Here is a 71855-nt window from a genome sequence, read left to right as displayed (position 1 = left end):
TATTTTTAAATACTTTGTATTAATTTTAAGAACTTTTGAATTGAAATTCGAATTGCATTCTTCTTATATAAGTGAAACCTATTAGGATTTATTGGATACTTATAAAGCACAACTTTATCTTCCACAACTACGTACCTAGTGCATTTTCAAATAAGACAACAAGTAATATGACAATAAAGATCTATTTTAGTATAGATCTTAGCTTGAACAACTTACTCTGAAAGCCCTGATATCAACAATAATGGATAATAATTCTTTAACATTTGAAATTTCAAATTTGAAAAGTTTCTAGCAATAGCCATTTTAATTTAATTTTATATCATCTTTCAATGATTTTTTTAATCCTTTTGAATGACACAAGAATGTATTAAAGATTTCTTTTTTTGAAATTCATATCCTTGATATTTGATTAGGATTTGGATTAGGATTAGGATTAAAATTTAAAATTTACTTAAGATTAAATTTGGATTTTTTTAGAATTTTGATTAGAATTTATTTAGGATTTATGATTTAATTAAGATTTGGTTGGAATTCGTTTAAGATTTTATTAAATTTAATTGAAGATTATATTAATATTTAATTAGGATTTAATTAGAATTTTTATTTTTGATATTTCTTTAAGATTTTTTGATAATATATATTTTATTAAGATTAATTTATGATTTCTTTATTTTTTGTAATTTTTTTTTTAAAAAATGGATTAAATTAAATATTGATTAGCATTATTATAATTCAATTAAAATTTATTTAGAATTCTATTAGAGTTATAAAGATTATCTTATTGCAAGTTCTATTTTTTCTTCTACAACTAGGTATCTAGTACATTCTCAAGCAAACTTCATATAATACAACAATGCCATTTGTTGGAAGGCACTATATATCATATGATTATATATACAAATTACAAAAATTTAGAATATTTCATGTTAACTTGCATTTTGAAACGTCACCAAACTCAATGAAATATGCTATTATTTTCTTTTGATTTTGTGATTATGTATTGACCAAAAAAACAACAAAGATTATCAAATGCTTTATCAAAGAGATCATATCTTGCTTTAAAGGTTAGAGAAGAATCATTTCATCAGCAATATATCACTTTCTTGAAGCTAGAATAATTTCATCTTTGTACTACTTCTATAATTACATCTATTGATTTAAGTTTTTTTAAATTAATTCATGCATTGTAAACTAAGAATTCATTAATTTGTTATATCAAGCAACACCTTAGTAATGACAAGTTCAAGTTTGTGGAAGATCTTTTGTATTTTGAAGATTGTTTATATATTCTAGAAGAACCAATGTGACTTTGTATTCTTCAATCTTATCATGATTTTCAACTAAAGGACATTTTGGATTTAATAAAATATTAAAACTTATTTTTCAAGATTTTTTGGTGGCCTCAAATTTAAAAAATTATGAAGGACTTTGTTTTCTTATGTAACATTTGTTAAAGATTCAAGAATTTCTAACATCATTTTTATAGAATTTTACAACCACTACTAATCCAAAAGCAACCGTGGTCTTTAATATCAATGGATTTTATCACTAATCTATTGAAATTAGCTACATTGGATATTATCTACATTATTGTGGATCAACTTACAAAGTTGGCATATTTTGTTCCATGCAAAAAGGTAATTTTTAGAAAAGAAACTATGAGGTTTTTTTTTAATAATATATATCAATATCATGGCCTATTTGATAATATCATTTTTAATTGAAGACCTCAATTTATATCAAAGTTTTGAAAATCTTTTTTTGAGATATTAAAAATAGATATTAAACTTTTTTCTACCTTCCACTTTCAAAAAAATAGTCAAATAAAATAATTCAATGAAGTTTTAGAGTAGTTTTTGTAATATTTCATCAATTATCAATAAGATGATTGAACCTTGTATTTACATTTAGCAGAGTTTACTTATAATAATATTCTTCATACTTTGACTTAGCAAACACCATGTTACTTCAATTATGATTACCATCTAAAGCTTAATTTATCAAATATGTAAAAGGATGAAAATCTAGTAATTGAAGATCTTACAAAATAATTATTACAACTCCAAACAATTTTCAAGCTCCATTTACAAGAAACTCAAGATTCTTACAAAAAATCTTTAGAAAAATTTAGAAAAGAATTTCCTATTTTTTAAGTTAGAGATAAAGTATTGCTTCTTTGAAAAAATATTGAAAGCAATCAGCCTTACAATAAATTGAACTACCAAAGATTAGCTATTTTATTTTTAAAAGTAAATCAATAGTGGCTTATTGGTTGAAACTACTTACATCTATAAAAATATATCAAGTCTTTCATATTTCTCTTTTAGATGCTTATTCAAAATCAACTATTTTAAAAAGAATATAGCCATTACCATCTTATATTAAAATAGATAAGCATGTAGAATATGAAGTAGAAAAGATCCTTGATTTTTAGGAAAGAAGAAGCAAATTAGAGTATTTTATTCATTAAAGTGGCTATGATATCAATGAGCATACATGGGAACCAAAAAAAAATCTAATTAATACATTGCAAAAGATATAGAAGTTTCATCTATATTATCTTCAAAAATCTAAACTTATTTTAGAAATATTTTTAGAATATTCTATTAAAATTTATAAGATTCTATAAGATTCTTAAAATATTTTTAGAATATTTTAAAAGGTTTTAAATATTTTTTAGAATATCTCAATAGATTCTAAAAAATTCTAAAAAGATTAATAAACTTGTGTGAAAAGTTTTTTTGGATTGCTTGATCTTTAAGCAATATAGAAACTTTTGAAGGTTGCTTCATCTTCAAGTAATATGTAAACTTCTCAAGAAGCTTTTTAAAGTTGCTTCATTTTCAAGCAATATGAGAACTTCTCAAAAAGTTGTCAAGAACAAGTACTCAATGAAAGCAAATAAATAAGTGAGATTCTTTCAAAAAAATAAAAATAGAGAAATATGTATATTAAAAAAAAATTTGAATAGCTATTGCCAAAAGACAACGAAATTAGAGACTCTTGAAACTAAACTAGAAACAAAAATAGAATTAACAAGTATAAAGAAGACTTCACTCTTCCCTCTATATATACTATCTACCTAGGATCTATGTGGCAACGTTCTCTAGGACCTTCAAACGTATTGACTTTGCATGATACATATTTTAATTTATGAAGTAAGTTTTTTATATAGATGCCACATAATTAGCTTATTCCATAAGCTACTAACACATGTGGCACGTGGTTAATTTATTGACCAAATTTTTAATCTATTAATCAAGTATAAACATATGTAAATTCAAAACACCATCTAGAAAGCTTCTAAAAAGCTTCTTTAGAAGATATTATAAAATTAATCTATTTTTATCTACTACCTATTTATATTACTTAGATAAAAATTAGAATATATATATATATATATATTATCTCTCCTTCTAGGTATGAGTTCCATGAGGAGCAATAATCACATGTTGAAGTCTAAGATGCGGTGAATTGTATTTTTTACATACTCTGATCTTTATTTCCTTTGAAGATAGTTGATAGGTCTTTTTAGCAAATGATAATGTTCCATTCCAATGGAAAGATAACCTTGTAATTTGATCATTATTGAAACCTTTGTAACTTCTTTCAAACAAAACATTTGTAACACCATCAAAAATTGTTCCTACCCCTAATAAAATCTCCAAATATTGAGAGTTACTTCCCATGTTGTGATACCAAATGCTTTATATCTCACCCTCTATTTGACGAAGAATATGTCATTTTTGAAGGTCTTCATTCCTACTTCATTGTCTTGAAGTTTATAATAATTATAATATCTTATTTGATAAGTTAGTAAATGATGGCTCTAGAGTTGAATCCACTAATTTTTGGTTCTTTATCTCTTTAATTCCATAATTATATAGAAACTACAAATAAAAATAGAAGATAGAATGCAAAATTTTCTAAATTGTGTTTTTTTTATAGTAAAAGATCACTATCGTATTACGTGTTGTCTTGATTAAGAATGCATCAGGCACCTAACTATGGAAAGTAAGATTGTATTTCATAAGTATCGAAGAAACTAGATTGTAAGAGAACTTCCAAAAATTACATTGATGTCACTTGGCTGCCAACTTGAAAGATAAAGCAAAAGTTCCAGTCGTGATTTCTCGTTCTCCAACCATTAATTTAATTCAAAATTGGTGTACAAATAGATCTTCAAGTTCTTTAACACTATGCCAAATTTTACCTTGATCCAATTGATAGATCTTCAGATATTATAGAAATCTTATTCAATCCCAAACTGCCAACTTCCAAAACCCTCTTGTGTTAAAAAATAGATATCTCTAAACTATACTATTAGATTATTACAAAAAAATTTATAAACTTAGCACACCTAATAATCCAAATAGTATTAAATTTTGAACCATAGATATTATACCAATTGCTCAAACTAGCCAAAATTGCTAGTTCTAATTATATTATATAAAATCCAAATCACCAATACAAATTCTAACTTTGAATAATAATTTCCATATTTTCAAAAATCCTACAAAAATAATCCTTATGCCTTTGAAAAGAGCTTGAAGCTAACTCTCAAATCCTAATCTCTGATCTTTGAATGAATTCCTAATTTTTCCTAGGTAGTCGTTTTTGTAATCAAAGGTTTGATATTGATTCTATCTCACAAACGATCAACCTCCGGATATGAGTCTAATCTATCCTAAGGATTTTTTAGTCCAATCCTACTCTAAAATTGATCCTAGTATCAACCATATCAACCATTTATCTCTTCTATCCTGATTTTATCAATTTATGGCCTTTCTAAAGTAATAAAAGAGTTTTTATATCCTAGAAGGTAAAAATATTAATAAACTTTTATCTATTTGCAATTAAGATAAGAAAATAGGCTAAGAAGCTTCCATAAAAGCCTTATTAAAATATTTTGAATTTTTGTTGAATTAATATAATAGAATATTAATTAAAAAATTATTTTTAGTCATATTTCTACTATATAATCATATCACAATACAACATCTACCTCCTCTTAATCTGTGCATCTTTTAGTGTCATACTATAAAAACTTATAGTATGTAAAAATTAGTTAGAACATATAATATGTTCATAAGACTTGGTGTATGTTAGAATGGTTAATAGATTAATTTAAAGAGAGTGGATTTAAGAAACTTTATTTTGAATTTATTTTTTTGTTTATAGCATTTCAAAAAAAAAAAAAAAAAAAAATTATAAAACCTAAATATTTAGTATGGAGCCTTGAGAGGAGATTAGAGTCTAAAGAAGAAATTTTTAACTAGTAGGAGGCTTATTGGGAGGGATGAAAGTAAGGCATGGTTGGATGAAGACAAGGAATAGAAAACTTCATTCCTATTGGTCAAAGACCATGCCCGATGGGCTTCAAGGAGGATGCCCGAGGCCTTATTAGGGATTAGGGTTTTTCTTTTGAAGTCATTCGAGCTTTGGAGGCAAGGATCAATAAGCTCATGGTTTTGGATATAATTTGGATGAAGAATTTATATGATTTCGAGTTTTTTTGAAGGAGATATAGGTGTTCAAAGTTAAGATATCAAATTTGTACCTACTGTCATTCTTTGAAGCATAACATATGCATAGAGAGAGCAATGAAGATCAACAACTGGAGTTGAAGAGGAAACTTTTTTGGCTATACTTTACATATATTTTTTGACAAATTCCAAGTCTAAATGAAGGAGTTATAGGGCATTGAAGACAGCACATATAATTCAAAGGCAGTAAGTGAGTCATTTTGTTGATAGTAATGGTTGTAGCCATATTTTAAGTTTCTAGACGAATTTTTCGTTCAAAATTTCTAAAAGTGTGAGTTATTAAGTTAAAAAGCTATATATAAAATTTTCATAGTATTTGAATGCTTATTTTGTGAGATATGAAGAAATTAGCACATAGGTGTATGTAAGCTAGGATTAAAGCTATTATTAGGATTTTGGTGATATCTCAAAATTTGTAACGAATTTATAGTTGAATTTTTTTGTGGTAGTTTTTGAAAGCATATCAATACTTCATGTAAAATTTAGGATTTTTTGGATGGTCCGATCGTGAGATATGAGCTGTTGAAGTTTGGAAAACATCTCTCATAAGGATATATAAGGTTTAAAGATACTTTATCATATATTTGGATGTTTTCTTGGTACTTGGGCTTATGTTTTGATGTAATTGCACTAAAAGGTAATATATTATATATATAAACTTGGTACTTTATATCTTAGACTTGATTAAGCATTAAGTGGCAGCTACAATCCCAGCGCTTTCTTGAGACAAATTCTCTCTACTTTGACACCGGCATGCATCAAATGAATCATATGCCATAATTAGTATCACACATTTTTTTTTTTTTTCACCAAAAATTTCATTTTTATTTTCATCATCTTCTTCAAAACAATCGTCTTCTTTAAAAATATTAATATCTTTAGCATGATCTTCTATATTGATTTCTCTATCTTGTCTTTTAAAAATCTTTACTCGCATTCCAGCAATAGGTATCTTTAACCTCATACCATCTAACTCCCTTAATGAATATGTGGCATTATCATAAACTATTACTACCACATATGGTCCAAACCAATGTTTTGAAAACTTTCACAAAGTACTATGTTGGTTATCTAGACTACTATCATAAACAAGTATCCAATCACCTTCTTCAATTATTCTAGGCTTCAACTAATGTTGCTTATCAAATTGAGTCTTATTTCCTAACTTTGCCTTTTATAACCTTTTTAATGTTAATTTGACATCTTCCAATCTTTGTTCAAGTTGCCAAATTCTAATAGCTAATAATTCTTCCTTTGTCAATCCATCTTTTCATGATAGCATATTCTAAGTTGGTACATATTCTTCAATTGGTATAATTGGTTTTTGACCTGTCATAAGTTCGAGTGGTATATATCCAATCACTGAAGTATAAGTTGTTCGATTAGTCCATAATGCATAAGGTAGAAGATGAAGCCATTCTTTGATTCTTCCATTGCAAGCTTTAACTAAGGCTTTTATAATTGATAGATGTCCACGTTTACTCTTTGCATTCTCCTCTGGATCATAAGTAGTAGTCAATAATAATTTAATCCTAGATCTCTTAAAAAATTCATGAGCTTCATGTGCATTCAATTCTCCACGATCTGCAGTAATCTTTTCCACACATCCATAGTGACAAATAACATCCTCAAGTAAAAACCTACAAATTCTCTCTATGGACTTTGTTCTTAGTACCCTTCCTTCTACTTGGTTTGATAAATCTTCACAAGCCAAAACTAAATATCTCATTTTCCATAGTTCCATTGGTATAATAATAAAATCTACAATCCATTTAAAATCAATAGCCAAAGGATATGTCAAATGTAATTCATCTTGATGTTGTATATTTGAATACATCTGATAAATTATATAAGATTCTACAAATAAAGTTACATCTTGATACATATTCTTCCACCAATATCATTCCTTCAATTTAGCAAAAGAAGTCCAAATTCTTCTATGTCCTATCCATAGACTCTCATGAAACTCCTTGAGTAGTCTTTGTTAATCATCTCTGGTACCTACTACTTGTCTTAGCATTCCAATTCCTTTCTTTGGTCTCTTCCATAAGAACCCTTCTTGAAGCAAAAATCCATAAGCTTATTTTCTTATTTGATTACATTTTTTTGTTGACCAATTTTCTTCTTTAGTCAAGGTATTCAAATAAAGACCAATTTTTAATAATTCTCTTTCATAAAGCTCTTCAAAAAACATCTTGTTTTTTATATTAAGATTTTATACTAAATAAAATTTTGTTCCAACATCATCAATATCTTCAACAATCTTGTCTTCTCTTTTATATATTGCTTGAGATAATATATCTACTACTCGATTGTCTTTCTCCACAACATACCTAAATTTCAGATTTAGTGATTTGATATAAGCAATCCATCTCAACATCACAATATTTGGTATTGTACAATTGATAATAATTCCAAATAAAGGCAAACAATCCATTTCAATTACCACCATAGTCCCAATCAAATAATCTTTTTCAATTTTCATAGCTAAAATAACTCCCCATAATTCCCTTTTCACTTGTGAATATACACATTAGCAAGTACTTAAAACCTTAACTCCAAATTGCATTACAAATCTGTGTCCATTTGAATCATGTTAACCTATAGCCCATCTAATGGCAATCGGATTAGTATCCATTATAAGATTCACTAGTCTATTGCACTTATAATTAACTTTTCTTAATACTGGAGGTGATGTTAATGATTTCTTCAATCTTTGTATTGCTTTAACATGCTTTTTTTCCATTTAAATTGATAGCCTTTGTGTAACAATTCATACAATAGATGTGCTATGTGAGCATAATGAAGAATCCAAATATAATAAAATACATATGCACCTAAAAATCTACGAACCTCTGTTAAAGTACTACAATCCTCTTTCATTCTCCCAACTGCATCAACCTTAGTTGGATCTAGTTTTCTTCTATAAAATCCACATAAATATCCAACAATCACAACTTCTTCTACTCCAAATGTAGATTTTGCATCCAATAATGTAAGATGAACTTTTTCAATCCGAGTCAGTATTTTTTTACAATCTTGTAGTTGATCAGCAACATACTTGTGACACCCCCTCTTATCTAAAGTTTCATCCTTTCCTTCTTTTTTGCACCCTTTTATAGGAATATAATCTAGAAAAAATATAATCTTCTCAAGAATAAAATCTCTTAATACCTTATTTATCCCATTGTCGGGGTAAAAAGAATTTCCCTCAAGAAAGCATTGGACTCCTCGCTATCACTAATTATTCAATCAAGCTTCAAAATAATGGAAGCCCTAAGTTTATATATAAAATTTCCCTTTTTGGAGCAATTACACTAAATACATAAGCCTCAAGTAACCAATAACATCCAAAACATGATAAAATCTTCTAAAATCTTGTATATCCTTATATAGAAATTTTTTTAAACTTCAATACCTCATATCTTCTAATCCAACCATCCAAAATTACTCAAATTTTACATGAAGTATTGATGTACTTCTAACAACTATTACAACAAATTTCAACTACAAATTCATTGCAGATCTTAAGATATCACCAAAATCCTAACAATAGCTTCAAACCCTAGTTTTTATACACCTGTATGTAATTTTCTTCATATCTCACAAAATAAGCACTCAAATACCACAAAATTTATATATATATATATATATATATATTTTTTCTTGACACAATAATCTATCTTTTTTTAAAATTTTGAACTAAAAAATTATCCAAAAACTTAAGATATGGCTCCAATCATTATTATGAACAAAATCACTTACTTACTACCTTTGATTTGGATGCACTAACTTCAATCCTCTATAACTTCTTCATCCAATTTCCAAATTTATCAAAAAAATACATGAAAAATATAGTAAAAAAAATGCTTTCTTCAATCTCAGTCTCTAATCTTTTGTTGCTCTCTATAAACATATGTTATGCCCCAAAGAGTGACAGTAGGTATGAAATTGATACCTTAACTTTGAGTGCCAATGACTCCTTCATAAAAACTCCAAATCACACAATATTTGCACCCAATTTGTACCCAAAAACCTAAACTTGCTGATCTTAGCTTCCAAAGCTCTAATGACTTAGAAAGAAAAACTCTAATCCCTAATAAGGTCCCAGGTAGCCTCCTTGAAGCCCATTGGACATGGCCTTCGACCAATAGGAATGAAGATTCCCATTCCTTACCTTCATCCAACCATGCCTTGCTTTTATTTCTACCAATAAGCCTTTGATTAGTTAAAATTTTCTTCTTTAGGCTCTAATCTCCTCTCAAGGCTTTATATTGAACATTTAAGTCTTATAATTGTTTTTGAAATATTATAATCAAAAAAGATAAAATTTAAAATAAATTTTCTTAAATCCACTTTTTTTCTATTAATCTATTAATATCCTAATATACACCAAGACTTATGAATATATTATATGTTCTAACTAATTTTTACATACTATAAGCAATTATAGTACGATAACGTCAAGTTCATCATTTATGTCATAATACATGTTGTCTTGTTTAGGAATATACTAGATACCTATTTATAGAAGGTGAGGTTGTATTTCACAAGTATCCAAGAAACCAAATTGTAAGAGAACTTCCAAAAACTACATTGATGTCACTCAGTCGCCAACTTGAAAGGTAAAGCAAAAGTCTTAGTAGTGATTTCTCTTTCTCCAACTATTAACTTCAACTCAAAATTAGTGTACAGTTGGATCTTCAAGTCCTTCAACACTATGCCAAATTTCACCTTGATCTAATTAGTAGATCTTTAGATATCATAGAAACTCTATCCAATCCCACACTACAGACTTTTGAAACCTTCTTATGCTAAATATCAGATATTTTAAAACTATATTATTAAATTATCACAAAATTTTGTAAATACTTAGCACACCCAATAATCTAAATAATATTAAATTTTGAATTATAGATATTATATCAATCATACAAACTAGCCAAAATTGCTAGCCCTAATTATATTATATAAATCCAAATCACCAATACAAACTCTAACTTTGAATAATAATTGTCAAATCTCCAAAAATCCTTTAAAAAAATCCTTAAGCCATTAAAAAGAACTTGAAGCTAACTCTCAAATCCTAATCTCTGATCTTTGAATGAATTCCTAATTTTCCCTAGGCAGTCGTTTTTGTAACCAAAGGTCTGATTTCGACTCAATCTCACAAACGGTCAACCCCCGAATATCAAACTAATCTATCTTAAGGATTTTTTAGCCCAATCCTATCCTCAACTTGATCCTAGTATCAACCATATCAACCATTTATCTCTTCTATCCTGATTTTATCAATTTATGGCCTTTCTAAAGTAATAAAAGAGTTTTTATATCCTAGAAGGTAAAAATACTAATGAACTTTTATCTATTTGCAATTAAGACAAGAAAATAGGCTAAGAAGCTTCCACAAAAGCCTTATTAAAATATTTAAAAAAAATTTGAACTAATATAAAAGAATATTAATTAAAAAATCATTTTTAGTCATATTTTCACCATATAATCATGTCACAACACGACATTGCCATCATTTATCTTGATTTTAATGGATGTTATTGATAAAAAAAAATTGATCTTTTCTATTGCATTTGTAAGATTTTTTTGTTGTTTGCCATGTGCATTCACTAATATTGTATCCATGCTAATGAATAAGATATTCTAATCTATGTTGGCACTATTATATTATATAAAGCCTTACCCAAGAATGCACCAAGTACCTAGCTATGGAAAGAAGAAGGAGTATTATAAAAATAAGATTCTAATTTTAATAAAATTCTATATAATTTTAATTAAATCTTAATAATGATAATCAAGCTTTAATCAATTCAAAGAAACTTCAAAGAAATTATAAAAGAAGTATGGAAAAATTCTAAAAAAATTCAAAAAAATATTAAAATAAAATCCAAAATATATCTTAAATAAATTTTAACCAAATCTTACTTTAATCCTAATTAAAATCCTAATATTTTTTACTTAATTCCTAAATCAAATCTTAACTAAATCCTAAATAATTTCTAAATCTTAAATCAAGTTCTAATCAAATTAATCTAACCTTGAGGCACTTTAGAACCTCAATATCTATCAAATATACTGTTGATCTTACTTAAGATTTTACATATCTTTTAACAACTAAGTTGGCAACAAGTACATAAAATTTGAAGAAGATCAAACTTACCAAATAGAAGAATAACTCCAAATTTTACTTAGGTGTTGGCAGGCCTCCTACTCTAATTTGAATGTTGAACTTCTTCTACAAATATCTCCTTCTTGAATAGTTGAATTGCCTTCAAATTCTAATTTTTGAGACCTCAATCCACAACTATCTTCACACTTTGATCTAACTATTTGATTGACCTCAAAAACGTCACACATACTAACAACTAAAATACCAACACATTACCTAAAATTCATACACATACCATAGAACTCAAGAAACCTTCAATTTTGTAAACATAATTTTATTTTTTAAAATCTAATTCAAATAAGAATATTATTAATTTTAAAAAATCTTCCAAAAACTAAATATTAATTTGATTAATATGTAATCAATGCTAAAAAATTTCTTTACTATTAAAGCTCTTCAACCTTACTCTTTAATCTTCTAAAGAATCCCAGAGTTGCTGTAGATATGTAATTATATGCCTTGGAGTCTAATTTCAACCTAAGTTAAAAATCAATCCTCTCTAGGTATCAATATTTAGTAATTTGAGGTAATTTTTACTTGAATATATTAATAACTTCTTTTTAAATTTGTCTATATTAATTATTTATTTCATTTACTTTTATTTGAGGCATTTATGCTCCTAAAAAGCAAATAGAAGCTCCTTCTCTAAAAGACACTATTAAGACTAAACCTTTTATTACCTTCCTATCATTTATCCTTATTTTTCTACTACATCTTCCTACTAGGCTCTTCTATAACAACATTTTTATTTTTATTTTTATTTTTAACCATATAGTCATGTAACTACATGACAGCACTGCCTTGAGTCTAAGACTTCTTCTACCTCAAATTCTTGATTATTATCTATTTCTATAAGAAGTAGTGTGAGTCATAAAATTAACTTACTAGTTATTTTAGGACAAAAGAATGCATGTAGAGTGCCAAAATTACAATTATTAGGTAAAGATGTGCTTAGAAGTTGTTAAAAATAGAAGAATAGTATTAGTAGAGAAGAAATGGAATCTTAGTAAGTCTTGGAGGCAATTATTTTAGTTGGTTTAGTATTTTTACTTATTATCAAGGAGTAAGAATTAGTTACTAAAATTAATATTTATATTGATCTTATATCTATATGTATTACTTATACAAAAACTATAAATGTTAGTTAGTAGTTAAAAGAAGTATGAGAAAGAATCTCATGTCTTTTTAGTTATTTATATAGAAAGTAGAATTTATAATAGATTTAAATTAATTCCATTACTATAAAAAATCAATAATATAGGAAGTTATATCCTTAAATTACTATTAGCATTATAGAAATATTATAGGAATTTTTAGAATTTATTTAGAAATTATTTAGAATTTTTAGTAGATTCAAATTTATTTTTATCACTATAAAAAATTATTAACATAGTAAATTATATCTTTAAATGGATACTAGAATTATAAAAATATTATAAGAATTTTTAGAATTTATTTAGAATTTATTTAGAATTTTCTATAAAATTTTAGGATAATTTTGAAGACCTTGGTAAAATTGAGTTTTACCACTTGGGGAGTCATTATGAAGAAATGGAGTAAGGTTTGAAGGCCACACACCATTTCTAGGCTAATTGGGTGTTTTTGAATACCATAATGAAGTCAAAAATGAAAAAAATATTAATTCTACTAGTAGAAAATAGGAGGACCAGCAGCTAGTATAGTCCTTGTAAGAAGGGAGGTGCACAAGTCCTATATGGGTTGTAGCACCTTGGATGTAGGTAGGAAGATAAGACTAAGGCCTCAAGGCCTCTTTAGACAACCCATATACACTACATGTGAGCCTTGGTGAGGTTCGAACCCTTAATCTATTAACAAGTTATCCTTGAGGTAAAATATTTTTCACTTAACTTTCCATTTGTTACTTATTATTTTCAATCCTTCATAACTTACTCATAGTAACTCGGATTTACATGTTTTTTACATCATTAAAAAGATAAAAAAATACCTTTCTAAAAATATACTTTTTACTTTTATTTTTACTTTTTAGTGGATGAAAATCTAGTAAACAGACTATGACTCGTTTTGTAGTATACAATTGCTTGATTGCACTTGTTTCACTTGTTTTGTGTTATTCTTCTTTAGTTTTTGTTGTTTGCTACTTCGACTTTATACCACCTATTACAAGCAATTCTTAATTGAGGCCATCTTGTAATTTGGATTGACGGGTGGAATTTTACACTCACACCTTGCTTACATACATCGAATAATAGGGACTACTCGGCTAAAATCTTGTATAATTCATAGTAAAAGTCTTATTCTCTCCTTATATCCATTACCTTGTTTTATAATAGAAGTTTATTTAAGACCAAAAAACCACAAAGTCTTAGCTTTGTTAGATTTGAGAGCCTTAGCCTATTTTATAGATGAAGTTTTTGTAAAAAAAAAAAAGAGATATTATTAATCAAAAAAACTATCAAATGTATTAAGAGTAAAAATAAGAGTAAAAATTAAGCAATATAAGTAAACATAAAAAGATAATTAAAAGTCAAAATCAAAGTCAAAAATAAAATAGAACAAAAGTAAAAATAAAAGTTAAAAAGAAATTAAAAGTAAAATAAATAAATAAATAAATTTAAATTTAAATTTAAATTTTTAAAAAAAATAATATTAAATATAAAGTCAATGTGAAATAAAAAATTAAAAGTAAAATTAAATATTAATAGATTTTTATTTTTATTATTAAAATAAATAATTTAATTTAATATTATTATTTTTACTTTTAATTTTAATTGATTTCAACATTTTTTATTTTGATTTAATTTAATTTAATTTTTATTTTTATTATTTATTTTGCTAATGAATATGTAAGCAATTTCAACCTGTGATATCTTTTTAGAAAGCTAACATCAAAACACACAATCTCAGAAAGTTTCAACTTAAAATATTCAATGAGTAAGAACTGATTGATGAAAATCCGAGAGCAAATCAACATTCAACTAAAAAACTGAAATTCTTGACTATCTATAAAGTGAGAATTTGAATTGCTTTTTTTAGACCAATAAAGAAGAGATGTAGAACACTTACCAAAGATGAAGACCTATTTGAGGTTCTCACTTCAACAAAACCAAGCAAAATCAATCACAAGTAGCAAACTTCACATTCAAACACACCATTAGAAGCACCATCTCCTGACAAACGCACCAAAATGTGAGTGTAAAATTCCACCCGTCAATCCAAATTACAAGATGGCCTCAATTAAGAGTTGCTTGTAATAGGTGGTATAAAGTCGAAGTAGCAAACAACAAAAACTAAAGAAGAATAACACAAAACAAGTGAAACAAGTGCAATCAAGCAATTGTATACTACAAAACGAGTCATAGTCTGTTTACTAGATTTTCATCCACTAAAAAGTAAAAATAAAAGTAAAAAGTATATTTTTAGAAAGGTATTTTTTTATCTTTTTAATGATGTAAAAAACATGTAAATCCGAGTTACTATGAGTAAGTTATGAAGGATTGAAAATAATAAGTAACAAATGGAAAGTTAAGTGAAAAATATTTTACCTCAAGGATAACTTGTTAATAGATTAAGGGTTCGAACCTCACCAAGGCTCACATGTAGTGTATATGGGTTGTCTAAAGAGGCCTTGAGGCCTTAGTCTTATCTTCCTACCTACATCCAAGGTGCTACAACCCATATAGGACTTGTGCACCTCCCTTCTTACAAGGACTATACTAGCTGCTGGTCCTCCTATTTTCTACTAGTAGAATTAATATTTTTTTCATTTTTGACTTCATTATGGTATTCAAAAACACCCAATTAGCCTAGAAATGGTGTGTGGCCTTCAAACCTTACTCCATTTCTTCATAATGACTCCCCAAGTGGTAAAACTCAATTTTACCAAGGTCTTCAAAATTATCCTAAAATTTTATAGAAAATTCTAAATAAATTCTAAATAAATTCTAAAAATTCTTATAATATTTTTATAATTCTAGTATCCATTTAAAGATATAATTTACTATGTTAATAATTTTTTATAGTGATAAAAATAAATTTGAATCTACTAAAAATTCTAAATAATTTCTAAATAAATTCTAAAAATTCCTATAATATTTCTATAATGCTAATAGTAATTTAAGGATATAACTTCCTATATTATTGATTTTTTATAGTAATGGAATTAATTTAAATCTATTATAAATTCTACTTTCTATATAAATAACTAAAAAGACATGAGATTCTTTCTCATACTTCTTTTAACTACTAACTAACATTTATAGTTTTTGTATAAGTAATACATATAGATATAAGATCAATATAAATATTAATTTTAGTAACTAATTCTTACTCCTTGATAATAAGTAAAAATACTAAACCAACTAAAATAATTGCCTCCAAGACTTACTAAGATTCCATTTCTTCTCTACTAATACTATTCTTCTATTTTTAACAACTTCTAAGCACATCTTTACCTAATAATTGTATTTTTGGCACTCTACATGCATTCTTTTGTCCTAAAACAACTAGTAAGTCAATCTAATGACTCACTTAAGGATTTGAAGCTTCTATTAGGATTTTGATGATATTTCAAGATTTATAACAAAATTGTAGTTGAAATTTGTTTTGAAATTTTTTGAAAGTATATCAATACTTCATGTAAAATTTTAGTTTGTTCGGATAGTCCAATCATGAGATATGAACTGTTAAAGTTTGAAAAAAAAAATTCATGAGGATATATAAGGTTTTAAGATATTTTATATATTTGGATATTTTTTTTTTGTACTTAATCTTATGTATTAATATAATTGCTCTAAAAAATATATATTATATATATATAAACTTCGAACTTTAATATCTTAGACTTGATTGAGTATTTAGTGGCAACCAAAAGCCCAGCACTTTCTTGAGGCAAATTCTCTCTATACCAACACTATACTCCTTATTTTGTAGTTTCATCATTTCTTTGGATAATATTGAGCAGTGTGCTTGGATTCTCCATAATACAAGTTCAATCTTTTATGAAAAAAAGTCTTTTCTTGCTCAATAAGAGGTTTGAAATATATTACATCAATTTCTATATCTATTACTTTCAAATATATGTATTGAGAAGATGTTGGTATTGTTATTGAATTATAATAGCATTGACGTGCACTAATGTGACTTTCAAAAAAAATTTAAAAAGTTGATTGTCTCACTTCATAACAAAGTTAATTCTTTGACTCAATGTTTGAAGATCTGGTAAATTAAGCATCAATTTTTTTTACCTCATATTTTATTCCATAGAAAAATTGGCTAAAAAATACAACATCATTCTACTTGATATCAATTGCAAGTTGTTAAAATTGTAAAGCATATAATATTACTAATTGATTGCCTTATTACAAGATATAGATTTTATTGATTGCAATACAAATTACATCATGTTATCTATACATGGATCAAAATTCCATTAAAAAAACCTTCAAATTATCCAATATTAGATCTTGTCATTCAAAAAAAGATAAAAACTATGACAATGCTAAACTTGAAAGAAATATACCAATGAATCTAACTTATGATCCTAGAGTTGAAATAATTACAAGTTATCCTTAATTGATAAATCCTCAAAATTTAGATCTTATACCATCAAAGTTGTAGGCACTACAATCTTTGGTTTTTTAACACTAAAATGGTTTTCTACCATGGGAGAAGGGATATGATTTGATGCAGATGTTGAAACAGTTCTAATCATTTTTATAGCTTTACTTTCTACCATTTTTGTTGCTCCCTGTGGCAATAAATTGAATTGATGCATCGTAAGCATTAATTCTTTCAATTACTATTGTATTTGTGTCATTATACTCTTCATTTTGAGAAGCTCTTCTATAATAATAATTTTAAAAAAAAAATATCTAATGTTACTCAAGAAAAATAGAAGAAAAGACTTGAAAAAAAAAAAAAAAAAAAAAAAAAAAAAAATCCTAAGAATAATATCAATTTAGAAGAAGGTAATCTGCAACTCCTAATATACTTAAGTCTTATCAAGAAAAAAGAATAATCTACTCTTAATCAAAAAAAGACAAAGCTATGATATTATAAGTGTACTCTTGTTAATTTGTTAAGGACATGAACTCAATGAAAGTAAATAAATAAGTGAGATTTTCTCAAAAAAATAAAAATATAGAAGTATGTATATTAAAATATATATAATAGCAATTTTCAAAAGACAAGGAAGCTAGAGACTCTTGAAACTATATTAAAAATAAGAAAAGAGTTAATAAGAGTAAAGAAGGATTTAGTCTTGCTTCTATATACACTCTTTACTTAGGATCCATATAGCAATATTCTATAGAACTTCTAAAAATGTGTTGACTTTGTATGATATATATCTTAACTTGCAATGCAAGTTTTTTATATAGGCACTATATAGTTAGCTTGTTCCGCAAGCTAATAACACATGTAGCTCATGGTTAGCTTCTTGACTAAGTTTCTAATCTATCAATCAACTACAAACATATGTAAAATCAAAACATTGTTTAAGAAGCTTGTAGAAAGCTTCTCTAGAAGGTATTATAAAATTAATCTACTTTTACCTACTTCTACATATTTATATTACCTATATAATAATTATAGTAGATATATATTTGTAATAGAAGCTTCTTAATATCTAGTATATATTGGAGTCAAGGTTGAAAGAATCCTTAGTCTTAAAAATACATCATTTAGAATTCTAGCTCACCTTTCTTGGTGCTGATCTTTTAATCATTTGATTTAATTAAGTTCTTGTTAGCTTTTTTATTGAAATTCATCTATTCAATTTTTTGCTTGATCTCCTACATAGTATATCCGTGACATTTTCTACCTCACATGCCACTATGGGAATTTGGATTTGAAACCTCTTAGGTGCCACTTAAATACTTTATCATCCATCCATTTTTACAACCTCAAGTTGTTGCTTGATGTTCAAAGACAATTCTTCTCTTTTTAAGCTTTCTATCTTACTTCTTTTTTTCTTTAAATTTCTATTTTTTAAAAATTATAAAAATAATTTAAAAAATTTTTATACCTATTTATAAATCTACTAAAAATATATCTTCTAAATTTTACATTAAATAAATACTTTAAAAATTAATTATCTTCAATCCTAATTCTTTTCTATACACTTAGTTTTTTTTTAAATTATGATACTTCTTACTAATAGGATTCATATATCTATATATTTTTTATATTCTAAATTTTTTTTTTCTAATCTATAATTTAATTTATTATAATTTTTTAGTATTTTTTAAATATTTTATTCAAAAAAAAATACAAAGTAAAAACTAATATATTTCATAGTTTTTATTTAGTTTTTATGTATTATATAAAAATATAATACAACATCTATCCCTTCTAATCTTGTACATCTTTTGATATGTGCCATTAATTCTCCTCACTTTCTTCAAATTCTATCAAAATTCCTTTAAATTCTTCTTTTTGATCTTCTTTTTCTTGTTATTATAAAGAACCAATGTAATCTTCTTTGTTGAACCTTGTATTTCTTTGCTTAAAAACCTTCATTCTCATCTTTTCCACTAGATTTTTAATAATGATTCCATCTAACTTATGCAAGAATAAGTGGCATTGTCATGGACTATAGTTATCACATCAGGTTTAAACCATTTCTTTGCAAATTTCTTAATTTTGCTATGTTGATAGATCAAGCTACTATCATAAATTAAAATCTAATTTATAACTTCTATAGGTTTAAATCTTAATTAATAAATCTTATCAAACCTTTCTTTGTTCTTTAATTGAGCTACTTTTAATCCCTCTTTTACTATTTCCAACTCTTTCAATAATCTCCTTAATTGCTGAATTCAAAGTTCTAATAGGTTTTTTCTATCAATTTCATCTTTCTACGATAAAAAAATCCATGTATAATAAGATTCTTTTATTGGTATCAAAAAATTTTGCCCTAGCATTAACTCAATGGGCATACATCCAATTATTGTATTATGAATAAACTTATCATCTTACAGAGCAAATAGAAGCAATTTTAGCCATTGCATTGATTTATCTATATAAGCTTTTATTAATGCATTAATAATAGGAAGATGACCTCTCTTACTTTTACCATTGGCTTCTAGATTATAAAAAATAGTCAATTTTAATTGAACTTCATATCTTTTAAAGAATTTCTATGTCTCTATCGCATCTAGTTTTTTTTATCTGCTCTCATCTTTTGTATGCTTTTGTATTGGTTAAAGATATCTTTTAATATAAATTGAAATATTCTTTATGTAAATTTAGTTCTTTAAATTCTTCCTTCAATAAAATTTTATAGTTCTTCTTTTGCCAAAATCAAATATTTTATCTCTTAAAGTCTAAATGGCATAGCTAATAAATCAATCATCCATTAGAAATGTATAGAAGGTAGATAAGTAGGTGCAAGCCTATTTCTATATATAAGCTTGGATTGTATTTTTCAATCTATGCAAGAGCCCACAAAATCCTCCACATCTTTAAATAATTATTTTCACCAATATATGTCCTTGATTTTGATATAAGTGGCCCAAATTCTTCTATATCCAACCCAAAGTGTGTTATGAAACTCATCTAAAATCATGTTTTAGTTATGAAGTCTCCTTCTATCCAAAATAAAAATTTATCGCCTCTCTTTGGTCTCTTGTATAAAAATCTATCTTTGAAAAGATAGCCATGAAATTAATTTTAAATATATTTAAAAGTTTTATCCATTCAATTTTCTTATCTCTTTATTATTCTCAAATAAAATCCAATATCTTTAAACCTTTTATCATATAGATAATTTTAAAAGACTTCAAAGATTCACTCATTTAATAACAAATGAATATTCATAGGTCTTTTTATCTTTATCTTTTTCATCTTTATAAGCCATCATCTCTTCTTTATTAATATATCTAACACTAAACAATATATATTTGCTACCAAATTATCTTTAATAGTGATGTACTCAAAATCGGATTTAATATCCAAATGTAAGCTATTCTTTTCAACATAGTAATATCTAAAATAGAATAATTATTTACCGTATTAAGTAGAGGAAAATAATCTATTTTTAAAACCACATTAGTTCTAATTAAATAATTTTTCTTAGCTTTTAAAGCCATAAAAGCTTTCCAAAGTTCATGCTTAACTTGTAGATATGTCTTTTATTTATCTATAAGAATTCCAGCTTCAAATCTCCTCCTTGATTGATTATTTTGTCTCATAGTCCATTCAATTTTTATTGGACTAATATCTACTATTACTACTATTGGCCTTCCACATTGATAATCCATTAGTCCAAAGACAATGTTATATTATGTGTCATCATGTTTAGAAATGTACCGGGCATCTAGCTATAGAAGGTGGGATTGTATTTTACAAGTATCTAAGAATCCTAATATATTTTATTCATATAAAAAGAATACAATTTGAATTTTAATTCAAAAGTGATTAAATCCAATATAAAGTATTCAAAAACACTCTTTTTAGTAATCTCAATTATACATAAACTCCAATTGCCTTGTTACTTTCATAATTAGGTAATTTTAAATTTTCTTTGCAAACCTTAATCTTAATTGGCAAGTTTTAGTAAGTTGTAGCTCCTAATCTAAATGTCTATTTGAAGCAAAAAATTTATCCAAAAATGCCATTATAAGTCTTCTATGTGCTCAAAAAAAATTCACTCCAATCCAACTTACAAATTGTGAGAAAACGCCCAAAACCACATTAAAGTTACTTGGCCACCAACTTGAAAGTTGATGCAAATGTTCTAACAGTGATTTTTCCTTCTCCAACTATTAACTTTATTTCAAAATTGGTTTATAGCTTGATCTTTACGTCTTCTAAGACCATGCCAAATTTCATCTTAATTTGACTAATAGATCTTTAGATATCATAGAAATTCTACTCAATCCCAAATTACCAACTTCTAATATCTTCTTGTACCAAAACCCAGATATCTCTTAATTGCACTATTTGATTATTAAAAAATTCTACACATATTTAGCACATTCAATTAAACAAGCATTATCAAATTTTGAACTATAGATGTGACACCAATTTTACGAATTAGCCAAGAGTGCTAGCCCTAAGAGGCTTTTAAAAAAATTCATACATTAAGAAGTTTTCTTATATTTTTTTATCAAAATTTATCTATTAACAAAAACTCATCTAAGTATAAGTTATCATCCATAAATAAATTTTCATCCACATCTTAAATTCATTCAAAAACTAATTTTTATCTATCAATGACTTCATCCAATTATTATCCTAACTTCATGTACTGATAACTTCATCCATCCAATGACCTAGATTCATCCACGATTTAGTTTTATGCAACTTAAATTTATTCAATTTTAAAATGTCTCTTGTGTAAAAGTTGTCACCTTGAGAATTCTTCCAAAAGAGTGAAGTACTTTGGAGATTCTCTTGGATGCAATTATGATTACAGACTAGAAAGCTTCTTTAGCTTTGGATCTCATGGAGAAGGCACTATGCAATGCACAAAGCTACTTCCAACGCTACAATGGGAGCTTCATAGTTCTGTATGAGTAAGCAGTAGTAGTCTCTATCCCTAAGAGTCTAAACCGGGACAATAGTAGAACAATAATGGCAGAGACGAGGCTGCAGGAAAGTCGACAGCAGCAACAATACCATTGTGCATTAAAAGTTAGTAGGCGCTAGCAACTAGCTCCTTAAAACGATTTTTAATAGCAGGGCGCTTGCACTATCTTCAAGTGGACTTGCTTCTAGTTTATTGAGCAGGTGTGGCAAAAAGCCTCAACCAACCCACCAGCTTCTTGATTCCCGCCCTTGACGACCTCTTCTGCATTTGCACCTTTGTTTTTAAGTGACGGAAACTGGAGTGAGCAACCAATAGCTGGACACCAATCTTCTAACATAGATCAAGCTCAAAGACCCAGTCAAGAAATAATGAGCTCGCTTTTGAGCGTCAAGCACAGCTTGCGCCAGCGTCTATCAATGGTTGCTACTGCAAATGATCTAACCGCAGCCTACGATGCATCAACACCGCTCTCCACTGCACACTTGGAAGGATTGGAAGCCCAGCCACCAGCCATGTCGACCAAGACCACCAACGGCCGCCGATCCTTTCCACATACTAGGATGCGGCAAGGAGATCCCGGCGCTGTAAAAGATCAGCATTGCTGGAGAGAGGATTTGCAACCCACTGGAAGTGGTTGCCAACAACAACAAGAGAAATCAGTCAACCACCAGGACACCGCCACCAAACGTCAAGACTAAAAGCTCCACCGCTGTAGTGACAACGGCCACCAGCCGCTCCAAGCACAACTTCTGACTTGCATAGAATATCCAGCCCCTGCAACTCCGCACCGTAGGCACAAGGGCCAAAGGAAAGCAAGGAAGAGAGACCAAGCAACACAACCGCGTTCACAGCGGCCACCTTTGAACAACAACCGAGAGACTAAAACAAAGAGAATAAGTAAAGAAATACAAGAACTGTCAACACTATCGATGCCAAAAAAAAAAACAACAACAACAACAACAACAACAAAACACTGAGGGAATCTCAGAAACTAGCCGCAGTGCACTACTGATTTCGGAGCTTCCGCCGCAGCACCAAAAGAAGAAAATAATTACAACAAATCTAAACCACCAACCACCGTTCCGTGGTTACACAACCAACGGAAGGAAACAATAGCTTGTCGCTTTTGAGATTCGCAGGAGCTTCCGCAGAACCACACCATTGCCAAGCAACTAGAAGAACAATACGAACAACAAGACCAGAAGCACCGCCCTACAACACACACTTCCACCATCTCCTTGCACCACAGCCAACAAAGAAGATAGATCAGCAATCGACTGCAGCATTGCATGTTATTACCAAATGGGAGTCGATGCAAAAGAACAAAACAACAACTTGCTGCATCTCACCGGTTCGCGAAAGAGAACAAAATGAAAAAAATAATACCTGTCAACATCGTAATGTTACACTTGTTGTAGGCCTAGAAGTGGGCGTTCGAGCATCCAAAAGCAACCATGGCATTTCTACTTTCGAGAGTGATGAACTAGATGCTTTACTACAAAGAACTCCACAAATTGGTGTGTTGGTGCATTGAGGATGAGTCTTGTGCCATTCGATTCCTATTCCATTTGATGCCTGCGAAGTTTTTGATTCTTTATATAGGTTAAGCCTTGGACTCTTACACCACTCTTATGCATACTTGGTCATGGAGCATGTGTTTGCAAATATGGGTGTATGTGTACACAGGAAGTTCCAGTCATTTCCCGTTCAACTTTATTGTTTTCATTTTCATTATGTTTTAAGCAGCAACAAAGTGGAATCCTCACGCCATTTCTGATGAAATATCCAATCTTGTGTTTCTAAAACAAGACTATCTTGGTAAGCTTGTTTGTTGAAGGTGAACAAATGCCTGGAGTTCTGTTATTTTGCAGTCATGATCTGTGAAGGTAGTTGTGATTCAAAGTCAAAGAAACTGCAATGACAATGAGCAGAAATATGTAGACTCGATAAAGCTTGTAGATTTGAAAGAACCTAGCAGTAGCAACAACATCATGGAGGTTTGGCAGAGGATCAGACTACTTTGCAGAAAAGCAGGTAGTGTTCTCTTTTGTTGTCAGACTCTTTTTTGTAAGCAGGAGTAACGAGTTTTGCCAAAAGATGTTGTCAAGTACTGAAGAAGGTGGTTTTGTTTAATTAGAAATACAAAATAAATTAAACCTGCATATATTTAATTTTAAATGAATTTGATTTCTATGTGTTCAGATAAGTATACCACTACTTCTACTACATTTTACTTATTTATATTCCTTAGTTTTATTGTATAAATAATCAATATGTGTGTAGACAAACATGTCTTACCTTTCATGTTGTTTTGTCTTCATATCAATAGAGCTATTTTTACTACTCTGTTAGTAAATAAGTAAATAACTGTATCAAATTTAATTAAGGTTATTTTTGATAAATAAATTTTAAACAATTAAAATTGATATGATAGCAACTTGATTGTAAAATACTTTTACATTTTCTTAGAATATATATATATATATATATATCCGTGTTATTTTATAATTATATTCATTTAAGAAAATAATTATTTTATTATTATTATTTATATTTTAAAACCTTTTGGTGATATTTTTTAAAAAATATGCATTTTTAAGTATACAATACATAACTTTTTTAAAACAAAATTTGTTCTAAAATCTAAGCTTTTAACAAAAAAATAGCTATATCATAATAACTTAATAATAATAATAATAATAATAAGGGTTTTAAAATATCTGTAGAATTCAGTAATCTTATCTCAAAACATTAAAGATTTTTTTATTACTTTAGAAGTACTTTCAAGATATATAGTAAAGACTATTGTAAATTAAACATTATATGTATAGCTAATTTAATGAAGTATTGATGGTTAATAAATAAATAAATAAGATGATAATTTATACTATTATTACATTATTTGATTTTAATTAGTGTCTTATTAAAAGATCAATTTTATATTTATTGGCATATTATCACTAATATTATTATTTAATTTCTTTATTTTAAAACAATATTATTTTGTATCACATATAATGTCAAATATACACAAATTAAAAATTTATATACTTAGTTAAAATTTCTAGGTAGAAAAAAATTAGAAAGATTATATTTATAATTACTATATTGATTATGTAAAGTTTTTTATTTATATCTTAAAAATAAATATATAAATAAAATCATAATACTTTTATCTCTAAAATCAAACTTACTTAATTATTTCTAGACTATTCATTTATTTTATTTTATTTTATTTAGAAAAATAATATTTGCTGATAATAGCATATTATAGAAAAGTAGGCACCAAAGAATGAAACTATGAAAGATTTATATTTCATGTTTGCATTGTTTTACTACTACTTTAATTCCAAATTTGTTAAATTGGTACTATTATTTATAAATTGGCATTGCACAATCTAGGAAGTTCGTTCATTTTGAACTTATTTGGCATAAGCAACTATGCCAAAATAATAAAACTAACATTACTCCAAATTTTCCATCTCTCCTAACTATAGTAGTATATTGCTTGTGATATTATTATTAATAAACATTCATATCTAAAATATTACATTAAAAAAATATATTAAAAAAATATATTAAAAAAATATATTTAGAAATATTGATGGATGTTGATAGAAGAAGCAATTATGGTACATATATATAATGCATTTAGAAAAAATGCATAAAAATATTAGGTACATAAAATGTTTATACAAATATTGATGCAAGTTGATACAAGGAGCAATCATGGTACTTATACTTGTCAAGTAAATAGTGTGAGCTAAACTTCATAATTACATCATCTTCATCCATATTTGTTTTTGATGATATCATAATAAAAATACTATTCATCTTTGTAATTTGAATGCTCAGTAATGGAAAAATATTTAAAATTAGATATTGCATAGAACTCAAAGTTGTATTGACTAGCATATTTAACATGAGCATTATAAATACACACATTTTAATTAATGCTACTTGTAGTAAGTATCCTAAATTTGTAACATTTTGAAGTTAAATTAAAATTATAAACACATTATGATAGATTATATAAAAGATAATAGCTAAAAAGCCTTGTGATCAAGTACCACCATAAAAAATAAGTCTTATCAAGAGTGTCATTAATTTCACTCTATATTGATTTTAATGGACATTGAGATACAAAGACAAGTCATCTATTCAATTCAACACATTTTGGATGGCAATTGTTTAATATACACCAGCAATCAAATACTTATGCACAAAGTATTAATAAAGAAATTTGAATACTTCTAATTCACAATATATCAAATACATCATTGTGAGATTATAATATTTATTGCACATAGAATAAAGAGTATTAATTGAGTAAGATAGATTGTTGATTTTTTGTCTTTACAATAGCATTTGAACATGCACTTGCATTAGTTAACTAGGATTATAATGGAAGTGATTCAAATATCACTAAATTACATGCTTTAAATTTTGATATACTAAATTGCTCAATTCTTTGGCTCTAACATTTTTTTAATATTATAAACCAATATTTTGCTATCAAAATCTTAGATGAATCATTCCAAATAATTACCAATATATCGATGATGTATGATAAAACCTACAGTGCATGCTCGAAAATCAAATCTCCACTTATCAATCTTCTTGACTTCTTAAAAATTGGTCATATTTAATTAGCACAACAAATCAAGATCATAATATTAAATTCTTAAAGAAAGAATAAAGTAACCAATTATCTAAATTAAAAACACATGATAAATTAGTACCATAGATGATAGTATGTATAATGTTATAAATAAAATAAAATAAACAAAAATATGTTAAAATAAAAATTTAAATAAACTAACATTCATTATTTTGTATAAGTTGATCATCAATTTTTTTTTAAATAATTCCTTCAAAAAAATATTCTACCTATTTAAACCTTTATCTTCAATCTTACATGATAGAACTAAATTCTTTAATAAACTTCTAATTTTTTTTAGTCCAAATATTCTATTTATAAATAAATAATTCAAACATAGTTTTTATGTTTAATGGTATCAATCTTTTTTGTTTTTTCTTCTTTATTTATTTTATTTAAACTATTTTGAACTTCTTATCTAACACCGTTTTGTTTAATACTTTTGGTAATAATATCAAGCTTGAATACCTATTCATATTGAATGTGAAGTTGCCCAATTTGATTTGGCCATAATGTTAAGCTTAAACATCTTCTTCTATTAAATCTTGTCAAAGATGTGAAAATGCCCAATTCTATTGGCAATGATGTCAAGCTTGAACATCCATTTATATTCAATGTAGTCAATGATTTGAGGTTGCCTATCTCATTTGGTAATTATATCAAGCTTGAACACCCATCCATATTCAATTTTGTCAAAGATGTGAGGTTGCCAAATTCTTTTAGCAATGATGTCAACCTTGAACACCTTCTTGTACTCAAAGATTGAAGGCCAGGCAGTTTGGAGGTTTGGAAATTTGATCCACATTGACAAACATGGGTGCTGAATTTTGTTTGGGGGCTGCCCCACAATCCCACTTTTCAACCATCACAAATTTGGGGACACCCTGGTAATCATAAATCCTAAACACTGGTTCCTATATAGTTGCATTAATTATTGGTGAAATAATGTACATAATGTTAGTCTTTTTAAGGATTTTAGTTTTTACAATTTTCAATATTAATACAATTAATTTTCCAAATATTTAATTGAAGTCTTCCGATTAAAGTCCACGTCAGATTTTGGGAGGGATTGTGCACAGACGTTGGAAATTGTTCGTGGAAGTGTTCGAGGACCGTGTCGCGATCAGTTTTCATGCTGCGTAGACTTTGTTCGTCGGAATCGACGGATCGATCAATGGGTGTAGCGTAGAATTTGCAAGCCTCCACACGAGTTTGAGGTATTCAGGGCAATTGCTTCCGATTACGTGATATTCAGTAGTCCCTGATTGTGTAGATGTGGCTGTTTGGGCACTGGTTTGTAGAAACCTCATAAATTTGACGAAAAGGGTGAAGCTGCTGTGGTGCTGTTGAATTGTCGATGAGGGTTGCGATCCTCTGATCGTATTGTCGTAGAAAACATTCCACATTCTGTTTTAGCGTATGTTACTCGTGAAATCGTTGGGATTTTATGTTACTGTGAAATTAGGTTTCGGGAGAGAGTGATTGGGGGATGAGGAGGTAGTTGCTCAAGTACTTGCGGATCTTGGTTGTAGGTTGAGAAAATATGGCGCTACGTGAGCGAGAGTCGCCTTTGGCAGCATTTCTGAGGGCGGAGGTGCCGGACTGGGACGACGAGGTGGTGTCTAGAGCTCGGTTTAAGGGTTTTTCGGGACAGAGGGTGGATTGGGAGAACAGGCTCCAGTTCTGGAAGGATTTGGTGGTGAAGTGTGCATGTCATCTTGGCGTGGTTGCAATCGAGCCAAGCAAAGTACGTGATATGGTTTAACTCAGGACCTGCATTGTGTCGATTTAGTTCTGGTGATGGATTTGGTTTGACTGCGAGTTTCTTGTGTTTCCTTCCAGGTCCAGCATCAATGGTTTGTTCGTGAAGGGTTAACACCGTTGGGAATGTCTACGGTTCTGGTACAACGCTTACTACTCATGCAGCATTTTCTTTGATGTGTTAGAATGACGTCTCATTAAGTTTGAAGATTTTACATTTTACTCATTGAAACCTGGTCTCTTACCTCTTGCCTAGACTGAAATGCGCAAATCCGGGGAGCTTCAAACCAGAGAAGAATTGATGCGGCCCAAGGCAACTCTTACCCAATATACTGGTTCTGTTTTTCAACAAGTGTTCGCATGGATGGGTAACCAAGTCCGTGGTACAGCAGATGCAGCACAGCCGAGTCTAATGCCTGATATGCTGATAGTCACTCCTCTTCTCCAGGTACACTTTCCTATTCATCTCGCTTTTTGAAACTTTTTTGATTCATAGAGTTGTCAAAAACTTGAAATCAATATTGCTAATGAAACACTTGTAAGCCATGTTGCCATTTTCAAGATATATGGTTTGGCTTACTGAATGCTGGGTAGGAATTCATAGCTCGTAAATTGCCTACCCAAAATCTGTTCCTGCGACTGTTTTGCGTGCCTTCAGGTCTTCTGTGAAAAGCTTTCGTGTCGACATCATAGTATGATTTCTTTCCCTAACATCAGTCTTTTGTTATCTTGAAAGTTATTGGTTAATTCAAGCTTTATGCGATGGGATGTCTTCTCTTCAGGATCGGAGCGCAGCAGTTATCAAAAAGTTGTCAGAAGCTGAGTGGAGACATGTGTGCGTAGTCACCATGATGCGATTTCGAGAGCTCTGCGGTTCCTCAGAGACTGCAGACTTACTGATGGCTTTGTTGATTAATCAAGGCAGAGTTCGTCATATAAAGTTGGGGGGGAAAGAAAATATCGAGGTGTGTATCTAACAGCTGTCTACTTCTTTCAATCTCTACGTAACTTTTCTTTTAGACACTTATAGAAGACATCTCACGAAGTTTAGGAACGCATTTTCTTATGTGATACCTCCAGCGCTGCTTGAGATTATCCCTCCTCTTCTCTCTCTCTCGCTCTCTCTCTCTCTCTCTCTCTCTCTCTGACACACATACACACATATCTATCTATATATATATATATATATATATACATATACATATATTTCCACTGGAATTGACGGGGACATGTATTGGAATGTATTTGTAAATTAAGGATTGTTGTTGCCAACTCATTATTGTAGTGATTATTTCTATCTTCTTGTTGGCTCATGTAAAGCTTGCTCTAATTGCAGGGAATAAAAATTGCTCTCAAGGATGAGCCTGTCGCAGATTCTTCAGAATTTGATAGTCATTTACTGCGGTTGCACTGGACCTTGGAAAGGTTGCAGCAGCAAATAAATGTCCTTGATGTCCGGATAGCAAGGTTAGGCTCTCTCAAGTCGCTCATTCTGCATGTAAAGTTCGGATTGTTTTTGTGATTTATAAGGTACATCGAATCATGTCATAAGCATGAAGTGAAATTAGAGTTAATTCCTGATCTTTTCTCAAGGTCAGATTCATTATTGTTAGTGCATGCTGTCTAATTGAAAACGTTCAATTTTTTCCGTACTATTTCTCCCGAATGGCTGGAGGAATGTAAATCCAGCTGTTTTCATCTAGTTTTAACATGTAGTTTATGGTGATGACTCAGCTCAAGAACTGCAACGTTGTTGGCTCTTAAGTCTAGGGACAAGAAAGGGGCTCTTCGGCATGCACATCGAATGAAGGTCCTAATGGCAAGCAAGGAAAAATGTGAGACTTCCATGGACAGAATTGACGAGATTTTGACCTCCATTGCTGATGCAGAGGCAACAAGAAAGGTGAATGCCTGCACGAGTGCTAGGTGCCATTTTTCTAGTATTAGTGGTAGAGATGGTCGCAGTTTAAGATAACATTCATGCTTACAAACAAAGTCTATATTTGTCTAGTTTTCTTAGTTTTAATTTGGATGCTTCTGAATCTTGGATCTGGTGATGCAGGTTGCTGATGCTGTGAAGGTAGGAGCGCAAGCGATCAAAGATAATCATGTCACCTTAGTAGAAGTTCAAACGTGTCTAGATGAGGTGGATGAAGCTATCTCTCAGCAACGTGAAACTCAAGCAAGTTTAGGTGCCATCTCTGCTCTTTACACACGTTTTCTTCAGGGATTAATCATTTATGGATTCAATCAGTTCCATGTTGGCCATATTTGCACAGATTAACATTGTTTACTTGTACGCGGCTTACGGGTCAGGTTTGGTCCCACATTGAATTTCAATATCGACCTTTTGGTCATTTTAATTCGACAATTTCTGCATCTAGTTCAGGAGAACAAAGTAAATTAGTGGTTTCTAGGTGCAATTAGTCGTGGAAACGCATCTGATCTTCTGTCAATATACTCGCTCTTTGTTCTGGAGTTCTTTACATTGTTTATGAATTTTTCAAAGTGAGATGTAATGAACCCTGATGTGTTCATGTAGCTGAGGGACCTCTCATTACAGATGCGGACATGGATCTTGAAGTAGAATTTTCGTTACTGGAAGCTGAGTTGGACAACGGCTCCATTACTGAAATCAACAATTTGCCTGAAGTTGGTCATAAAGAAAAGTTGCCTGCGCACTTGAGATCTTCCCATTTGGATGCGTCGAACACTAGTGTATCGACATCTGAAGGTTCAATTGAAGGCTCAGCCAAGTTAGCAGATCACCAGGAAGAGGAGTCCGCTGATTCTTTGGAAAGAGCATTTAAGAAGCTTGAACTTGAACTTGCCTAATTTTTTGACAACTGGGGCAGTTGACACAGCTAATCGATTGTATGATAACCCCTGTAACTATAGTACAGTTCTTTGATCAGCAGGATACTATGGGTAAGCAGTCAATTTGTGAGATACTACAGTCCAATACCTGTGGTGACGTGTTTGATACTTTTAGAATGTCTTATGTACGCTTCCGTGTGAGGTTATCGTAAGATTGGTTTAGAAATACTTCGTGTCGGTGATAAGCAATTTGTTGGGCAAGGCATGTACTATATTGGTACGGATGCTTATATGTACTATATAATTCACTGCTAAACCTTGGCAAACGTCATGTATATTTGCCACTTCGGGTGGTGAGCAATTTTTTTAGGAAACACTGTTTGCATTGTAAGTTGAATAATATTTGCGGAATGCCCGTGCGATGTGCACAGATGAAAAACGGCTATGATTTTTGCAACGAAATCTTTCACTGGCTAAATTAAATAAAATGGTATTGAGTCAATAACCTGGTCGCAGAGCTTCTCAAATTTGGTGTTGGGGGGATGCTGAGCTTGGGAGGGGCGATTTGCGCTGGTGATTTTTTCCTTGAGGATATTTTTAATAAACAGTAGATTATCCTGTTGGCGCATCGTTCTAGCCTTAAGGGGCGGAGACGCTCTTATTCCGAGTTTCGAAACAAAGCTTCGACTGACGACATTCCATAGAATCTTCTCTATATTTTACAACATATGTGGTAAATCGGCGCTGGGAATGGAGCTTATCCAAAAGCGATGTGGGATATGTTGTACTTACTGAAGAGACTGAACAAGCAGGTCGTGGGCTTTTTTCGGGATTTCAGTAATTAATCGGACCACACCAACCAGTCTGCGCTATATATATTGACTACTCAAGAGACTGAACACAGTACTAGGTCGTGGACTGAAATGTGCACCCTCACCACTCCTTTATAAACTCATCCTCAGAACCTCATTGCAACACGACTTCACATCCTAATCTTGCAAGTCATGCAAGTACGATCAGATTAGAAGCAGCAGTCATTTTGTAGAGAGCCTCACTGTTCAGTTTGGTGAATAGTCTCCGACGACATGACAGCTCTTGTTCTGAGCCTGGTACAAGGAGCTTCAGCTGAGTGGTCGAGCTTTATAACCAAAGCTGACTTCGATCAGAAGTATTTCCCAGGTCATATTTCGTTCTACACATACGACAGCCTCAAGGCCGCTGCAGGGACGCCTTTCACTCAATTCGGAAATTCGGGATCTCCTGAAGACCAGAAGCGAGAGTTGGCACTTGCAAGTTAAGCACGAGTCTCAAGGTACTGATATTGTAGCTCCGCACCACAGCCATGGCCTATTCATGGATTAGAAGCCCATGTGGATTTACAATACCCTTAACCAGTGAACATTGGCTGCTGCAAATCTATCAGTCACTAAAAGGATAAAGTGCTTGTGTGCGTCAGCATGTGTTTTATTTACAATTGTTTGGAGTTGGTTTAACTATATTATGCTTACTAGTATGCAAGCGCGCAGGTTTAAAGCAACAATACGAGCAAAACTGTAATATACAGTGTAAGCAAGGTTACTGTGATACAACATCTCCCTACCCATGTTCTAAGACACAAGAACCCTATTACTTTGGACGAGGTCCCATTCAACTGTTCTGGTGAGTGCAGTCTACATGAAACACAACACAACAAGGTTTTAGAGAGCATGCAGCAGGAACTCGAATATTTTGTTGACATTTGGTAAATTAGAAGATTATAGACATCCAATACTCGAATGTTTTTTAAAACCATTTATCTCCGCTCCGATTGAAGAAGTTAACAAGTTACGATTTGCAATGTCCTTCCGTTTTCTCGTGCAGGAACTACAACTACGGTGCTTGTGGCGATTACATAGGCAAACGCCTTCTTCAAGTCCCAGGCCAGATTTCCACGAACCCTGTCATTGCATTTCAGACAGCTTTCTGGTTCTGGATGACTCAAGGTAGCCATCGGTTCATTCTAGCCAAATCATTCTCCGGGACTACCAGAGCCATTAACGGTGGCTACTCCGAAGAAGGGCGCAGACAGATGTTGTCGCGGGTCGCGTATTACAAGAGCTTCTGCACAATACTTGGGGTCGACCCCGGCACCGATCTCGAATGCTGATCGCGTCAAAACTTAAACCAATGTATTCCTCGTTTTACTTTTATTCTGAAAGAAATTGAATTAACAATACACACACTATAATAAATCATGGATGAGTTTAATCTCAAACTGCTTTAAGCATAGGTCTCATCATTTCATTAAATTTACTTAATAAAAAAAATTATTGAAAATGAAGGAGAATATGATTGCATCAATTCATATTCATATATCTTAGTGCCACATATGATAACATTGATCATGTTTTTGAATAAGTAAATAAAATGATGATACAATGAGTTCCAGGTAACTTTGCAAATTACACAACTGTTGTTATCCAGGTTTTCATTGCCATGTTCACTTCTTTGCTTTATCTTCATACTTGGTTTACAAATCATTGTGTTTTGAAACCAAGATTTAAAACTGTTTGTACAGTAATTTACATCTCAAACTTCATGGGGGTCTGTAGGAAGATCAATTTTAATTCCCATCAAATATAATTTCTTTCATCAAATCAAAACTCACTTTCTTATTTAACATACACACACATACACACATAGCTAAAAATAACAAAACAACTTACTTTGTGATTCCTTTATACAGTGATTTGCTGCTTAAACTTTAACCAGTTGTTTTATAATCCAAACATTCAGAGCACTACAAAATATGTAACAATGAAAACACAAATAGAATAAGAATGAATTTGTGAAAAAACATATACATTTTCAATATGCAGCATGATTTACAAGCCAGTTTTATTCAAATTTTGAATATCCACTATTCATTTGCTGTTTTAATATAAACTTGAATGGAAATGACTGTTCTATAAAACCTACATGACAGGATACACCATAAACATGATGTATCCTTGACAAGGCACTCCCAGGGAATTGGTGATATAGCTCCAAAGCAGAGATTGCACAGAGGGGAGGTGATTAGTAGACTCACCTTCTGCAGAACTACGTTGAAACAATGGAGTCCACGCCGACAACATCTTCCTGTAATGCAGACACTGAGGAAAGTGCAGACCTAAGCGTGTTTTCTTCTGGAGGTCATGAGGTTGGTGGGGATTATGTAGAATGGCTTGCTGACTTTGTAAAAACTACTTATTCCTGTTATTTAGATTAAGCACTGTTCTGATCACTTTTCCTCCCAACCGCAAGTCCTACCACTATTACAAAGACCTCCTGCATTGTTGTGGGTTATGACTTCGCTGAACCCTAGGGTGATTTTAAAGCTTACAATTCTTTACATTGATGCTGTTTGAATCCTTCAATCGGTTCACTTCGTGAAAGTTTGTTGGTGCAATTGTGCGGAGGCAGGAGTGAGTGAGCACATTATTCTGTTTCGTAGCATTGATGAGCTCCTTAAGCTGTCAGATAGCTGCAGATGTTCGGCTCTACGTGAAGAAAAATCGAAGATTGTAAGAACGTTGCAGCAATGAGCAGCATCAGATGTCTGCTGATGGTAAGTGGGTATTTTTTCCATTCTTTGCACATTAGCGTTATTAGATTGAAGTTCAACTATTAAGTTAGCCACGGAGTATGGCCTTATAATAACTATCACTTTGCATGAGGATATAAAAGTCCAGAAATTGGTGCTTCACCAAATGTTGTACTCTATAGTTTTAATCAAAGACTGTGACCTGTAATCTTTCCGATCTCGCAACATCCCCTTCCCGAATATTTCTTCCCATTGCCAGCAGCAACCTCAGCAAATTACAAAGGAGAGCATTCATTACAGCAGGTACCAAGACCCTAATTTATTGCGAGTAGTCTCAGAATTTACCAAGATGTGTGGCTTTGAATTCAAAGGATCAAAGACGACATCGAAAGTTCACCATTCTTGTGACACTTTGATAACTCTTCTAGGCTGCAGTGCTGTGCCACGCTATCCACAGCAGCATATTGGATTGCAAGACAGAAGACTAGCAGTGGAAACAGTGCAAACTGGTCAGAAAAAACTGTTGAAAACTATTTAAAAGCTGTTGAAGAATTTGCACATGTGGTGTGGTGGATCAGAAATTTGAGAAGAAAGGGAGCAATTGTTGTGCAGGTAAAGAGAGCAGCATGACTTGGTCTCTGGTGGGCCCACATCTCTTGAGTTCCTATTCTGTGTCAATTAGGTGCCCACCTCATCCAAAGTGCTTCTGCTACAAGTACAAACATTGCATTGGATAGATTATTTTACAATCTTAAGTGTTATTTCTTATTTTTTTAGTAGCTTAAGGTTATTTTGTATCAATTTGGCATATATATATATATATATATATATACATATTTTAGTGTAAAATTTAATTATTTTTTAAAACTCCGTTATTTTCATGGATGGATTTTACTAATGCATGATGCAGGTATTTTCCAATGAAAAATTTGGTAGAGATTTACAAAATTTTAAGTAATATTACTTGTATCTTTCATAAGTGAATAGAGTGGAATTGTGCGTGTTGAAATTACTTTAAGAAGAGAAGCGTGTGCAACTATGTATTTTTTTTGCAAGGTATTATGAAATGCATGTATAACAAGTAAGAATGCATGTAGAAATTGTTGGGTTTATTTATATTCGTACATGTTAGTTGGTTGTTGATATATGTATGTTTAGATGATCATAAAATTGATGTGCTTGTCACATATCTTACAAAGATCAACTTTATAACCATCTAAACATATAAATCTATTTATTTATTTATAAACATTAAAAAAATTAAAGAATTTGTAAAAGACTGTTTGCAACATTATCAAAATGTAATAATTCATGCATGTTTCAATTTATCCAATAATTTCGGTATAACATAAAATAAAATAAATAAAAAAATTCAAACAATCCTAAGAAAAAAGAAATGGGTAAAAAAGAGTTCTAATGAAATTTTAAAATATACAATTTTAAGAAATAATAATAATAATAATAATAATAATAAATAGGTTCTAATCTTTTGATATTTTTTCTTATAATTAAAAAATATATTTTTAAAAACATATATAAGCAATAAATTTCAAATTGTAGAACTGTATTATACAATAATTTTGAATAAAAAGTAGATTTAAAATAATATGTCAAACTAAAACAATTAATAAATATTTTATATGTATTGTAGTAAAGCAAGTAATATAATATAGTTATAAACTCAACACTTTATATTATAGAGATTGAACAAACATCTATAATATACTCTATTTCAACAAATATCCATGTACTTTTTATTTTTTAAAATCAACAAACTAAACTTTTAAGTTGATATTAAAGTTTAAGATATGTAAGGTTTTTCTATTAATTAAATATATTATTTTATTAAAAAATTATTTTAAATAAAAAATTATAAATTTATGAGTTCAAATTTACTATTTAATATCACAATAAATATATAAATATATATATATATAAAAATTGAGTATTTAATAAGCAATTCGTGTTTTTTGTTTAATAAGTTACTTCTAATCTTACATTTGGATCAATTTACAATGTAATGTGTAAACTTATTAATTAAGTAGAAATGGCTATTCTGGAATTACTTTCAAAAATACTTTAAAAACTGATGCAATATTTTTGGTCTTACAAAACTATTGTAAAATATGACTTTGTAAAATGCCATAGATCATTTGTTATGACTTGATATTATTTATTTATTAATTTATTTTTAATATTTTGGTGTCTTGTTGACACTTTGTTTTGAAATTTCAAAGAAGTAGTTGCACTTGATTATATTTCATTTATAGCTATATAATATATGAGTTAGAAATTGTAAGTTGAATTTAGGGATTAGGGTTAGGAGATTAGAAGTTAGAATTGAAATTAGGATTTTGGTTAAGAAATAAAAATTTAGAAAGACAAACAATTGTCCAAACAATTAGAGTGATAGTTGCTCACCTTATTCTTGGATGAATGTTTGTCGATGTTCATCTAGGAAAATCCACTTGGAAGAGAATTGCAAAAAATGTCCTACCCTACCTTATAACATCCTTGTTACATTTTCTAATTAAAAAAAAACAAGAGGCTAATTGACATTTTCACAACTCATCAATGTATTTAAAATATTAACTTGCTCCAATCAAACCCACCCATCTCAACCTCAATTCACACTTCTGTAAAATCTGTCAAAAACACAATGAAACATAACAAAACAAAGAAAATAGATTGTTTGGAAGGGTAGTTGGTACCTAACACTCAACAATTGATAAATGTGATAACCTTGTGCTTTTACTTCCTGTTAAAAAAAAAAGCCAAAATGGAAACATGCGGTGAAAGGGGATGGCCAATGATCAGGGAGGAGCATGCATGAATCCAGCTTTGGATGAGATTCCGGCGAGGTCTCTTCGTCGCAGGATCAGCAGCATTTTGGCAGCACCACTTGGAGCGAATGTGAGGCGAGCGTTGTGGGGCTCCACCTCGGAGGGCTTGCAACTGATGTGGGACGGGACAATCGATGCATCAATAATGCTGTGGTTGCCTCACCGCTCTTGTCCCAAGAATCGTTCCACAGTTGAAGTTGTAGTCCTGGTAGCCCTTGCCACTTGGTAAATGGTGAAAGACGCAGGCAAAATGGATACCATCCTGGAGAAGGTTGCCACAAATGCTTATCTTAGTCTCATGTTGTTGTCCCCTACACAAGCTCAGCGTGGTCTCCCACCATCCCAGTCCTTGGCCATGTTCTGGCAAAGTATTCTAGCAGGTTCTGAGGTAGACTCGGATTGTCTGGAGCTGAATATTCTGCTGTTACACGATTCGATCCCTAATTGTGATACGGTAGCAGACCGTGTTTTGATTGCTGAGTCGATTGGAAAGCTTTGATTGCATTCGCCTTGTGACCTTGAGAGGGGTATGAGACTGACACGGAGAATTCTCTAGTAACAATTTGTGGGTCTATTGACCGAGTTGGCATCAGTCTTCATTTTGTCAACTGAGTTGATTCCTTCCTCATTCCGTTGCTTGTCATAAATTTATGGAGATGAAGTGTCAACAATCGCTTGGACTAAGTTTGCGCCGATGGTTTGCCTCGCAGCAGTGGCTGATTAGCTGGTGGCTTTGTCACGGATTCAGTTCGTGTGCTCTTGCCTTACTATAGAGATTCCAGGATTTTCCAGGACATCGACAAGTGCATGAGACATTATCAGCTTAGTCTGGACTCTTTCGGAGCCTGGTTATTGCCTGGGCGGGAGATTAGAGCTAGGCAGCTTCACGACGCTGTCCAAAATGTCTCAGGTGCACAATCTGACATAGACCTTCAACTGACAGTCTCTTCTGTTGCCTTCATTTCGTATTGATTTTTTGTTTTCTGATTAGACATCAATTGTTTGCCGTTCCGGATGTAGAATCTAGCTTCAGCCTTATACCATGTGGCTCCAGTGGCTTTGAAAGGGCCTATTAGCAGCATAGCTCCAGATAACCCTCAGGTTCATGAGGAATCCATCAGCAACTTTATATTTGGAGTGGACGTCCAATTCACGAGCGTTGCTTGGAAACTTGTAGGTTTCCTTGTAATGGTGATTATAATGGTGATTATATTGATTCTAGATTGCGCCGTAAACACCTGAATTCAGACGTCAAATTTAAGTAGATGTAATTGAGATCACACTCATCACGAGCAGCTTGCCGGTATTTATAGAATGTTTAATAGTACGTTAACTCCGATCGTTAAATAGGATTTATCAATTCAAGATGATAGCGGTAAGCAGGAAGAACAAGACTACCCCTGTTAGGCAAATTCTTCTAATGCACAATGTGACAGAGTGACTGGGTGAAATTGTGCAGACGGTGGAGATAAGTGTGGTGATGCACTGTGAAGGGTGTGCAGCAACCGTGAAAAGAACCCTGAAGAAAATCCCGGGTACTTGATTCTCCCCATCAAGCTCAATCAGTTCATAGTGCAATTATTATTTTTATCTTTATTTTTCACAGTGCAGAAGGCACCTTGGTGGTTACTTCACTCAGATTCTACAGCCGATTACAAAGTTGGTTTTAGCTGGATGCTTACCCTGTTTCTTGGTGTTATGACAACCTCGGAAACCTAATCGTGTCCGTGGCGAGTATGTCTTGAATATTTGCAGGTGTCACTTCCTACACAGTAAACTATAAAGAGCAAAAGGCAACAGTAGTTGGAGAAGTTGATGCGGATGATGTGGTGCGTCGCATCCGCAAGTCTGGAAAAGCGGCTACTTTGATTTCTGCCACCGCCACCCCATCACCACCACCAGAGCCACCCAAGGAAGAAGCCAAGTCAACAGAGGAAAAGACAGAAGAGACAACCGCATTAGTGGAAGAGGGAAAATCAAAAAATAAAGGGGGGAAAAGTCCTAGAAAAATCTTTCGCCCGAAGATGCCTAAGATGCCTGAGGCGAAAATGCCGAAGTCTGTGACCAATGTTTTGTCCAAGTTCCCGGATTGCCGTAATCTGTCCAAGGGCATATCCGACAGCCGTAACATGCCCAAGTTCATGGGTGAATTCATGTCAAAAGGGGTGTTTTACGCTGCAGACGGTATGACCGACTCAGATTAGTCCAGACATGATATCAGAACTGGGAAACTTGTTCTGTGTCTATATGAAAAGCTCACACAGGATTTTAATTCCAACTGCATTCTTCAATGTGTTACTAATGGTGGTAGTTTCAAACATCGTGCAACCATTATCGTTGTAAAAAGATTAAGAACAAATAGAAAAATAACAGCCGAAGGCTACACTGGTTGCAACTGAGTTTGAGCCTAGCTTTAAGACCTGAGAGCTTTTAGTTTGATGTTGATAGTGTATCAACGCAGGCTTGCCATGTAAATCTTGCAGCTTAATCCTCCTGTAAATGTCTTCAAGCTGCAATATAAATAATTCCAGTACCCGCACTGTTCCAATAATGAATGTAAAACATGTTCGAATATTTAGTGTTTTGAGATATACCAACTTCAGCGGGAAAGAAGGGTAAAAAGAGAAACAAGTCTAAAGTGAAAGGAAGAGAGGAAACCGTAGAGCACAAGACCAGCAGAGAAGATTAAATACAGAAAAGCAGAATGAGAGAAACGAAGAAGTCAAACCTGAAGAGAAGCCAAAGCCAGAGCTGAAGCTCTACCCGTGGGCACCAGAGTTCATCCAGGCACCCTTCGACAATTTCCCAGGCTACATTGTTTATCACAATGATATTTGATCCAACAGCACACCTAAACTCTGATAGTTGCGCTATGAGTTTAGTGAGCTAATACAGAATTACAGAATATGAGCTTTCTGACAGAAGGAATAGGATTTTCCCCACGAATATCTTTCAGAATGCAATGCGAGTGTTACAAGGTCATACAGCAGTAACAATGTACTCCGCTGTACAACTTGCTCTATTTTCTACACAAAAACTTGTAGAAACTATGTTGTCCTTGCATACTGCTACCAAATGATCATGTTGCATATCGGTGAAACTGGCGACAAAAATCAAAATAGATAGTGAGAATTCACCACCCTACATACCATGAGGGGCCACAATTTACACCGTCATTTTTAAGTCCACGCATGGAGAACGGTTCGGTAACTCTTTACGAAACCCTCAACAGGGCCTTCAGCTTGCGGCAGTTCTCAGTAGCCACTGGAAGCAGTGGCTTCAGCTATGTTGACATATTATTGTATCCTGGGAGCTTCATGCAATTACAAAGAGAGCACATAATATACAGTCTTGTGTTTCTAGGAAGAGCGACAATCCAAACCACCTCTTCACTCAAATTTTATCATGAATGTTATTCGCAGGTAAAAAGCTGGTCAAGGTCATATATTAGAGTGCCCAACATATCTTGAAATATAGACATAACTTCGTGTCAAGAATGGTCATCCAGAGTATTGAATCATGGATAAACGGCCAGATGAACTTCTGTAAAGGATCAGAAAAAAGGAGAAGTGGAGGCGCATGGCATCCAATCTCGATGTTCACACAAGGAGCAGAATTGCTAGGAGGAAGGTGACAAAGCCTGGGCAGCTGCAACCACTCTGCGGCTGCCATAGTTCCAGAGTCTGAAACTCTCGGGAGGACATACTCAGGTACAGAACTCTGCAACAGCTGGGCACAAGTTGAGAAGAAATTAAATGCACAATTGCAACGTAAGTCGGATGTAGTTATACTGGCGATAGGATTGATGAAATGAACAATGGTGTACCTAGACGTAGCAGTAACATATCTGTAGCTATTACGAGATGTTTATGGTGTCCATGATGATGACCAATAGATATGTAATAGACTTGACACAGCCAAAATTTTACTTCCAATTATCCAACTCTAACACGTGGCAGAAGTAATGGAAAGACTATATGAATAACTCGATCAAATGCAGCAGTAACCCTTTGCTATTCTAACAATCCAAGTAGAGAAAAACAGGGTCATTGCACGTTCATCAATTTAATACGATTGGTTTATAACTTGACTTGTAATTACAATACAATGTACGTGGAAAAAAAAACAGCAAATTTGAAAACCATGTTTGAAAGTTCTAGATCACCTATGCCAGCATGAATTTTGTGGCTGCTGCACCTACTACTCCTGTATATGCAGTATAATTGAACGACATCAATGGATCATCCCTCGGAACCCAATTTTGTAAAACTCCCAGTGAATTTTTGTGATAGACCCTATTATCTGAAAAAGGTAACATTGGTCAACTTATTGAATTGTGTAAATGTAAATTGCTGCAAGAACGAGGAAACTCGGTCAATTGTAGAATTATATTCTAAAAGCAACCTCTTACCTCTCACAGAGTAGATGAGGCAGGCAAAAAAGCATCCAATAGGGTGCGACGGCCAGTCGACGCACCACCATATTTATCCACAGCGGCAAATGCTCGCTCAAAAGCTGCAGCCCCTGAAAAGAATATAATCGTACCATTAATTAGAGCAACACCAATATACTATGACAGATTATCTTTCTGTTTTGATGGATCCACTGGAATATTATGAAGTAATTCTAACAGCAAGTTGTGCTTAACTAACCAACCAAATCACAATTAAGAAACACTGCAGCTGGATTTAGATGATAAAATGTTTGAGCAATCGATACAACCAGGATTAATTTTCGGCTAAAATTGGGCAAGGAGTTGGATGTGAAGTGCACAGTTTAGGTAGTGCAAGTGAGAAATTCTCACCGTGGATCCACAATCTCCATCTCCAACTAATCCATCCCATGCATTCAAACTCTTTGAGGCCCAGCATTGCTGCAGCGCCAGCTCTGATTGCAACCTCTAATTTCCGACCTTGTGCGCTCAACTCTTGTGGGCGAACTGGATTCTGCTCAATGCATGCATTTGAAACATTGGCATTACTCCCTAAACTGAGTAAAACAATCACTACCTAAACTCACATGAAAACAGTAAACAGCAGCAATAAATAATTAAATAAATACCAATATTCACCTATTACAGGGCCTCCTGTGCAACTTGCGTACAGACAGAAACTAACTAAAATGGTGATTTCAGCTTCAAGGTATCAGCTACCTCAAGTAACGAGTTCCCTCCCTGCTCAGATATCTTCAGAATTCGAACAGTCATCAACTATCAACTAATGTTTATTAAGCTTGTACGAGATTATAAGTTTGCATCCCGCTGGATGTCTTGCAATACAATAAACCAGTTAGGATGAGCTTACGTGTGCTTCGCTTAATCCTCTAAATGATGTTACAAAATCTGAATTTGACCATGCAATTAGATGAAAGGACATTAAACATGTAGAGAATTATTTGTGTAAAGCCCCAGACTCATCATCGGTTATGAACTTGTCTGTTAGGCAATAAAATAGGTCCTTTGAAACACATAAACCAGATGTCAAATCCATGGAGAAGGAAGAACAAGAACAAGATCAAGAAGAAATTATCTCATCCAATGATACACATCATCTGAGAAGATGATTCTTTTTTCTTTTTTTTTTTCTATTTTTCTTTTAATGTAAGAAAGTTTGTACACAAGTCTCTCAAAACCCAAACTTGGGTAGGGAACCTCAGCTTTCCTACATGTGCCTACAGATAACGAAAGGTTCTGTGAGCTAAGTACCGGAATGAGGTTTGCCGGTGCAGGTGGAAGGGCAACGGGCAAAGTTGTCGACGGACGGGGTCCTGAAGATACCATCAAAAAGAGGAAGGATAAGTCAAACTTGTAGCTTGTGGTATCTTAAGCCTTTAATGGAAACCTGAAAAGGATCATATAATACATTCGCTTTCCTTAACATGAGAATCTTAGATCAACTCATGGGCGAAACTCCAGTTAATGGTAACTTGTATAAATCTATGCGAAAACTATCACTTTAAACCCTCGAAAAAGTTCTGAAAGCGTAAGCTTTTTCATCTATCAGGATAATTTTGTACTCGGGAGAAGCCAGTCATAACTACGGATCGCCCATGACCGCATTTTATGACACAATGAGGTTGACAAATTGACAGTCGGTTTCTGTTCTATACCAGCAACTCCAGCAGGCCACGCTGGCGCCTGGGTTGCAGAGTCAAGTGCATCCAAAATGTAGTCGTCCACCTTCAGCACAGACAGTGACATTCCTGTAGATTAGACACAACAAAATGTGTTTAGAAAGTTTCTGCGTAATCTCATCCCGAAAAACGTTTGAAACGAGGTAAAAGAATCGCAACCCTGTGTCAGGTTTATCCATCATGGTCGTAGGCACATTCAAGCAAGAGGACTATTGGGAAAATACAATATACTTGATGTCAGCATAAAATGAAGAACACAACAGTTGTGCCAGTGTCCTCGCAGGAACATATAACTAGAGACCTATTGTTTCCAAATAATTACCCTCTAGAAGAATCCTAAGATAGAGAAGCTTCTGCAACAACACAATTACCTGCCATGTCAAGTGATGTCATAAAGGAACCCGTATAAACACGTTTTACAGTTAAGCCATGCTCTATTTGCAGTTGTGCAACAGCTTTCCCAGCAGCAATCATTAGCTCCATCATCGGTGTTGCTCCAAGACTACACAAACCAATTTTTATTTATTCTATTTATCTCACTTTTAGTTCTGAAAATTGTCAACATCCAACAAAATCGGAAAAAGTAGTGCAGCAAAATGCAGCCACATCCTCGAACCAAGAGAAGGGTATCATCCTTGCAAGATATAACAGTCGGAACGAAAGAATAGAAGGAGCGATGCAATAAGAACTCAGAACAAAATAACCCTCTCAAGCGTTTGAACAAGTACCTATTCACCATGAGCACAACTCGACTCCCTGGTTTGATAGGCACATAGTTTGTCTCCTGCAAACAGTGGATAATCAAAGATGGCACGCCCGTTGTCACTGACAGCAACGAACTTGGTATTATTTGATCTTTTGAAGGAGCAATTGTTCACCATACTACGTAAAAACCAAAATATGGAGCTTAATGTAGGCTGATTGTTCCAGCTTCCCAAACATAACCCAAGTTGAAACTATTGTATCTTATAGCAGATTCGCAAACATGCAAAGATCTTCAAAAATATTCAATTGTCAAAAAACCCAGCACTAAGCTACAAAATTACAAAAAGATAATAACGTACTTGAGATAAAATTTGCTTCAAAATGTGAGCCACAACAGAATCTACGGGCTGCAAATCAGCTACCAAAGCTCCTGGTTCACCGTGCTGCAAACATAAATACGATCTCCACAATACTTAGATTTTGAAATGATCCACTAACTGTTGACTCCACTTAGCATAAAGTCCACAAAGAGTACAGCACACAAACACAAACAGAAACTGTTTCCCATGCTACATATATTGCACATGGCTGTCACTAAGATAGAAACTATTTCCAATGAACTTACTTCACATCACAAGTAAGAATATTTCTAATATCTATACGAATGGAACTTGTATCATAAAATGTACATTCCAAACATGTTGAGGATAAACTTACAATGCCTAAACCCAGCTCCATTTTCCCAGGTCCCAGTCGATCTGAAGGATTTTGCCCAGGCATTGTACACACAGTCAATGCTACCCCCATTGTACCTACCATTTCTGCAACTCGTTTTGCAACAGTTGTAACTTCAGTAAGTGATCGCCCCGCTGCAGCGGCTGCTCCTGCAACCTAGCAAAGAAGCTCACAAATGAATCAAATAAACTGGACAGTCAAAAGTCGAAAGATCATCCTCATCGCCCTAAATGCTCCCTTCCATACCCGTGTACTGCATCCTAACTTTTGGGAAGAAAAATGAACCCACTAAATTATCCTCAAGTCACATCGAGAGCCAAAATAATGGGCAGAAAAATTCAACGCTATTCATCCAAAAATAATATTAACAATTTTAATAATATCAAACAAAAACATTTGGAAAAAATGATGTCTTGTATATGATTGCTGCAAAGAACGTGAGTGATTATTACTCTACAGCTGCTTAACCAAACTTGTTTCATACTGTTTGGTTAATGACAACAAGAAAAGCATCAAAAGCTCATGAACGGAAAATGTGAAGTGATCAAAGTAATTTTGTTACCCATAGAATTCCAAAGAACAGAGGATGTACTACGAAGCATTCTAATGGTATCAGGAAAAGGGTCATTATGATGAAGCGAAAGTTATACCTTGTGAACAAATAATGTACCCGCCAATCCTCGTCGACCAACTGGACCTCGTGGCGGAGGGGGGAGAGCACAATCATCACCCACAATCACCATCTGCATCAATGAACACAAGATGAGACATTGCTCTACTTACTCAAAGATTATTTTCAAGATTAGAATGAAAAATTTACATATCAAATAATATCCCGTAAGAATCCAGATGCACCAAATTCGTGAGACTCATGATAACTAACACTTTCCGACATCAACTGCAGCTGCAGTTAGCGACAAAACAGAGGGTGTTCTCTGCACTAGCGCACATAAATTGAATAAGCACCGGGTTATCTCTGCCTCCATAATTCTCGCAACAGGAGATGAAATCTGGACTTTTGTGCGAGCGAAATGTAATATAAAAGTATGTTTTTAAAACTTTGAAAATGTGAAAAGAAAAAAGACTGAATCATTGTAAAAGGCGAGCACCTGCTAAATGTTGTATCTACAACTCTTAAGCATTTTTGCATCCATACCTCAACTTTGAACCCTTCTGCCTTCGCTTGCTCAGCAGCAGACCCAAAATTTAGGCGATCTCCTACGTAGTTCTGGCACCCGAATAAACATACTTCAATCAGTACTTACACTGACGTCGTGCAAAATGCCCCAGTAAGACTCTGCTTAGATAATCAATCAATTACATTCTACTGCAACTTCTATAGCGCAGAACCACAGTGCACCATTAGTGTGCAAGTAGAATTTGTTCACTATCTAGTTGCAGTGAAAAGCAATCATGAAGTCACCCAAAATCATAAGGTAAGAACTGTCAGCATACAAAAAGAAATGAGTATAACGAGTGACTTAATACGTCACAATGAATATCAATGCATTCCATGACAATCGATACCTTCACAATAAGGAGACAACCGGGAGGTCCAGTTACCGCACGGATTCCCTGTAACATCCTAAAAAGTATCAGCAGAGCAGAAGGTTGTTCTGGCGTAACAAATCCATGAAACAAATTCTGCAACTAATGTAGCATTCATAGTTCCAATCCATTCACTTCACTAAATACTGCGCCAGGCGCAGCTACTCCCCAATCACCTCCTAAAGCCTACTAAACCATAATAATTTTCAAATAAGTTCAGGCTATATTCAAAATTTGAAATCATATTCAAAACCAACTAAAAAAAAAAAGGCACATGCGACGAGAGACACTCGCACCAAGAGTTGAAGACTTGACATCTTGGCTGATTCAAATTAACAAACTCAACAAGATTCATCACAGATAGGAGTATGAGAAGGTTTCGACTTACAGCTAGTATTGCATTAACCGACGGAGCAGCAAACACATCCCCGCAAATTGCAGCCGTAAGCATACCCTCACCTACATATCCTACATGAGCAGGCTCATGACCACTGCCACCACCTGTACATTGACACACCAGCATCGAAATAAAGGCTTCTGGAAATCAATAACTACTTACTGAAGTTTTCTGAAAACGTGTATTAAAATTCATTGGCATTGATCTTGCCGATACTGCGCCGTGTCTAACGTGATTAAATGACATACACTTAACATATCATTATTTGCCTTACGTTGAAGAGGACAAACTATATGCAAGAAGAACAATCACAGCAAGAATACATAATTTTTGCAGGACCATCCCATTGAAAATAAGATGCTAACTACTAAGGCAGACGAGGATTTAAACAAAGATTATACCTGATAAAATTGCAACTTTATTATAGCTACCTCGTTTAATATCTGCCCGCAATATTACTTTCACCTACACATCACCAAATAAGCTTCAGGGACGCATTAAATTTCTTATGCTACGCATGTGCTAAGCACTATATCATGCACCGCTGGTTCGCATTGCGAATAGACATTCGCTGTAACTATTACACAAATGCAGATGAGAGAAACTACGAACACAAAAAAGTTACTTAAGCGTAATGGTCTTACCTCAGGAATTCCATCAAGATAAGTAAGGTGAGGATATGTCTCCACCACTCCCTCAATCAACTCTTTAACAACATCTGCATGATCAAAAAAAAATAAGATATCGTTTTAATAACGATGAAGATGAATGGTTAACAGACTGCACGAGAAGTCCTGCCAAGGCTTATCAATGTTGATTGATAACAACATAAGATAGTGAATCTTCAGTCAATGACTTGTACCAAAGGATTAATGGAAAATAAGTGTGTTCGAAATCCGCCGAGAAGAAAATAGCAGCTTTAACGAGTAACTACACCAGTAAATTCACAAGAAATCTCAGAAAGTTAATGTCGGATTCTCGCCACGTTCAATTTGAAAACAGTAATGCAAACCTTATCTTTACCAACACTCATGTTCAGGTTTCTACACTCAGTTGTGTTTATTCTGCATTCAGTAACTGAAAGCTTCAAGGCTGAGAGTGGAATAACTCGATTAACGCAAATTATTTGTATGAGCTTAAGCGTGATAGAGTCCTATCAGGCTTTCCAGATGCAGACTCTTGGCTAATTGAGTACTTGAAGAATAAATAGACAATAACTACTGCTGTGGTATTTAAGCCACCGAATTCCATATCTAAAATAATTAAGAGGTACAGAACGTCGATCCCGATCTGCAATACTACGTGTACTAATCACTCGACTATGTTTCACAACTTGCAATTTCAAGAATAATTTCTAAAGAAAAAATTCGAACGGCAACTTTTATATACTTCTTTAACAGAGATTTTTAAGTTTAATAAATTGTTAGCTATGTCAATGATATTGATCGTACGTTTGCTCCACCCCAAAGGTTAACGAGTACTTGAAAACTCAGGGTTCTCATGGTAATATACACTTAAAATTCTTCCTAAAAATAAGGATTTCGACGATCTCAATGATCGATCTAAAACAATACTACAACGATCTATGAATGACACTACTTACTCCATGTAAGCGCTTGTTACTAATGCACTGTGGCACACCTAGCTGTCGTAAGCTGCAACAGCTTTCCACAGTGGTCTCTCGTAGTACAACCATTTAATACTCCACATTTTCCAAGTTATCACAGTATGATCCTAGCTACCGACGGCAAAACAAATATATCCCTCATTGGGATGTCACGCACGAAGAGAATTCAGAAAATAATCGGCATGACAGACAAAAGAACAAAATTGGAAACTTCCAGAGACCGGGCAGATCAACAACACGGGAGACAATTATTCTATATTCATGCTAAATTATTTATTGCTTTATTTTAGGACTCTGAGAAGCCCTTCTCCTGGAAAGCAGATTCCCCATCCTCTTACTTAAACTACTCAATACATGCACACAAGAGATGCACAAACCTACATTAACGTAAGAAAATGTATGAAAGCACCAAGGATATACGCTAACCGTTCGAAGAGGAGACGAGATCACAGCGATCGAAAGAGTGTATGCAATAGAAAATTTAATCATATTAAACCATTATCCTGTATATGAATCAAGTTCCCTCTCTTTCATACCAAGGGTCGGATTCCCATGGTCATGCTTGAGAATGATACATCGTGACCAAGTTTTCTCTAGGTCTTAGAACACCACAGCTCTATCTTCACACCTGTAAGGAGTAGCGATCAGGAAAACCTACGAGGAGTCGTAAAGCTGCAAAGTCACTGTTCCAGTGGGGCGATGCTCAACGTCGCAACCCGGTGAGACGAAGGCACAGACCGGAAGAGGAAGAAACATAGAGAAAAGGGATAATAGAGAGGCCGAAAAAAGGCTACGGTCCTTGCTTCCAATTCGAATGTACCAATCTTTGTGGTTACTAACGAGTAAAACTGCTCACAGGCTGAAAACGTTCATTCACAGACAATCCCCATTTATGTTCAGGATCAATCACGCAAGCAATGAAGTTCAAATAGGCAGCAAGCATCGATCCTTGGTATCTCTCACCATTGGGATCATTGATAAGCTTATTCGCTCTTGCCATTGCCTATGACGTTATAAACAACACGCAAAGCGCTCAATGCTCCAGGCTTCTTAATTTTCACAGCACAGCACAGCGCACATCTCACACTTCGATTGCGCAAAACAAAATTGGAGTCCAGAGCTCGTCACAGAGAGATACAGAAGTTTTTCCTCCACAATCACGATAGCCTCAGCGACACCTTCAAGGAACGATGTCAAGGAACGCAGACACCACACCAAATTGGACCCGCTCCCAATCTTTCACGCAGTTTTCCTGTGATTAAAACTCAACTACACTACTCGATCTTCCTGCAAATCGTAGATTTCGGAAGGACCTCAACTCCTGCAAATGATCGCGGTTTTCTTTAGAAAATCAATGCCATAGAGATGCCAGCCATCATTCTCAAACCACAAAACAACACAAACACGCTTCCCTCTGAACACCTTCACGTAACAGCTCGTCCATGTCCACTTCCCATACGCAGTTTCTATTAGCAACCCATATCCTCAGATGACATAAGATCACCGCATTCACCGAAACAACACTAAACATTATCACAGTCCTCCACTCCATTTCCCCCCCTTCACTCCGCAGCTAAAATCAAACCAATTCCAGCTCCACTTCCGCTGCACTCCACAAATTCTCATTCCAACCTCCCGATAAAAACCATCCGCTCCAGAAGCCGCCCGTTAAGCTTCAACCAAGACACGCTTTAGACCCGACAACTACAAAAATATAAATAAATAAATAAATAAAATAACAGATCACAACAATACTAAACACTTCAAACTCTGTAATGTCCTCCTCAAACGCACGTTCCCTATCACCACCAAACGCACCTTCCACACCTTGTAAACGACATTACACACTCGAAAACCATGTGTTCCTAACACTACATTGGAACCTGCAATAGCAGCACCTGTGCGGCGCGGTAGCGATGATCGAATACTGCAATGAATCCCAGAGGAGCGGTCTGTTTTGTAGAGTTAAGGAACTGAAGCCATGGAGCCCCCTCCACCATAGAGCGAGCCAGAGGGAGCAAGAGAGAGCGAGAGAATGCCTTCCTGCCTGCTCCGCCCTGTCGCCCGTCGTTCCATCGGGAAGGGAGCGGGCTGAGTCATCAATGGAGGGGTCGGGGATGGGACCTGTGCCCTCCCACCCCTCGCGGCGATGGGGCCCAGCGCGGTGGTGGGTGAGCGGCGTTGCGGGTGGAGAGCGATGGGTTTTGGTTCCCCTTGCGTACCGTGCTCCCCTCGCTGGGGACGTGATATTTCTGCTCTTTCTATGACCGCGAGTTATATTTAGCCTAGCCCAGTCCATCCTGATCTCCATCCTGATCAGTCCACCATTTGTGATGCTAATTAGGGACTTTTTTTTTGTTAATTCGTTGCATCATTTACAGACTTTTTGAAGGTGCTCTGATGGGAACATTACATTTAATACCCGCCACAATAAATAAAAAATAAAAAAATAAAAAAAATAAATGGATGTTGTTTGGGGAACCTGCAACATTCTTATCTAATTGCACCTTTCACAACCCCAAAAACATACATGTATGTAGTCCTATATTTGATCTCCCATTTCAAGATCCTGGGAATGAAGAATAATTTTATATGGAAAATATGCTGATTCTGAACATCAAGGTCATGTGGAGATATAGCAGAAAGTGTTAGAGACTGAAGGTGATCAGGGTGACCCAAGTTTGTCACAAACCTACCAATGCAATACAATGAAATCACCTCTTTCAAATTTTTGGGATCCTCCTGAAGACAAACCACTGCATATGATTACACAACCCATTGCTCATAAAAATAAAAAAAAAAAAAAAAAAAAAAACCATTGTTTGTATACATTCTGTTTATTTCTATTAAAATATATAAAAATTGCAACACAAATGCATCTGTCAAAACACCCACATGGTCAAATGAGCATCAATTTCACCCGAAAATTAAAAATAAGAGAATGGGAAATCATTGGAAACCTGGAGTAACAGAATGTTTTTATTTTATTTTATTGAGTGGTTCAAAATGAGCAATGAGGGTAGCTTGATGATCCTGTGTAATGTTCATGGCCTATTGTGGGTGGTACCTTGAAGCTCAAGGGATATTGCAGAGACAGCTGCCAATGCTTTGACCCAGACATGTTTGTTTGGTTCCTATTTCTGTGGATTTCCAACCAAAAAAAATTAAAGGGGACCATCCACCTTTTAACCCTAATCCCCCATGCTTCAGCTGCACCTCACTCACCCCCTCTGTCCCCTACTGATGAATGCCAACCCCAACCCCCCCCCCCCTCCCTTGGCATTCATTGATCAGGGCTCTCTCTCTCTCTGTTTCCTTAGCCTCAAGTCTGTGTTCCCCTGCTTTGCTAACCTCCATCCCTATCAATGTTAGAGCTCACCAATAATTCCATTTGTAGCAGGCTCTGAACTACTTCTATTAGACCACATAATTTACAAAGCTTTTGAGAATGATTGCCTTCCCAAAGTCTAACAGGGCTTTTGTGCATTACAATGTCATAGCTCAAAATTCAGCCAGGGTTCTGTGATTGCCTTGAGAACTTTTAGATGCACAAAATGTGGTTGTTTTGTTATTTGTTTATTTATTTGTTGACATGGAAGTCACTCCCCCTGGTAAATCACAACAATCAAGGAAATCAGAAAAGCACTTGCATTCATCTGAGTGAAAACATGCAACCATGTGGGGGTGCCTTTCTGCATGTGTAAAAAAAGTATAATTTCAGATATTAAATCCTTGTCAGAATTGCAGTCATACCCTATTTGTGGGGTGGGGTTATTAGTATTATTATTATTATTGTAGCTCAAGCTCATGACACAAGGCCAGCCCCTTGATAAATTACCACCTTCACCTCCCCCTGTTCACAGTCAAGCCCCAAGACACCATCAGGAACTCACTGAATTATTATTATTATTATTTTAAATATATGTAACATCTTACCCAAAGTATTGGAACAGATAGTGACGTGGTGTCAACAAGGACTATCTACTTCTATCCATGCATGCAGAGTCATCCATCTATGTCTCCCCAGGCTCTAGCCTTGTGAAGATGTGTGTGTGTGTTGCTCTGAGAATAATTGAGAGGGAGAAAGAGAGGGGGAGGGGGGGCACTAACCCTAAAGTGAGCCAGTGTGACTCAAAAGAGGCATTTGGTTTCTCTTGACAAATCCAGTAAAAGAATAACTTCCATGAAGAGGGAGACTGGCTCTCTATAACTCTCTCTCTCTCTCTCTCTCTCTCTTCCTCTTGTTTTTTCTTCATGGCCCCATTCCTTTCCCTTTCCTTAGCCACCCCAGCCTTGTCCCTTCACCATCACCAAATCACACATAGATTGATAGCCCCTTCTACCAAACCACTTACAGAGTTTTCTGTGACTTGAAGAGTGACTATTTCTCACAGATGCTTGCTTTTTTATGGTACCATGAATTCTGTAATAGATTGCAGTTAACCATTCTTGCATTAAGATATTCAGACATTTTTTATTTAATGCAATTAAAAAATAAAAATAAAATTGACAGCAAATTGCTCATACAACTCATGAGTCCTTATATTGTGATTTTGAGTCTACAGCAAAGTTTTATGAGTGTTAGCTTGTGACATAGCTTTTGGAAGTGTACCTTCAACAAAGCATTTACTTGATTTGTGATTCCAAAATCAATAATTGGAGAGATGCAGTGGAATACTTTCATTCATTGCATTGATGGTATCATGTAGTTTTTAAAATGCATGATAAAACAACAAAGAATGGATTTTTATTACTTGCAAAGTATTGTATGTTATGAGAAAATCATTGCTATGTTTGAAGATTTTGTGACAATGTCATCAATGAGTATTGTGCTATATTTGTCTGGAAGTAAACACTATGGCCAACAGACCACATGTGCCCATACCCTTGCATCTTTCTGCAGATTCTGTGTCTTCTATTTCATATTTTACAATAAATGTTATTCTTTGGAGAATGCTGCAAGACTTATCCTCATAAATTTCAAATCATGTTCTCCTTTCTTCTTCTTCACATAACACATTACTCATTGACCACATTGACTATCTCACCAATATTGATTTTGTTACTGTTGGACTTTCCAAATAAATATCCAGTTTCTCACAGTACATTACAACCAATTGGGTAGTTCACAATGTCCAAGCACCTAAATCATTGCCACAAGTGGAAACATCCATAAAATGATGTTCTATTACAACAATAATAAGGACTAAGGATTTGGGAGAATTGAAATGTTCAAATCCTTGTGAATATGTTGTTTAGTACATGTCTTTTTTATTTTAAAAAATTGCACTTTGTAATCATTCCTTCCAATATCCTTATCACACCTCAAAGCTTTTGCACATGAGATGGGAGGTAATTTATTTTTTAGCTGAAAATTGATGTGGCCACCATGTACTTTGTACAACCCTTCTGGTTTTGGCAATAATGCAAATTTGGTGGAATTGAATGATGTGGTTTGATATAAGGAATATATCCATGGATACTTCTGCAATCTACCATAGTCCTTGCAATGCTCCAATGTTAACAATTCACATCAAACCATTTTCATAAAAAATATCTCTGTAGGTGGAGCATAGGTCAATTTCAAGATGGCGATGATGGAAGGAATAACCAATTTTTTTAAAAAATGTTATATATGTGTGTGTGCATGTGTGTGATTTTTTTTGTTTCTTCCTTGTACTTTTTGAAAAAGAACATAAAACACACTCAGTTTATAAGAAGTAGTGTACAATGACAATTAGTTTGCATGGGAAAGGAATGTGGTTCATCATGTGCATGGACCTCACCATACTTGCCAAGCTTAGAGTCAAGGTTTGGGAGGTGTAACCCAAACCCACTAATTTTGAAAAATTTGCAAAGAATAAGCAATATGTTTTTATCAATTTTTTTAAAAGATTCTACTTTTATTGAATTATTTGATGTTTTTTTTAATGGAAGAAATTAACTACTGTATTCGCTAAATATAGAAAAATAATGTTGTATTGCTCTCAGAAATACAATGAATGAATCAATTTATGACTAATTATAATAAAATTAATATTAGTACTTTTTCTTTTTCTTTGTCTTACTTTAAAACACTTGGTTTTTTTCATTTTTTATTGAACAATTATGTTTTCAAATTTTCTATATAATTTATTAAATGAAAACAGCCATTTTTGGGGTTTTTTAAGAATCAGATCCTTTAAATTTTTCATTTCTTATTATAATATATTCTCTCACTTCTAAATACAGTGGAATACTCTACTACAACTAATACATGATTCCATTAATATCTTTAGAAAAGTGATATTTATTGTGAATATTTGCATGAACACAACATGGCATAAACATTCTACCTATCAGTAACATATATGTGTGTGTATGAATATATATATATATATATATATATATATATCCTGATGTACTAGGCCATAAAAGATTACTCACAAAAGTGCACAAAACATACTTCTCTGGTAATACGAGAATGCACATCACAAACATGCCCTGAGAAACGTTACATGGCTATAACCCTAGTGAGGCTCCCATTGACATACACAAGCCATAGACAAGTAAAAATAAAAAATCTTATCACAAATTCATGACTTTTTTTTCTTGGAAAAGCAGCATGAGTGAGAACATACACTTTTACTTGTTTTGGCAACATGGGTATCAACCCAAACAACAATATCTTGCACTTTATCTTTGGATCGATGTGAGATTAGCTTTTGAAGACCTACCCTGGACAACTACTTTGTTAGGGTTTGGTGATTGAGTCCAAGTTTAGAAACCTTTCTATTATTATTATTTATTATTAAACCATGCAGGATTATTAGTAGTATGCTTTGGAGTTTTGATTATGGAATGAAAGGGGACATTGGGTTACTCAAAGTTCTATAAAACTATGCCTAGTCTTTCAACACATTCGCCTATTATAGCTACTAAACTCACTTGGCTTGCTTCCTTTCCAGGGCATGTAGTATTCTATGATATCTAACAATGGCACAGGTGCACAATTAATTCATTGATTGGGTCTTCCCACAATGCATCCTGCACAATGTCAGTTATGTATCTGAAATGTTTGCAGGCATGGCAGGAATATCTGTGCTATCTATCTATTCATAGTGTGTTGTGGGAAAGCATGGGAATATTATAGCATTGTTAAACATGAAAATCTTTGGAATTTGTGATTTGTGATTTTTATTTTTGCAAAAAGTCCAAATTGTTACTACAGAATAGAAGGTTGATGTGCTCTGCTGAATTTCAAGGTCATCTTTATTTTATCATCAGGTCAATTTCACTAATTTTCTGTTGATTTTAAACACACAATTTGTGCCAAATCAAATGAGAGCAACATACTAAGGTGAATTTCATGTTGTTTTTATTACAGTATCTTTATTTTGACATTGAAATACGGTTGAAGGATAAGAGCGTTTTGTTGCATTTTGCTTATGAATTTTAAAAGCAAGTCTTACTTTCTTGTAAATCAATATAAAAAGCACAAACAGTTAAAAATAAATTTTGATAACAAATTATTCATATTTTGTGTAAGACACAATCATATTTCAGAATACCATTGTTAATTTGATATGATCTGACATTAATTTTTAAAAGAAGAAGATAGAACATAAAATAGAATAACATAACTGACACAAGTGGGGTTTACCCAACACATTAACTGGTTTGAAGAAAAAGAAGATTTTTATTGCCTTCTTCAATTCTTTTAATCTTTTAACCAATCATTGATTTAATTTTGATTTTCGTATTTTTATTTTGAATTTCCTTACTTAAAATACTATCAAAATTTACAACATTGCTATGTATGAGTTAAGAAATCGAAATACTTGTATTTAGGAACAAGTAGGTTTAGTAATTAGAAGACTAAACAAAATACAAAAAGAAATTTTAGAATGATTTTTACATTTATTTTTATTTTTTTCCCTTTTAAAGATCATTTTCAGAATAAAAAATTATCATTCAACTTTCAATAATTTTATAATTATATATATATATATATATATATATATATATATATATATATATAATTTTTGAAAATTTTCAGAATTAAACATTATCATTCAACTTTCAATAATTTCAATAATTTTCAATACCATGATATAAATTATATATATATATATATATATATATATATATGGAATATTCTTAATGTTGCCACCATAGCTCCATGAAAATTTTAGTCAAAATTCAATAAAAAAAAATCTTTTTGTTATTTCTACCAAAATTATTTCATCAAAGTTCAACACATATTTTGGAAATATTAATTTTTTTTTTAATAATAAATTTAAAAACTACAATAAATGTGAAGTAGATAACAAGTTGTGGTCTTGGAAAAACTTGTGACATTAGCAATATCCCATACGTACATACATACATACATATATCTTTATCTTGTTTATATCATGGTTTTTATCTATTTATAACACATGTAACTTATTTTTTTGATCTTCCACTGAGTTATTACATTAGAAATAGAAAATGATACTTTATATATTTAATAAAAAAGCTACTCTCTCATATTACTTCATCCAGCAAATTCTAAATCACTTCTGAAAATATTCCTAAAGTGATGTGAATTGTTTTAGATATTTTAATGAAATTTCATTTCAAATCAACACAAAGAAGTTATAAAATAAAATGTGATTTTTTAAATTTAATATTCTAAAAAATATGAAAACTAGACAAATATTTTAGTCAAGTATAAGATTTTAATAAGTTTAATATGATTGTTTTGAAATCTATATTATTAAGTAAAATGAAAGTAAACTAAGGGTGTATATTTGTGAAAAAATCTTATTTTTTTCATTTTCATATCTTTAGAACAAAAAAAATGAATTGATTTTTTTTGACAAGTATGTTAAATCTCATTGATAGTTTACATTGCAACAAAGACATCAATTCAAAATTTAATTTCGATTATTTGTTTGAGCATTCACTTTTGAATTGTTTTCTATAAATAATGTCAATAGAATATCATAGGTTTCCAAAATCTAGTCTAAAATTTTGGTTGATTTTTTAAAATAAAAATTACTGTTAATAGTTATTTTGGAATTATTTATAACAAAACACATCTAGAAAAATTTACAGTTTTATTTTATAACAGAGTCTAAAACTGGAACAAGAAAGGTATCTTTTGTGGAGACAAATAATTCTGTATTAAATTTTATCAACAATGGGACTACGGATTTGTGTGGAAGAAAATTAATTAGGAAAATTGATATCATTATTATTTGAAAATTATATTTCTTACACATGTGTCATTTGAGTTACTAAAACAGCACAAATATTTTGATATTAGATATTAATGAAAAGTCTAATAAATTAATTAAAAAGACATTATTGAAAACATTTGACTTGCAACAAATAGGAATCACAAACTTAAACAACATAAAGCTAGTAAATCGAAGATATACAAATGATATAATTTTTTTTATTGGACTTGGTAAATTTTATATACAAAATAAAATTTTCTTTTATAGTTTAGAAAATTAAGATCTTTCAACTATAATTACGACTGCAATTTTTTTTACATATTTTAAAAACAAATATTGTATTGAAAGTTCTTTTTAAAAAATTAAACAATTTCAACAATATTTAAAATATGAATAGTAAATGGATCTTAATATTTGTATTTTGCAAAGGACAATGAGTGATTTTTTCATTTTTACTTTTATTTTGAAACACTTGTATTAAGTGAATTGAAAATAAAATTGAAATTACTTACAAATGTAATGAATTTTAATATAAATGAAAAACCCATAAAAACAAAGTATTATATATACTTACATGCATGTGTTTTGTAAAACCAAACATAATTACTAACCTGCACAATCTTTCATAAATAAATACTTCCTAGGAAGTTCATCATGATTATATATACAGATACATATATTTAACCATGATACATATATATATATATATATATATATATATATAAATATATTAGTTTGGTGAATTTAAAGTAACATGTTTTTTACTGTACATTATATACAGTAACTACACTTTATAAGTAAGCAGTACAATTCAAATTCTCTATATTAGTTTGCACTTGATATCAAACACTATTTCATATAAACCAAATATCAAACTACCCATTTCCGTCTAGTTTTAAATATTATGATATGATTCAAGGCTTTCCAACACAAGGAGATATTTAAAATAAGGGAAAACATATATATATATATATATATATATATAGTCGATTATTTATCATCTTATGGTGTATGCAAACATTAAAGTTGGTCTTTTAAATGACCTCAATATTTAATTAAAAAGTAATAGTCAATTATAGGTTAGAATGCAAGCATAAGGTCAATTGAAAAAAGATGCAATTGAAAACATGCTCCAAACTTGTTCCACACCATTAATAAGGACAACTCAAGCCGGCTTAGCTATCACCCACATCTACCTCTAATCTAAACTCTTTCACTCATTTAGACAAATATGGACTTAAGAAATGATTTTTTTGGCATATCTTTCAAACTTATTAGTTGATTTGTCTATAATAACAATCCAATCTTTTTCCAATTCATACATTGAATGTGCCCAAGCTACAATTTGTAGAGGAAAGGTTTGCATGTTCTTAGCATATCTCTACCAAATAATAAGAAAGAAAAAGTCTAAGCTCTCCCTCTCTTTGAAGGCAAGAGTAAGTTACACAATTGTTGGTTATAAATTTTAGAACTTGTGGGTTGAATAATGCAAGTAATATGGTTTTATTTAAGTTCTAAATGCTCACCTATCAAGATTCCTCCAAGTATATGTTAAAAATAGATATTATAATTAACCTACATAATAGATGAAGTGTTCAGATTAGCTACATACAACAAACTACTAAACACAGTATGGAGATATTTCAAATCTTTAATAACAGTTTTTAAATCTTTAAATACAAACCTACATGCAAATCAATGCCACTTCTTTTTTCATTTCTTGTCAACTTATTCTTTATTTCTTGATATTTTATAAGTTATTATGATATAAACCCAATACTCACAAACTTTTTTCATTTTAGCATGGTTACCTTTTATTGAAATTTTTATTATTCTACATAAAAAATAAAATAAAATAAAATCCCAACACTGTATATCATAATAACTTATAAAATAATAAATAAATAAATATTAAACAAAGTAATCCAAGTTTATAAATGCTAAACTGTAAATATATGAGATTACTTGTATTTAAATATCACAAATAAAATAAACTTTAACTTTTACTAAATTTTTAGGCGTGCACTCTTATGCCATTAATTATTAAAACTGAGAAGGTCACAACCCTCAGTGATTTAATATTCAGCTATTAAAATGTATCAACACACAATAAGTAAGAAAAAACTATTTTTCCATGAAAAACTATGTATATATATATATATAATCTGTAAGATTTCATTTTTGAAAAATAAAATAAATTATTTGAAGAAATTCATATTGTATGTATGTATATATTTATAAAAAGAACTCAACCTTTTTACAATAACTATATATATATATATATATATATATATATAAAAGCTCATGTAGCAAAACAATTTCACAATTTCTCAAGGTCTTTGAAACGTAATTGCACTGCCTACTTTTTTTTTTTTTTATTTCAGTTAAAAAAATTGCAATTAATAAAATCTATTTGCTTTAATCTGATTTTTCAGAATATATGTATTCTATCATCTCCCCCTTTACAACAACTTAATTGATGCAAGATACATCAATGTGCACAAGTTATAATATTGCATATTCGTTTTCTTTATTCGTTATTCCTTTTGTGACAATTCAACAACTATACTCTTTATGTTTCCCAAGCCATTATTATTATTGCCACTACTGTCACTATTACATTTATATGACAAAAAAGTCTTGCTTCAAAAAGGACTTTGCTGCAAACAATTTTTTTGAAATTTTTCTTTCTTAAACTATAAACTTCAACAATGTCACCAACAAGTGTTTATACAAAGTCCTTTAATCCACAATTAAACAGATTTTTAAAGTACATAGTTGTTGCAATCAAATTTGCAAAACAAGTTTTAGAACACAACACAGAATTTATAGTTTTTATGGAACTTTTTATTACAAGCTCACTCACACATGACAAATCGCAAACGAATATTCACTTCTACTCTATTCTTATACAATATTCTCTCTTCTTATTATTATTAGTTTTTGTAAACAAGGTCATGCGCTTTTAATTTCTTATCCAAATCCTTTAAATACACGGAATAAAAAGATTAGATTGACTTTGTCGAGCTTGAATGGGGGATGGGGCTTATCCACCCCATTATAAAGGGATAAGTACCCCCCAATTAAGAGCAAGACTCAGCCTTCTCTTATGAACTGCCCCTTGTACAGATGGTGGATGAATGTACATGTGGATGAAAGTACATCGTTTTATCATTCATCCAAATGGGGGAATGGCTCTAAGAGAGTAAAGCACAAGGTCCCACAAGAAATAATTTTGATAAGGAAGCTCTACCATGTCAACTTTTCCCTTCATTTTATTTTTACTTTTTTATTTTAAGGGAAGCAAAGGTTCCACCATTTTCAGATATGATAGAAGGTCCATGATAAGATATGGGTCCACACTTTTTGTGGGGGCACCGTTCCAACTTTTGGATATGTGAGGTGCCAAGTCCCCTGGCATGGTTTCGGGTCGGAATCCGTCACCCAGGTCACATTACCACTTGCACACTCCTCGTAGATCGTCCCCCATTGTGCTAGGACATGGTTAAATATAGACTTAGAATACATTTTTTTATATTATTTCTGTTCACATGTTTTATTTATATATTTATTAATGCATTACCAGAGATGCATGTATTGGACGAGGGGAGGAAATGTGATGGATGAGTCTGTACATCCATGACAAGTGAATTCAAATTTTTGACAGGGTTGATGAATTTTAGTTTCACGTCTGTCATCCAATTTGTCTCATTTTGTGGATGAAATGGATGTGTGTTTTTGTTTTTGTTTTTTGTTTTTGGCTAGCCTGCAAAACACACATGATGTCACACAAGGAATGTATGCATGGCCATGGAGAAACCACCTCCCTAATATGAAGTTATGGAACATAAACATATGTAATAAAAGGTTAATATAAATTAAGGGTTTGGACAAGTTTAATTTGTTTTGATGCTCAACTTCTCTTGATAGCCTAGGAATGATGAGCCTAAGAATAATGAGTCCAAATCAAGACACATTACCTCAAAATAGTGTAGCCCATATTTGATATGCAATATATAAAGAAGAAGATGAAGAAGCACAACCTTCTGCACATGCAAGGATGTAAACTAGGGTGATCAAATTGAAATTGAGAATATTACTAACCACTCACAATAGAGTATCTATATTTATTACTCATTTTTCAAACCTAAAAAGGAACTTTATTCAAAGAAAGGTCATACTTCCACCTTTTGCCTTCCAAGGACAATGAGCAACATCTTAGGGGACCAAACCTTCTACGGTGGACTTGATCTAGTGAATGAATTATCCATGAATTTAGACAATTATTTAGGGGTCATGTCTAGGCATTACTTTTTTTCCCAAAGTGTTGTGTGTACACAAGAGTATATTTGGTCAATTCAACATGATCAATCTGCAAAACATTACTTAAAAAATGCAGTTCAACAAGTTGGATAATTCTGTCAAAGTTATCATTGGATGAATTCTGATTTGTAACTCATTATCTGGACCTTGAGATATACCCAACCATCTAATTTAAAATCTAATTTAATCACAGACCAGCAAACTAATTCGACTTTCACCCTTTCCAAAAACAAAATAAAATTAAATAGGGGTATAACATCTAAACCATTTGCTGGCTAGTTTCACTGGGTGAGAAAAAGATGAAAAGATTTGGCAATAAATTACAAAGATGACAATTGTGGGATCATGTATCACAAATGAACATAACAATGATGGATGGATGGATGGATGGATGATACTCCACAAACCAGGTTATCTTGTTTGTTCATCTGTTTTCTTTTTATTCTATAATATTAACAACATGTTTGTGTATATGTCATGGTGGTGATGGGGATAGAGAAGGGAACCCAAGAGAGAGAGGGGGGAGGGGGGGGGGAGTACAGATCAGATCACTCACTCCTCATTGCATGTCACTCTAATATCTACATGATATTTGACTAATGATATGGCACACTAGGGACACTCCACCTCTCTCTCACTCTCTCACTCTCACTGCACTGCACTGCAATGGAATGGAATATAAGGGAATGGGGGCTACAAGGGGCCCTTCCAACCCCACCAACAAAAACACCCACAACCCCAGGCACACTATGGAGGGAGGTGAGTGACCACAACACAATATCCTGTATTAGTTGTGGAGGAGGAAGACGAGGAAGACCAGGAGGATAATGCTGCCTGGACTCACTGCTGGGTCTTGGATGCTGCTCCCCCATGCCACATAAACTACAAAAATACTAAATATAAAAAGTAGATCTTTGCTCTTCTTAATGTTTGTGAGTTGTTGTTTTTTTTCTTCTTCTTGATTGGTAGGGTGTAAGGAATTCTTAATAAAAAACGAGGAGCAACCATAGTTAGGATGTGCATTCCAGCTTTAGCACCTATGAAGTCCTTGACATTTATTTATTTGTTTATTCTGGTGGCAATTTAATAGCCCCATGATGGAGGTCAGGGGGGAGGCCTGTCCTGCAGAACCTCTTCCTTGTAGTAGAGCATGTGAGACCACAAAGCTGCAAACACCCCTCCAGCATAAAAAACGACACGAGCACATCAGCCAAGGGTGGGTAGACTTAGCTAAACCAAAAACAAAAACAAACAAACAAACTAAAAAACAATAGAAAAATGGAAGTTGTTCGATTCAATTTCCAACTTCCAGGTCAGAGGAATAAAGGGAGGGAGGGTGCATCGAAGTGATCCATGGGGACTGAGAACGGGGCTCTGACAAGCTTGACTGTGTGTGTGGACTCGACTGAAAGGGCACCAGTTGCTCGTGAATTGCAAGCTCAGTGGCTCTCGCCACCGATCTACCCCAGATGAGATGAGCTTCACGCCGTCTGCTGGCAGCCAAAGACCAGGCAGGGATCCTGATCCAATAGCTTCTTGTGAGCCTTTAGTGCCGACTTCTGAAACTACAGATCCAAAACACACCCGGCCTGACACCGGGTTAATAACACAACCACACACACACGCACACATCCTGCTCTGCATCCAAGTGTAGAAAAGCCCACCGTAAAACGTATTGGAGTTGATGCCGGTTAGCGTTTTCTACAACGAACAGTGCTTTGCAATACCCACAATGTAGACATTCTTCGCAACTAAGCCCATTCATTCCACTTGTGCAACATGCAGGATTACTGTCGAAGTCTGATCTTAGAAGACAGGTTCTTGTGGGTCTACAAGTGAAAGGTCCCAAGTCCCTTGTTGCGTTAGCTTAGTATTCAGAAGGTTTCGGTTCAGATTGAGGTTGAGCAGCTGGTGCACCTGTTGTGAAAAACAACACCGAGCAATCCGAAGTTCTCTTTGGAGTGTTCAAATTCAGTAGCATGTATCCCGCAATGCAATCAGCTAAAAACCTCGGTCACACAATCCTGACAAGGTGTAGAAGCAAGTCCCTTCTTCTTAAAGAGAAAGCCAGTGATTTGGACAGCTCTTGTATGGGAAAATCACTGTCAGAGTGAAATGCTTCCAGCTTGTAAAAGCATCAACGCCGTCACTGCACAACTTCGACCTTGAATGCAGTTCCCAACAAAGACCAGGCAGGGGTCGGTTCCCGCCGGCACAAGCAACTTCTGATATTCGGCAGCTGCAACTGTCACCCAAGTTGCAAAAACAGGAAAAATCTTTAATACCAGTGATGTAGTCAGGTTGTGAACAGAGGCAAATCACAAGACATGGGAAAGAGTAGTATTCTAAGTAAGCTCTTCTTCCTTTTGCCTCCTCCCCACAAAACCAAAAAGAAAAGAAAAGAAAAGAAAAGAAAAAGATACAGAATCAACACCATGTGGGTTACTCGTGAAAACTCACATGTCTTTCATCAAGGGAAAGGGTCTTTCTCTTGTCCCATACGATTCTGGTATTCAAGTCCTGTTTCTAATCTCTTCGTCTCATGCCGTGAACTGGTGAAAATGATTCTAGCAAATTGGCGTGACCCTGTTGATGATGCGAGAGAGCTGTAGTTAGTGGTCCTCGACATCAGGCGAGTGTTCTGTGACTTAGCGGTGCATTGCCGAAACAGTTTCTGAAAAGATAGCTTCTGGAAGACCGACTATGAAGCAGTGAGCAGCACACACATGAGAGTTGTCGGTGTGAGGCCATTGCAAGTTATCTTTCTTTTCTTTTTTTTAAAAAAATTGTATATTTTAAATGAATATTGAATTGAAAGGAACGAGTGCTGCAGATAATCGAAGCCCCTTGACAAATGAAAACACTGACCTTATGTGATACCCACAGAAACCTGGAAGCAAAGGGGGATCCAGACCAAGCGTGTTGTCGAGGAATGTGAAGGAAGCGCATGATAAATGTCTACAACTAACTAACCAACTCTCTCTCTCTCTCTCTCTCTATATATATATATATAAATATATATATCTATGCATATACGACTAACTAACTAACCAACTACATACACATCTATATCTATATATATATATATATATATATATGCATATACAACTAACTAACTAACCAACTACATACACATCTATATCTATATATATATATATATATATACATGCATATACAACTAACTAACTAACCAACTACACACAGATATATATATATATATATATGCATATATAGATGAGTGTTGTATTGGCAAAGAGATTATACAATGTTGAGATGAGGAGATCTGCAATCTGAAGGATGTCACGTTATCAGAGGAAGTCACAATATTAGAGTGTAACAGCTACAAAGCTTCTTTGCTTGTAGAATATGTAGGTATATATTTATACATATACAGAGGAGAATATAGGTGTAAATTTTAAATTGACTTACCTTTGCTCTTACCATCTTGTATTACATCATATATTCCTCACTAAGCCAAAGAGGATCATCCTTGTTCACCATTGCTCAATATTTCATTTTAAGATAGTTTTTTCACATTCAAAAATGTTGACAAACAAACAAAATCTTTGTAGCTATTTTAGTTGATATAGAATGGAATGACTCCAATGTTTTGATGCAAGATTGGCTTTAGAATCCATTTAATAGAGGCTAAAGTTGTATTTATTATGATCCGAGGATGACCTTTAAATTGGTGAAGAATATATGACATGATATAAGATGGTAAGAACAAAGATGGGCTAATTTAAGATTTGTTTGGATCAATTTAGTATTTTTCTATATGTATGTATGTATATATATATATATATATATATGGATTGATTACCAATAAGATAGTATATACATACTAAATATTATAATTTTAAAATATTATTTTGTTAGGACATCAATTTGTATTTTAGATGTGAAAAAAATTTGAATTATAAAATTTGTTGGTACTTTTTTGTACACAAAATAATATCTAATATTAATATGTTTTTAATTTTTTTTAAAAAAACTACTAGTTTTGGTATAGCAATGTAGAATCAATTGTTGCAAGATAAGGTGTTAGTATTATATAACACAAATCATGTATGGTGGCTTATAACTAAAAGAATTCTTTTGTTACAAAAGTGGTTAAGATATACTTTGGATTTAATTGATAAAATTAATTTAAAATCTAATAGCAAGTTTGAAATGGTGCTAAAAAAACTAAAATATTTTATGCATTATAGACAAAAAAAAACTTAATTATTATTTCGTAAAATAATATATATATTAAAATATTTTTTATACTATCCATCTATCTATCTATATATAAGCAATAGGCAAAGATATTTTAACATTAAAAACGTTTTTTTAATACAAAATGTTTTAACATTAAAAATATTTTTTTAATACAAAATATATTAAAGTCAAAAATTGCTAATTATATAAGAATAGAAAAAAATATGCCATGAAGATAGAAATATATTTAATAGAATAAAATAAAAGTTTTATAAAAAAATAAATATTATTATTATTTTAGAATTATATTTTGAATATATATTATAGATCAATACAACCATGTTAGAAGAAATAAGTGTCAAAAATTTAAATCATATTGAAAGAAAGTTTTAATAATACATAAAACTCTTTAACAATACTAATATAAGATTTTTTTTAGATTATAAATAATCATATATATATATATATATATATGTGTACTTATAAATTTTTTTATATTTTTTGTAGTAAATTTATTAATTATGAATATTTTTAAATTTTATTTATTTTTAAAATATATTTTTACAATAAATTATTTTATTTTAATTTTAAAATATTTTATCTTAAATAAAATTTTATTTCTAATAAAAAATAATATATTAATTTATGAAATATTATTTAGAACTTATTATAATATAATTAAATAGAGTATGTATAAATATTAAAGTTTTTGTTTATAGCAAAAAGAAGAATTATAAAAATAAAAATAAAGTGAAATAAAAATAAAATAAATTTATTAAATTTTATAATGTGGATTTTTTCCAAATAGATTTAAATAATTTTAAAAGGTTGAATATGATACCGTAACCTTAATATATTTTGTATTAGAAGGATAGAATAATAACTGTCAAATCTTAGCTTTAATATTGGTGAAATAATTATTTTATAGAAGTTTATCAATTAAAATAAAAATATCATAATAAAGGTTTCTTATACTTTGAAAATTCTATAATAAAATAATATAGTAATATGTTAAATTTAAATGTATATGAGTTTTGAAGTCTATTCAATAACTATCAAAAGTTGGTGATGGCAACTAAATCTTAGAATCTTATGTTGGTAAATGAATAGATTGTCCTTGATTGTTTTTCATTATTTCTTTTAGTAAATATTGCTCAGTATTACAAATTGAAACTATTTAGTAATCAATCTTTTCCAACATCTTATCTATCTTAAGATTCAAAATTTAAAGATTAGACAAGATAAGTAATAATTTCTTTATATTGTATTGTAATTAATAAAAAAAATTGACTAATAAGTGCAACATTGTTAGACTTGACATCAATAAGTTGTTGAAGTTGTCATGTATATTTTCACAAAGAATAATTTTTTTGAAAAGAGATTATGAATTTTGTTGATTGATGTATGGATTGTATTATACTCTTTATATACAGATAAAATATTTTTCCAAAAATACATCCAAGGTTTCTAATATATGATCATATTTTTCTAAAAATAATATTTTTTGATAAATCTAATTTTAGATATTTGGATTGGATAATAAAGGTACTAGAATTAAAAATACTTATGTTTAAATAATAAATCTTTAAAAATAATATTTCATGCTATTATATGTCTTTAAAAATAATTTAGTTTTTGTAATTAGTGAATTTTGTCTATATGAGTTATGTGAGGTAATATGTTTATTAGATTTTTATTTTTTAATCCTTTCTATTATTTTATTAATTACTCTTACTATTAGTTGAGGTAGTAGAAAAAATTGATATATATATATATATATATATATATATATAAAGCATAAATACTTTTATCTATTCCAAACTTTATATTATGGCATTCTTTATCTTTACTAAATTTGTCACTATTATAATATTTGAATATATATATATATATATATATATATATATATATAGATACAAAAAAATGGCATTAATAATAATAATAATATTTCAAAAGAAAGTAATCTTTAATCTCTAAAGTATCATAATATTTTTAAAAATAAAGGATATTTCATTTTTTTTTAAAAAGAAATATCAAGTTGTAATATTATGCATATTAATCTTGTCAAAATTTAAAGGATGTAAATCTAGAAAAATATTTAAAATTTAATAAATTTAATTTTTTATTTAAAAAAAGAAAAAAAAAGATACAAAAAAACTAAAATGAATATCCCTATATGCAAAAGAAAACTAGAGTTATAAACCAAGACTAATATACAAGTAAGGTGTTGATAAGATTAACACAAGCCTCACTTTTATATCCATATATACTAACCACCAAGAAGGTCTTGTATAAGCTTTTTAAGAACCACAAGGTTTGTAGCTTAAGTTGTAGCTGCATTTAATGCAACTTTTTAAAAGTAAGAAATTTAAAAACAAGTTTTAATATTAACATGTCATATCTATAAAAATCTAAATATCTACTCTATGCATAAAAAACCTATTTGAATAATTTGAAACAAGATATCATCTATTTAAAATTTTTACACTTACTTCTTCTTCTTTCTATTTATTTAAATAATATAGACATATGTTCAAAAGGTTGACAGAGTTTAATTTTTTTTTATAGTATAGTCAAGGTGATAAGAGGTGGCTATTTGCAAATAGACTCAGTGAGTGAGCCTTTATACCTTTTATAACTTCTAAAAGTCAACATAGCCTACGAATAGAATCTTTAACTTTATTCAAAGATTTTAATACACACGGGTGATTAAGGATCAAACAAAGAAGGTGGCCAAAAATTCTTTTTATTTTTAGATATTTGAAAAAAATTCTTGAATAGAAAAAATATTCTTATTATGTTAATGCTACTTGCATTCAATTTAAACTTTTTGGAATTTTCAGTTTATGTGGTTGAAATAATAGATCAATTATTTGCTTTATCTACTTTGATAATGAAGCAGTCTTGAAGAAATCAATAAATATATTATCTTAAATATCCTTGGCTTTGAGAAAGAACCAATATAGCCAATTAACTGAAAAATGAGAGATTTCAACACAAGTATAGTTAATTTAATTTGTTAATTAAGGACTTCATGCGTAATGGATGCTTCAAGATAAAGATTAGTTTTACTACACGGCTATAAAATTACTTTGAATTTTTTAATAGCAATCAATCATTGAAATTTATTTATGTTAATAATATTATATCTCTAGAAATCAAAATCAAAAGCAATTTGTAGGGTTTATTACAAATACTTTGTTACAAAATATTTTAAAAACTATTGCATAATTAAAATATTATTAGAATAGATGTCAAATAACGTGATACATCACCAAGTGTGAATAATTAATTTAATAGATGATTTTTATTTCAAAATCTTAAGAATTGTATTAATAATAGTTGTAATATTTATTTATTTTTCAATAAAATTCTAAAAATTAATAACTTAAAGAAATTTAATACCACACACATATTTTTTTAAATATATATAATTTTATTTTTTTCCTAAAAAATATATATATATATATATATGTATATATTATTTTATTTTTTTCCTAATATATATATATATATATATATATATATATATATTGAGATTATAATAGTTTTTTTTAATATTTTTTGGGCATATTTCAATGAGAAGAAGTATACATGTTTCATTCTTATATTCACTTCATCAATATTGCTTTATTTACCTACTATATAAGTTGGAAGAAAATCAAACATATTTAATTTATACATCATTCACTATTTTTTTTGTGAGCACATATAAAGACACATATTATATCAACATTTCAGTATTCATCATTAAATAACTCTATTAAATTGATAAAATGGTATTAAGAGTGACAACACAATTCATATCTTAAGAAGTTGTTGTTGTTGTTGTTGTTGTTGTTGTTTTTTTTTTTTTTTTTTTTTTTTTTGAGAAACTAAAGAATTAGTTTGATTTAAGACATGAAGGCTTTGCTGAAGTAGTTGCTTTTTTACACAAACAAAAGGCGCAATATAATTGTATTATTGGCATGTTTAGGAACTAGCTGTTCTAAACATACTTGTTTATTTTATCTAGGATGTATTTATTTTTATTAATCATCTATCTCTATAAGTCATCATTGTAGGGGCACATGAACTGTATTGAAAGTCAATTACCAAGTCTAAATCAATTATGTAAGACATAAATGAGGTGGCTAGAGACTATCTACAATACTAACTTTTTATTTTTTATTTTGTATATTGTGAAATATTTGGAAAGACATGAATATAAAAAGAATTGCTAACTAAAATCTCAAAACTTTTTTCACGCTTTATTATATATATATATATATATATATATATATTAAATCTAATAATTTACAATATGTAAGGCAAAAGAAGTATCTTTACATCTCTCTCTCTCTCTCTCTCTCTATATATATATATATATATATATATATATATGAAATAAAAATAAAAAACTACTTCCTTAAGAAAAGACCACTATAACATAAGACATTAGTTTAAAGATAGATAGTTTTTAATCTTTCACCTACAATAGAATACTTAAAAAAGTAAGGTAATTTAGTTGTTTTCAAAAAACATTACAAGGCTTTAATAAGATTATTCAATCCTGAAATGACTAGGATGCAAACACGAAAAACCAAGACACTCAAAAGATAATAATAATAATAATCTAAAATGAAAATTTCTAGATAAATGATTTAATAATAAAAAATCAATGATTGGATTGTCCCAAAACTTGTGTTGGCAAGATTTTTTTTATTTTTTTATTTTATTTTATTTTTGAACTCGGTTAATTTAGAATTTGTGTTTTTTTTCAAAATAAGATGTGTACCAATAATATATATATATATATATATATATATAATTTCACCTTTTATTATTAGAATCTCTAATAAATAACAATAGAGGAAATAGTAACATGTCTTCAATGTTTTTTTGTTGGAATTAAATATGTGTATATTTCAATACTTATACACCTTGCTGTGAAGTTATAAATATAATGGACGATGTAGCTATTTTCACAATAATATAGTTTTAGAGAATTTCAAAATTACTGTATGCTAAATGTTTTTAAAGTTTAGAAATCTAAGATGGTTTGGTCTGGGTTTATATTTTGATTGTAACTGAACCATGAGATTCTATTATTA

At 31.7% G+C, this 71855-nt stretch overlaps 6 protein-coding genes, 1 long non-coding RNA gene and 1 pseudogene across 16 annotated transcripts; 4 read left to right on the top strand and 4 right to left on the bottom strand.

Moving 5' to 3' along the window:
• Positions 1–22300: 22300 nt before the first annotated feature.
• Positions 22301–23799, bottom strand: LOC149989578 (uncharacterized). The gene is made up of 2 exons (XR_016502261.1): positions 23627–23799; positions 22301–23474 (listed from the first exon to the last, which is right to left on the bottom strand). It is a non-coding gene; the product is annotated as an uncharacterized LOC149989578 (long non-coding RNA).
• A 4167-nt stretch (positions 23800–27966) lies between these two features.
• Positions 27967–31852, top strand: LOC112279398 (uncharacterized). 2 transcript variants are annotated; one of them, XM_024513796.2, is made up of 9 exons: positions 27967–28117; positions 28433–28647; positions 28743–28802; positions 28918–29109; positions 29444–29626; positions 29998–30128; positions 30396–30564; positions 30724–30853; positions 31204–31852. In XM_024513796.2, exons 2-9 carry the CDS (start codon positions 28444–28446, stop codon positions 31494–31496), a joined length of 1362 nt encoding a protein of 453 aa, XP_024369564.1. In that variant the 5' UTR covers positions 27967–28117; positions 28433–28443; the 3' UTR covers positions 31497–31852. The 2 variants fall into 2 exon arrangements, with proteins under 2 accessions (XP_024369564.1, XP_024369565.1); XM_024513797.2 differs by lacking the exon at positions 27967–28117 and having other exon boundaries at positions 28124–28647.
• Positions 31853–32248: 396 nt separating this feature from the next.
• LOC112279865 (endochitinase At2g43610-like) lies at positions 32249–35636 on the top strand. Its single transcript, XM_073532661.2, has 6 exons — positions 32249–32290; positions 32631–32790; positions 33005–33137; positions 33339–33646; positions 34487–34659; positions 34923–35636. The coding sequence occupies exons 1-4, from the start codon at positions 32249–32251 to the stop codon at positions 33622–33624; spliced, it is 621 nt and encodes a 206-aa protein (XP_073388762.1). The 3' UTR covers positions 33625–33646; positions 34487–34659; positions 34923–35636.
• LOC141045208 (uncharacterized) lies at positions 34927–36143 on the top strand. 2 transcript variants are annotated; one of them, XM_073532903.1, is made up of 4 exons: positions 34927–35067; positions 35306–35552; positions 35656–35725; positions 35954–36143. In XM_073532903.1, exons 1-4 carry the CDS (start codon positions 35041–35043, stop codon positions 36024–36026), a joined length of 417 nt encoding a protein of 138 aa, XP_073389004.1. In that variant the 5' UTR covers positions 34927–35040; the 3' UTR covers positions 36027–36143. The 2 variants fall into 2 exon arrangements, with proteins under 2 accessions (XP_073389004.1, XP_073389005.1); XM_073532904.1 differs by having other exon boundaries at positions 34937–35067; positions 35472–35552.
• Positions 36144–37776: 1633 nt separating this feature from the next.
• LOC112279989 (putative 3,4-dihydroxy-2-butanone kinase) lies at positions 37777–50949 on the bottom strand (annotated as a pseudogene). Its single transcript, XR_012217207.2, has 19 exons — positions 49994–50949; positions 48048–48121; positions 47805–47868; positions 47395–47507; positions 46986–47033; positions 46615–46686; positions 46109–46201; positions 45441–45614; positions 45083–45166; positions 44747–44802; positions 44390–44520; positions 43995–44087; positions 43591–43652; positions 42691–42832; positions 42298–42410; positions 42052–42092; positions 40615–41615; positions 39569–40425; positions 37777–39124 (listed from the first exon to the last, which is right to left on the bottom strand). The product of XR_012217207.2 is annotated as a putative 3,4-dihydroxy-2-butanone kinase (transcript).
• LOC112279990 (uncharacterized) lies at positions 38654–40419 on the top strand. 2 transcript variants are annotated; one of them, XM_024514857.2, is made up of 3 exons: positions 38654–38796; positions 39346–39421; positions 39642–40419. In XM_024514857.2, the coding sequence occupies exons 1-3, from the start codon at positions 38788–38790 to the stop codon at positions 40088–40090; spliced, it is 534 nt and encodes a 177-aa protein (XP_024370625.1). In that variant the 5' UTR covers positions 38654–38787; the 3' UTR covers positions 40091–40419. The 2 variants fall into 2 exon arrangements, with proteins under 2 accessions (XP_024370625.1, XP_024370628.1); XM_024514860.2 differs by having other exon boundaries at positions 38656–38796; positions 39323–39421.
• Positions 50166–51459, bottom strand: LOC112279991 (uncharacterized). Of its 6 annotated transcripts, none has more exons than XM_024514864.3 (2): positions 50914–51459; positions 50166–50351 (listed from the first exon to the last, which is right to left on the bottom strand). In XM_024514864.3, the coding sequence occupies exons 1-2, from the start codon at positions 51339–51341 to the stop codon at positions 50345–50347; spliced, it is 435 nt and encodes a 144-aa protein (XP_024370632.3). In that variant the 5' UTR covers positions 51342–51459; the 3' UTR covers positions 50166–50344. The 6 variants fall into 6 exon arrangements, with proteins under 6 accessions (XP_024370632.3, XP_024370633.3, XP_073389003.2 ...); XM_024514865.3 differs by having other exon boundaries at positions 50929–51441; XM_073532902.2 differs by having other exon boundaries at positions 50849–51356.
• Positions 51460–63594: 12135 nt separating this feature from the next.
• On the bottom strand, positions 63595–65538 carry LOC141045240 (uncharacterized). Its single transcript, XM_073533017.1, has 4 exons — positions 65428–65538; positions 65020–65145; positions 64477–64804; positions 63595–64124 (listed from the first exon to the last, which is right to left on the bottom strand). Exons 3-4 carry the CDS (start codon positions 64538–64540, stop codon positions 63820–63822), a joined length of 369 nt encoding a protein of 122 aa, XP_073389118.1. The 5' UTR covers positions 64541–64804; positions 65020–65145; positions 65428–65538; the 3' UTR covers positions 63595–63819.
• Positions 65539–71855: the final 6317 nt, after the last annotated feature.

The sequence above is a fragment of the Physcomitrium patens genome, chromosome 3, assembly GCF_059467195.1.
Source record: "Physcomitrium patens ecotype Gransden chromosome 3, ASM5946719v1, whole genome shotgun sequence".
NCBI classification, from domain to species: Eukaryota; Viridiplantae; Streptophyta; class Bryopsida; order Funariales; family Funariaceae; genus Physcomitrium; species Physcomitrium patens.
The sequence above is the reverse complement of the archived record's forward strand: the minus strand, read 5'-3'. Positions and strand labels throughout refer to the sequence as shown.

Bases quoted from the DNA above. Each gene is read 5' to 3' on its own strand.
- LOC112279865 (XM_073532661.2), top strand. From the start codon at position 32,249: ATGTGGGATATGTTGTACTTACTGAAGAGACTGAACAAGCAG. The intron at 32,291-32,630 runs GTCGTGGGCTTT...TTATAACCAAAG, and splicing joins TGAAGAGACTGAACAAGCAG to CTGACTTCGATCAGAAGTAT. The intron at 33,138-33,338 runs GTGAGTGCAGTC...TTTCTCGTGCAG, and splicing joins GGTCCCATTCAACTGTTCTG to GAACTACAACTACGGTGCTT.
- LOC112279991 (XM_024514862.3), bottom strand. From the start codon at position 51,341: ATGGAGATCAGGATGGACTGGGCTAGGCTAAATATAACTCGCGGTCAT. The intron at 50,704-50,913 runs GTTCCAATGTAG...TCTTGGTTGAAG, and splicing joins CACAGGTGCTGCTATTGCAG to CTTAACGGGCGGCTTCTGGA.
- LOC112279990 (XM_024514857.2), top strand. The intron at 39,422-39,641 runs GTACTTGATTCT...GAATATTTGCAG, and splicing joins AACCCTGAAGAAAATCCCGG to GTGTCACTTCCTACACAGTA.
- LOC141045240 (XM_073533017.1), bottom strand. From the start codon at position 64,540: ATGCTACTGAATTTGAACACTCCAAAGAGAACTTCGGATTGCTCGGTG. The intron at 64,125-64,476 runs GTGCACCAGCTG...TTGGATCTGTAG, and splicing joins GGTGTTGTTTTTCACAACAG to TTTCAGAAGTCGGCACTAAA.
- LOC141045208 (XM_073532903.1), top strand. From the start codon at position 35,041: ATGAGCAGCATCAGATGTCTGCTGATG. The intron at 35,068-35,305 runs GTAAGTGGGTAT...CATTGCCAGCAG, and splicing joins GCATCAGATGTCTGCTGATG to CAACCTCAGCAAATTACAAA. The intron at 35,553-35,655 runs GTCAGAAAAAAC...ATTGTTGTGCAG, and splicing joins AGTGGAAACAGTGCAAACTG to GTAAAGAGAGCAGCATGACT.
- LOC112279398 (XM_024513796.2), top strand. From the start codon at position 28,444: ATGGCGCTACGTGAGCGAGAGTCGCCTTTGGCAGCATTTCTGAGGGCG. The intron at 30,129-30,395 runs GTTAGGCTCTCT...GTGATGACTCAG, and splicing joins CTTGATGTCCGGATAGCAAG to CTCAAGAACTGCAACGTTGT. The intron at 30,854-31,203 runs GTGCCATCTCTG...GTGTTCATGTAG, and splicing joins TGAAACTCAAGCAAGTTTAG to CTGAGGGACCTCTCATTACA.